The sequence below is a fragment of the Anopheles ziemanni genome, unplaced genomic scaffold (assembly GCF_943734765.1).
Source record: "Anopheles ziemanni unplaced genomic scaffold, idAnoZiCoDA_A2_x.2 scaffold_14_ctg1, whole genome shotgun sequence".
NCBI lineage: Eukaryota > Metazoa > Arthropoda > Insecta > Diptera > Culicidae > Anopheles > Anopheles ziemanni.
The window spans coordinates 831893-903981 of record NW_026690049.1 but is presented as its reverse complement, the minus strand read 5'-3'; positions in this window follow the sequence as shown (position 1 = coordinate 903981).

The following is a 72089-nucleotide window of genomic DNA, read 5'->3' as shown; positions in this document are numbered from 1 at the left end:
ATCGGATGACATCCGAAGTACTTCCCAACCACCTACAAACACATCCGAGCACCATCGGATGACTTCCGAAGTACTTCCCAACCACCTACAAACACATCCGAGCACCATCGGATGACATCCGAAGTACTTCCAAACCACCTACAAACACATCCGAGCACCATCGCATGGCATCCGAAGTGCTTCCCAACCACCTACAAATACATCCGAGCACCATCGGATGACATCTGAAGTACTTCCCAACCACCTACAAACACATCCGAGCACCATCGGATGACCTTCGGAGTGCTTCCCAACCACCTACAAGCACATCCGAGCATCATCGGATGACATCCGAAGTACTTCCCAACCACCTACAAACACATCCGAGCATCATCAGATGACATCCGAAGTACTTCCCAACCACCTACAAACACATCCGAGCACCATCGGATGACTTCCGAAGTACTTCCCAACCACCTACAAACACATCCGAGCACCATCGGTTGACATCCGAAGTACTTCCAAACCACCTACAAACACATCCGAGCACCATCGCATGACATCCGAAGTGCTTCCCAACCACCTACAAACACATCCGAGCACCATCGGATGACATCCGAAGTACTTCCCAACCACCTACAAACACATCCGAGCACCATCGGATGACATCCGAAGTACTTCCCAACCACCTACAAACACATCCGAGCACCATCGGATGACTTCCGAAGTACTTCCCAACCACCTACAAACACATCCGAGCACCATCGGATGACATCCGAAGTACTTCCCAACCACCTACAAACACATCCGAGCACCATCGGATGACATCTGAAGTACTTCCCAACCACCTACAAACACATCCGAGCACCATCAGATGACTTTCGGAGTGCTTCCCAACCACCTACAAGCACATCCGAGCATCATCGGATGACATCCGAAGTACTTCCCAACCACCTACAAACACATCCGAGCATCATCAGATGACATCCGAAGTACTTCCCAACCACCTACAAACACATCCGAACACCATCGGATGACATCCGAAGTACTTCCCAACCACCTACAAACACATCCGAGCACCATCGGATGACCTTCGGAGTGCTTCCCAACCACCTACAAACACATCCGAGCACCATCGGATGACTTCCGAAGTACTTCCCAACCACCTACAAACACATCCGAGCACCATCGGATGACTTCCGAAGTACTTCCCAACCACCTACAAACACATCCGAACACCATCGGATGACATCTGAAGTACTTCCCAACCACCTACAAACACATCCGAGCACCATCGCATGACATCCGAAGTGCTTCCCAACCACCTACAAACACATCCGAGCACCATCGGATGACTTCCGAAGTACTTCCCAACCACCTACAAACACATCCGAACACCATCAGATGACCTTCGGAGTGCTTCCCAACCACGTACAAACACATCCTAGCATCATCGGATGACTTCCGAAGTACTTCCCAACCACCTACAAACACATCCGAGCATCATCGGATGACATCCGAAGTACTTCCCAACCACCTACAAACACATCCGAGCACCATCGGATGACTTCCGAAGTACTTCCCAACCACCTACAAACACATCCGAGCATCATCGGATGACATCCGAAGTACTTCCAAACCACCTACAAACACATCCGAGCACCATCGCATGACATTCGAAGTGCTTCCCAACCACCTACAAACACATCCGAGCACCATCGAATGACTTCCGAAGTACTTCCCAACCACCTACAAACACATCCGAGCACCATCGGATGACTTCCGAAGTACTTCCCAACCACCTACAAACACATCCGAGCACCATCGGATGACATCCGAAGTACTTCCCAACCACCTACAAACACATCCGAGCACCATCGGATGACATCCGAAGTACTTCCCAACCACCTACAAACACATCCGAGCACCATCGGATGACTTCCGAAGTACTTCCCAACCACCTAAATACACATCCGAGCACCATCGGATGACATCCGAAGTACTTCCAAACCACCTACAAACACATCCGAGCACCATCGCATGACATCCGAAGTGCTTCCCAACCACCTACAAACACATCCGAGCACCATCGGATGACATCTGAAGTACTTCCCAACCACCTACAAACACATCCGAGCACCATCGGATGACATCCGAAGTACTTCCCAACCACCTACAAACACATCCGAGCATCATCAGATGACATCCGAAGTACTTCCCAACCACCTACAAACACATCCGAACACCATCGGATGACATCCGAAGTACTTCCCAACCACCTACAAACACATCCGAGCACCATCGGATGACCTTCGGAGTGCTTCCCAACCACCTACAAACACATCCTAGCACCATCGGATGACTTCCGAAGTACTTCCCAACCACCTACAAACACATCCGAGCACCATCGGATGACTTCCGAAGTACTTCCCAACCACCTACAAACACATCCGAGCACCATCGGATGACCTTCGGAGTGCTTCCCAACCACCTACAAACACATCCTAGCACCATCGGATGACTTCCGAAGTACTTCCCAACCACCTACAAACACATCCGAGCACCATCGGATGAATTCCGAAGTACTTCCCAACCACCTACAAACACATCCGAACACCATCGGATGACATCTGAAGTACTTCCCAACCACCTACAAACACATCCGAGCACCATCGGATGACCTTCGGAGTGCTTCCAAACCACCTACAAACACATCCTAGCACCATCGGATGACTTCCGAAGTACTTCCCAACCACCTACAAACACATCCGAGCATCATCAGATGACATCCGAAGTACTTCCCAACCACCTACAAACACATCCGAACACCATCGGATGACATCCGAAGTACTTCCCAACCACCTACAAACACATCCGAGCACCATCGGATGACCTTCGGAGTGCTTCCCAACCACCTACAAACACATCCTAGCACCATCGGATGACATCCGAAGTACTTCCCAACCACCTACAAACACATCCGAGCACCATCGGTTGACATCCGAAGTACTTCCCAACCACTTGCAAACACATCCGAGCACCATCGCATGACATCCGAAGTGCTTCCCAACCACCTACAAACACATCCGAGCACCATCGGATGACTTCCGAAGTACTTCCCAACCACCTACAAACACATCCGAGCACCATCGGATGACATCCGAAGTACTTCCCAACCACCTACAAATACATCCGAGCACCATCTGATGACTTCCGAAGTACTTCCCAACCACCTACAAACACATCCGAGCACCATCGGATGACATCCGAAGTACTTCCCAACCACCTACAAACACATCCGAGCACCATCGGATGACATCCGAAGTGCTTCCCAACCACCTACAAACACATCCGAGCACCATCGGATGACATCTGAAGTACTTCCCAACCACCTACAAACACATCCGAGCACCATCAGATGACCTTCGGAGTGCTTCCCAACCACCTACAAGCACATCCGAGCACCATCGGATGACTTCCGAAGTACTTCCCAACCACCTACAAACACATCCGAGCATCGTCGGAAGACATCCGAAGTACTTCCCAACCACCTACAAACACATCCGAGCACCATCGGATGACTTCCGAAGTACTTCCCAACCACCTACAAACACATCCGAGCACCATCGGTTGACATCCGAAGTACTTCCAAACCACCTACAAACACATCCGAGCACCATCGCATGACATCCGAAGTGCTTCCCAACCACCTACAAACACATCCGAGCACCATCGGATGACTTCCGAAGTACTTCCCAACCACCTACAAACACATCCGAGCACCATCGGATGACATCCGAAGTACTTCCCAACCACCTACAAACACATCCGAGCACCATCGGATGACTTCCGAAGTACTTCCCAACCACCTACAAACACATCCGAGCAACATCGGATGACATCCGAAGTACTTCCAAACCACCTACAAACACATCCGAGCACCATCGGATGACTTCCGAAGTACTTCCCAACCACCTACAAACACATCCGAGCACCATCGGTTGACATCCGAAGTACTTCCAAACCACCTACAAACACATCCGAGCACCATCGCATGACATCCGAAGTGCTTCCCAACCACCTACAAAAACATCCGAGCACCATCGGATGACTTCCGAAGTACTTCCCAACCACCTACAAACACATCCGAGCACCATCGGATGACATCCGAAGTACTTCCCAACCACCTACAAACACATCCGAGCACCATCGGATGACTTCCGAAGTACTTCCCAACCACCTACAAACACATCCGAGCACCATCGGATGACATCCGAAGTACTTCCAAACCACCTACAAACACATCCGAGCACCATCGCATGACATCCGAAGTGCTTCCCAACCACCTACAAAAACATCCGAGCACCATCGGATGACTTCCGAAGTACTTCCCAACCACCTACAAACACATCCGAGCACCATCGGTTGACATCCGAAGTACTTCCAAACCACCTACAAACACATCCGAGCACCATCGCATGACATCCGAAGTGCTTCCCAACCACCTACAAACACATCCGAGCACCATCGGATGACTTCCGAAGTACTTCCCAACCACCTACAAACACATCCGAGCACCATCGGATGACATCCGAAGTACTTCCCAACCACCTACAAACACATCCGAGCACCATCGGATGACTTCCGAAGTACTTCCCAACCACCTACAAACACATCCGAGCACCATCGGATGACATCCGAAGTACTTCCAAACCACCTACAAACACATCCGAGCACCATCGCATGACATCCGAAGTGCTTCCCAACCACCTACAAACACATCCGAGCACCATCGGATGACATCCGAAGTACTTCCCAACCACCTACAAACACATCCGAGCACCATCAGATGACCTTCGGAGTGCTTCCCAACCACCTACAAGCACATCCGAGCACCATCGGATGACTTCCGAAGTACTTCCCAACCACCTACAAACACATCCGAGCATCGTCGGAAGACATCCGAAGTACTTCCCAACCACCTACAAACACATCCGAGCACCATCGGATGACTTCCGAAGTACTTCCCAACCACCTACAAACACATCCGAGCACCATCGGTTGACATCCGAAGTACTTCCAAACCACCTACAAACACATCCGAGCACCATCGCATGACATCCGAAGTGCTTCCCAACCACCTACAAACACATCCGAGCACCATCGGATGACTTCCGAAGTACTTCCCAACCACCTACAAACACATCCGAGCACCATCGGATGACATCCGAAGTACTTCCCAACCACCTACAAACACATCCGAGCACCATCGGATGACTTCCGAAGTACTTCCCAACCACCTACAAACACATCCGAGCACCATCGGATGACATCCGAAGTACTTCCAAACCACCTACAAACACATCCGAGCACCATCGGATGACTTCCGAAGTACTTCCCAACCACCTACAAACACATCCGAGCACCATCGGTTGACATCCGAAGTACTTCCAAACCACCTACAAACACATCCGAGCACCATCGCATGACATCCGAAGTGCTTCCCAACCACCTACAAAAACATCCGAGCACCATCGGATGACATCTGAAGTACTTCCCAACCACCTACAAACACATCCGAGCACCATCAGATGACCTTCGGAGTGCTTCCCAACCACCTACAAGCACATCCGAGCACCATCGGATGACTTCCGAAGTACTTCCCAACCACCTACAAACACATCCGAGCATCGTCGGATGACATCCGAAGTACTTCCCAACCACCTACAAACACATCCGAGCACCATCGGATGACTTCCGAAGTACTTCCCAACCACCTACAAACACATCCGAGCACCATCGGATGACATCCGAAGTACTTCCAAACCACCTACAAACACATCCGAGCACCATCGGATGACTTCCGAAGTACTTCCCAACCACCTACAAACACATCCGAGCACCATCGGATGACATCCGAAGTACTTCCAAACCACCTACAAACACATCCGAGCACCATCGCATGACATCCGAAGTGCTTCCCAACCACCTACAAACACATCCGAGCACCATCGGATGACATCTGAAGTACTTCCCAACCACCTACAAACACATCCGAGCACCATCAGATGACCTTCGGAGTGCTTCCCAACCACCTACAAGCACATCCGAGCACCATCGGATGACTTCCGAAGTACTTCCCAACCACCTACAAACACATCCGAGCATCGTCGGAAGACATCCGAAGTACTTCCCAACCACCTACAAACACATCCGAGCACCATCGGATGACTTCCGAAGTACTTCCCAACCACCTACAAACACATCCGAGCACCATCGGTTGACATCCGAAGTACTTCCAAACCACCTACAAACACATCCGAGCACCATCGCATGACATCCGAAGTGCTTCCCAACCACCTACAAACACATCCGAGCACCATCGGATGACTTCCGAAGTACTTCCCAACCACCTACAAACACATCCGAGCACCATCGGATGACATCCGAAGTACTTCCCAACCACCTACAAACACATCCGAGCACCATCGGATGACTTCCGAAGTACTTCCCAACCACCTACAAACACATCCGAGCACCATCGGATGACATCCGAAGTACTTCCAAACCACCTACAAACACATCCGAGCACCATCGGATGACTTCCGAAGTACTTCCCAACCACCTACAAACACATCCGAGCACCATCGGTTGACATCCGAAGTACTTCCAAACCACCTACAAACACATCCGAGCACCATCGCATGACATCCGAAGTGCTTCCCAACCACCTACAAAAACATCCGAGCACCATCGGATGACTTCCGAAGTACTTCCCAACCACCTACAAACACATCCGAGCACCATCGGATGACATCCGAAGTACTTCCCAACCACCTACAAACACATCCGAGCACCATCGGATGACTTCCGAAGTACTTCCCAACCACCTACAAACACATCCGAGCACCATCGGTTGACATCCGAAGTACTTCCAAACCACCTACAAACACATCCGAGCACCATCGCATGACATCCGAAGTGCTTCCCAACCACCTACAAAAACATCCGAGCACCATCGGATGACTTCCGAAGTACTTCCCAACCACCTACAAACACATCCGAGCACCATCGGTTGACATCCGAAGTACTTCCAAACCACCTACAAACACATCCGAGCACCATCGCATGACATCCGAAGTGCTTCCCAACCACCTACAAACACATCCGAGCACCATCGGATGACTTCCGAAGTACTTCCCAACCACCTACAAACACATCCGAGCACCATCGGATGACATCCGAAGTACTTCCCAACCACCTACAAACACATCCGAGCACCATCGGATGACTTCCGAAGTACTTCCCAACCACCTACAAACACATCCGAGCACCATCGGATGACATCCGAAGTACTTCCAAACCACCTACAAACACATCCGAGCACCATCGCATGACATCCGAAGTGCTTCCCAACCACCTACAAACACATCCGAGCACCATCGGATGACATCTGAAGTACTTCCCAACCACCTACAAACACATCCGAGCACCATCAGATGACCTTCGGAGTGCTTCCCAACCACCTACAAGCACATCCGAGCACCATCGGATGACTTCCGAAGTACTTCCCAACCACCTACAAACACATCCGAGCATCGTCGGAAGACATCCGAAGTACTTCCCAACCACCTACAAACACATCCGAGCACCATCGGATGACTTCCGAAGTACTTCCCAACCACCTACAAACACATCCGAGCACCATCGGTTGACATCCGAAGTACTTCCAAACCACCTACAAACACATCCGAGCACCATCGCATGACATCCGAAGTGCTTCCCAACCACCTACAAACACATCCGAGCACCATCGGATGACTTCCGAAGTACTTCCCAACCACCTACAAACACATCCGAGCACCATCGGATGACATCCGAAGTACTTCCCAACCACCTACAAACACATCCGAGCACCATCGGATGACTTCCGAAGTACTTCCCAACCACCTACAAACACATCCGAGCACCATCGGATGACATCCGAAGTACTTCCAAACCACCTACAAACACATCCGAGCACCATCGGATGACTTCCGAAGTACTTCCCAACCACCTACAAACACATCCGAGCACCATCGGTTGACATCCGAAGTACTTCCAAACCACCTACAAACACATCCGAGCACCATCGCATGACATCCGAAGTGCTTCCCAACCACCTACAAAAACATCCGAGCACCATCGGATGACTTCCGAAGTACTTCCCAACCACCTACAAACACATCCGAGCACCATCGGATGACATCCGAAGTACTTCCCAACCACCTACAAACACATCCGAGCACCATCGGATGACTTCCGAAGTACTTCCCAACCACCTACAAACACATCCGAGCACCATCGGATGACATCCGAAGTACTTCCAAACCACCTACAAACACATCCGAGCACCATCGGATGACTTCCGAAGTACTTCCCAACCACCTACAAACACATCCGAGCACCATCGGATGACATCCGAAGTGCTTCCCAACCACCTACAAACACATCCGAGCACCATCGGATGACATCCGAAGTACTTCCCAACCACCTATAAACACATCCGAGCACCATCGCATGACATCCGAAGTGCTTCCCAACCACCTACAAACACATCCGAGCACCATCGGATGACTTCCGAAGTACTTCCCAACCACCTACAAACACATCCGAGCACCATCGGATGACATCCGAAGTACTTCCCAACCACCTACAAACACATCCGAGCACCATCGGATGACTTCCGAAGTACTTCCCAACCACCTACAAACACATCCGAGCATCGTCGGATGACATCCGAAGTACTTCCCAACCACCTACAAACACATCCGAGCACCATCGGATGACTTCCGAAGTACTTCCCAACCACCTACAAACACATCCGAGCACCATCGGTTGACATCCGAAGTACTTCCCAACCACCTACAAACACATCCGAGCACCATCGGATGACATCCGAAGTACTTCCCAACCACCTACAAACACATCCGAGCACCATCGGATGACTTCCGAAGTACTTCCCAACCACCTACAAACACATCCGAGCATCGTCGGATGACATCCGAAGTACTTCCCAACCACCTACAAACACATCCGAGCACCATCGGATGACTTCCGAAGTACTTCCCAACCACCTACAAACACATCCGAGCACCATCGGTTGACATCCGAAGTACTTCCAAACCACCTACAAACACATCCGAGCACCATCGGATGACTTCCGAAGTACTTCCCAACCACCTACAAACACATCCGAGCACCATCGGATGACATCCGAAGTGCTTCCCAACCACCTACAAACACATCCGAGCACCATCGGATGACATCCGAAGTACTTCCCAACCACCTATAAACACATCCGAGCACCATCGCATGACATCCGAAGTGCTTCCCAACCACCTACAAACACATCCGAGCACCATCGGATGACTTCCGAAGTACTTCCCAACCACCTACAAACACATCCGAGCACCATCGGATGACATCCGAAGTACTTCCCAACCACCTACAAACACATCCGAGCACCATCGGATGACTTCCGAAGTACTTCCCAACCACCTACAAACACATCCGAGCATCGTCGGATGACATCCGAAGTACTTCCCAACCACCTACAAACACATCCGAGCACCATCGGATGACATCCGAAGTACTTCCAAACCACCTACAAACACATCCGAGCACCATCGGATGACTTCCGAAGTACTTCCCAACCACCTACAAACACATCCGAGCACCATCGGTTGACATCCGAAGTACTTCCAAACCACCTACAAACACATCCGAGCACCATCGCATGACATCCGAAGTGCTTCCCAACCACCTACAAAAACATCCGAGCACCATCGGATGACTTCCGAAGTACTTCCCAACCACCTACAAACACATCCGAGCACCATCGGATGACATCCGAAGTACTTCCCAACCACCTACAAACACATCCGAGCACCATCGCATGACATCCGAAGTGCTTCCCAACCACCTACAAACACATCCGAGCACCATCGGATGACATCCGAAGTACTTCCCAACCACCTACAAACACATCCGAGCACCATCGGATGACTTCCGAAGTACTTCCCAACCACCTACAAACACATCCGAGCACCATCGGTTGACATCCGAAGTACTTCCAAACCACCTACAAACACATCCGGGCACCATCGCATGACATCCGAAGTGCTTCCCAACCACCACAAACACATCCGAGCACCATCGGATGACATCCGAAGTGCTTCCCAACCACCTACAAACACATCCGAGCACCATCGGATGACTTCCGAAGTACTTCCCAACCACCTACAAACACATCCGAGCACCATCGGTTGACATCCGAAGTACTTCCAAACCACCTACAAACACATCCGAGCACCATCGCATGACATCCGAAGTGCTTCCCAACCACCTACAAACACATCCGAGCACCATCGGATGACATCCGAAGTGCTTCCCAACCACCTACAAACACATCCGAGCACCATCGGATGACATCCGAAGTACTTCCCAACCACCTACAAACACATCCGAGCACCATCGCATGACATCCGAAGTGCTTCCCAACCACCTACAAACACATCCGAGCACCATCGGATGACTTCCGAAGTACTTCCCAACCACCTACAAACACATCCGAGCACCATCGGATGACATCCGAAGTACTTCCCAACCACCTACAAACACATCCGAGCACCATCGGATGACTTCCGAAGTACTTCCCAACCACCTACAAACACATCCGAGCATCGTCGGATGACATCCGAAGTACTTCCCAACCACCTACAAACACATCCGAGCACCATCGGATGACTTCCGAAGTACTTCCCAACCACCTACAAACACATCCGAGCACCATCGGTTGACATCCGAAGTACTTCCAAACCACCTACAAACACATCCGAGCACCATCGCATGACATCCGAAGTGCTTCCCAACCACCTACAAACACATCCGAGCACCATCGGATGACTTCCGAAGTACTTCCCAACCACCTACAAACACATCCGAGCACCATCGGATGACATCCGAAGTACTTCCCAACCACCTACAAACACATCCGAGCACCATCGGATGACTTCCGAAGTACTTCCCAACCACCTAAATACACATCCGAGAACCATCGGATGACATCCGAAGTACTTCCCAACCACCTACAAACACATCCGAGCACCATCGGATGACATCCGAAGTACTTCCAAACCACCTACAAACACATCCGAGCACCATCGGATGACATCCGAAGTGCTTCCCAACCACCTACAAACACATCCGAGCACCATCGGATGACTTCCGAAGTACTTCCCAACCACCTACAAACACATCCGAGCACCATCGGATGACATCCGAAGTACTTCCCAACCACCTACAAACACATCCGAGCACCATCGGATGACATCCGAAGTGCTTCCCAACCACCTACAAACACATCCGAGCACCATCGGATGACTTCCGAAGTACTTCCCAACCACCTACAAACACATCCGAGCACCATCGGATGACATCCGAAGTACTTCCCAACCACCTACAAACACATCCGAGCACCATCGGATGACTTCCGAAGTACTTCCCAACCACCTACAAACACATCCGAGCATCGTCGGATGACATCCGAAGTACTTCCCAACCACCTACAAACACATCCGAGCACCATCGGATGACCTTCGGAGTGCTTCCCAACCACCTACAAACACATCCGAGCACCATCGGTTGACATCCGAAGTACTTCCAAACCACCTACAAACACATCCGAGCACCATCGCATGACATCCGAAGTGCTTCCCAACCACCTACAAACACATCCGAGCACCATCGGATGACTTCCGAAGTACTTCCCAACCACCTACAAACACATCCGAGCACCATCGGATGACATCCGAAGTACTTCCCAACCACCTACAAACACATCCGAGCACCATCGGATGACATCCGAAGTACTTCCAAACCACCTACAAACACATCCGAGCACCATCGCATGACATCCGAAGTGCTTCGCAACCACCTACAAACACATCCGAGCACCATCGGATGACATCTGAAGTACTTCCCAACCACCTACAAACACATCCGAGCACCATCAGATGACCTTCGGAGTGCTTCCCAACCACCTACAAGCACATCCGAGCATCATCGGATGACATCCGAAGTACTTCCCAACCACCTACAAACACATCCGAGCATCGTCAGATGACATCCGAAGTACTTCCCAACCACCTACAAACACATCCGAACACCATCGGATGACATCCGAAGTACTTCCCAACCACCTACAAACACATCCGAGCACCATCGGATGACCTTCGGAGTGCTTCCCAACCACCTACAAACACATCCTAGCACCATCGGATGACTTCCGAAGTACTTCCCAACCACCTACAAACACATCCGAGCACCATCGGATGACCTTCGGAGTGCTTCCCAACCACCTACAAACACATCCGAGCACCATCGGATGACATCCGAAGTACTTCCAAACCACCTACAAACACATCCGAGCACCATCGGATGACATCCGAAGTACTTCCCAACCACCTACAAACACATCCGAGCACCATCGGATGACTTCCGAAGTACTTCCCAACCACCTAAATACACATCCGAGAACCATCGGATGACATCCGAAGTACTTCCCAACCACCTACAAACACATCCGAGCACCATCGCATGACATCCGAAGTGCTTCCCAACCACCTACAAACACATCCGAGCACCATCGGATGACATCTGAAGTACTTCCCAACCACCTACAAACACATCCGAGCATCATCGGATGACCTTCGTAGTGCTTCCCAACCACCTACAAACACATCCGAGCATCATCAGATGACATCCGAAGTACTTCCTAACCACCTACAAACACAACCGAGCATCATCGGATGACATCCGAAGTACTTCCCAACCACTTGCAAACACATCCGAGTACCATCGGATGACATCCGAAGTACTTCCCAACCACCTACAAACACATCCGAGCATCGTCGGATGACATCCGAAGTACTTCCCAACCACCTACAAACACATCCGAGCACCATCGGATGACTTCCGAAGTACTTCCCAACCACCTACAAACACATCCGAGCACCATCGGATGACTTCCGAAGTACTTCCCAACCACCTACAAACACATCCGAGCACCATCGGATGACATCCGAAGTACTTCCAAACCACCTACAAACACATCCGAGCACCATCAGATGACCTTCGGAGTGCTTCCCAACCACCTACAAACACATCCGAGCATCATCGGATGACATCCGAAGTACTTCCCAACCACCTACAAACACATCCGAGCATCATCGGATGACATCCGAAGTACTTCCCAACCACCTACAAACACATCCGAGCACCATCGGATGACATCCGAAGTACTTCGCAACCACCTACAAACACATCCGAGCACCATCGGATGACATCCGAAGTACTTCCCAACCACCTACAAACACATCCGAGCATCATCGGATGACATCCGAAGTACTTCCCAACCACCTACAAACACATCCGAGCACCATCGGATGACATCCGAAGTACTTCCCAACCACCTACAAACACATCCGAGCACCATCGGATGACATCCGAAGTACTTCCCAACCACCTACAAACACATCCGAGCATCATCGGATGACATCCGAAGTACTTCCCAACCACCTACAAACACATTTGAGCACCATAGGATGACATCCGAAGTACTTCCCAACCACCTACAAACACATCCGAGCACCATAGGATGACATCCGAAGTACTTCCCAACCACCTACAAACACATCCGAGCATCATCAGATGACATCCGAAGTACTTCCTAACCACCTACAAACACATCCGAGCATCATCGGATGACATCCGAAGTACTTCCAAACCACTTGCAAACACATCCGAGTACCATCGGATGACATCCGAAGTACTTCCCAACCACCTACAAACACATCCGAGCATTATCGGATGACATCCGAAGTACTTCCCAACCACCTACAAACACATCCGAGCACCATCGGATGACTTCCGAAGTACTTCCCAACCACCTACAAACACATCCGAGCACCATCGGATGACATCCGAAGTACTTCCAAACCACCTACAAACACATCCGAGCACCATCGCATGACATCCGAAGTGCTTTCCAACCACCTACAAACACATCCGAGCACCATCGGATGACTTCCGAAGTACTTCCCAACCACCTACAAACACATCCGAGCACCATCGGATGACATCCGAAGTACTTCCCAACCACCTACAAACACATCCGAGCACCATCGGATCACTTCCGAAGTACTTCCCAACCACCTACAAACACATCCGAGCACCATCGGATGACATCCGAAGTACTTCCAAACCACCTACAAACACATCCGAGCACCATCAGATGACCTTCGGAGTGCTGCCCAACCACCTACAAACACATCCGAGCATCATCGGATGACATCCGAAGTGCTTCCCAACCACCTACAAACACATCCGAGCACCATCGGATGACATCTGAAGTACTTCCCCACCACCTACAAACACATTCGAGCACCATCGGATGACATCCGAAGTACTTCGCAACCACCTACAAACACATCCGAGCACCATCGGATGACATCCGAAGTACTTCCCACCCACCTACAAACACATCCGAGCACCATCGGATGACATCCGAAGTACTTCCCAACCACCTACAAACACATCCGAGCACCATCGGATGACATCCGAAGTACTTCCCAACCACCTACAAACACATCCGAGCACCATCGGATGACTTCCGAAGTACTTCCCAACCACCTACAAACACATCCGAGCACCGTCGGATGACATCCGAAGTACTTCCCAACCACCTACAAACACATCCGAGCATCATCGGATGACATCCGAAGTACTTCCCAACCACCTACAAACACATCCGAGCACCATCGGATGACCTTCGGAGTGCTTCCCAACCACCTACAAACACATCCGAGCATCATCGGATGACATCCGAAGTACTTCCCAACCACCTACAAACACATCCGAGCACCATCGGATGACATCCGAAGTACTTCGCAACCACCTACAAACACATCCGAGCACCATCGGATGACATCCGAAGTACTTCCCAACCACCTACAAACACATCCGAGCACCATCGGATGACATCCGAAGTAGTTCCCAACCACCTACAAACACATCCGAGCATCATCGGATGACATCCGAAGTACTTCCCAACCACCTACAAACACATCCGAGCACCATCGGATGACATCCGAAGTACTTCCCAACCACCTACAAACACATCCGAGCACCATCGGATGACATCCGAAGTACTTCCCAACCACCTACAAACACATCCGAGCACCATCGGATGACATCCGAAGTACTTCCCAACCACCTACAAACACATCCGAGCACCATAGGATGACACCCGAAGTACTTCCCAACCACCTACAAACACATCCGAGCACCATAGGATGACATCCGAAGTACTTCCCAACCACCTACAAACACATCCGAGCATCATCGGATGACATCCGAAGTACTTCCCAACCACCTACAAACACATCCGAGCATCATCGGATGACATTCGAAGTACTTCCCAACTACCTACAAACACATCCGAGCACCATCGGATGACATCCGAAGTACTTCCCAACCACCTACAAACACATCCGAGCATTATCGGATGACATCCGAAGTACTTCCCAACCACCTACAAACACATCCGAGCACCATCGGATGACTTCCGAAGTACTTCCCAACCACCTACAAACACATCCGAGCACCATCGGATGACATCCGAAGTACTTCCAAACCACCTAGAAACACATCCGAGCACCATCGCATGACATCCGAAGTGCTTCCCAACCACCTACAAACACATCCGAGCACCATCAGATGACCTTCGGAGTACTTCCCAACCACCTACAAACACATCCGAGCATCATCGGATGACATCCGAAGTACTTCCCAACCACCTACAAACACATCCGAGCATCATCGGATGACATCCGAAGTACTTCCCAACCACCTACAAACACATCCGAGCACCATCAGATGACCTTCGGAGTGCTTCCCAACCACCTACAAACACATCCGAGCATTATCGGATGACATCCGAAGTACTTCCCAACCACCTACAAACACATCCGAGAATCATCGGAAGACATCCGAAGTACTTCCCAACCACCTACAACCACATCCGAGCATCATCGGATGACATCCGAAGTACTTCCCAACCACCTTCAAACACATCCGATCACCATCGGATGACATCCGAAGTACTTCCCAACCACCTACAAACACATCCGAGCACCATCGGAAGACATCCGAAGTACTTCCCAACCACCTACAAACACATCCGAGCACCATCGGATGACCATCGGAGCACTCCGCAACCACCTACAAACACATCCGAGCACCATCGCACGACATCCGAAGTACTTCCCAACCTCCTACAAACACATCCGAGCACCATCGGATGACATCCGAAGTACTTTCCAACCACTTACAAACACATCCGAGCATCATCGGATGACATCCGAAGTACTTCCCAACCACCTACAAACACATCCGAGCTGCATCGGATGACATCCGAAGTACTTCCCAACCACCTACAAACACATCCGAGCACCATCGGATGACATCCGAAGTACTTCCCAACCACCTACAAACACATCCGAGCACCATCGGATGACCTTCGGAGCACTTCCCAACCACCTACAAACACATCCGAGCACCATCGCACGACATCCGAAGTACTTCCCAACCTCCTACAAACACATCCGAGCACCATCGGATGACATCCGAAGTACTTTCCAACCACCTACAAACACATCCGAGCATCATCGGATGACATCCGAAGTACTTCCCAACCACCTACAAACACATCCGAGCATCATCGGATGACATCCGAAGTACTTTCCAACCACCTACAAACACATCCGAGCAGCATCGGATGACATCCGAAGTACTTCCCAACCACCTACAAACACATCCGAGCACCATCGGATGACCTTCGGAGCACTTCCCAACCACCTACAAACACATCCGAGCACCATCGCACGACATCTGAAGTACTTCCCAACCACCTACAAACACATCCGAGCATCATCGGATGACATCCGAAGTACTTCCCAACCACCTACAAACACATCCGAGCACCATCGGATGACCTTCGGAGCACTTCCCAACCACCCACAAACACATCCGAGCACCTTCGGATGACCTTCGGAGCACTTCCCAACCACCTACAAACACATCCGAGCACCATCGCACGACATCCGAAGTACTTCCCAACCTCCTACAAACACATCCGAGCACCATCGGATGACATCCGAAGTACTTCCCAACCACTTACAAACACATCCGAGCATCATCGGATGACATCCGAAGTACTTCCCAACCACCTACAAACACATCCGAGCACCATCGGATGACCTTCGGAGTACTTCCCAACCACCTACAAACACATCCGAGCATCATCGGATGACATCCGAAGTACTTCCCAACCTCCTACAAACACATCCGAGCATCATCGGATGACATCCGAAGTACTTCCCAACCACCTACAAACACATCCGAGCATCATCGGGTGACATCCGAAGTACTTCCCAACCACCTACAAACACATCCGAGCATCATCGGATGACCTTCGGAGCACTTCCCAACCACCTACAAACACATCCGAGCACCATCGGATGACCTTCGGAGCACTTCGCAACCACCTACAAACACATCCGAGCACCATCGCACGACATCCGAAGTACTTCCCAACCTCCTACAAACACATCCGAGCACCATCGGATGACATCCGAAGTACTTCCCAATCACTTACAAACACATCCGAGCATCATCGGATGACATCCGAAGTACTTCCCAACCACCTACAAACACATCCGAGCACCATCGGATGACCTTCGGAGTACTTCCCAACCACCTACAAACACATCCGAGCATCATCGGATGACATCCGAAGTACTTCCCAACCACCTACAAACACATCCGAGCATCATCGGATGACATCCGAAGTACTTCCCAACCACCTACAAACACATCCGAGCATCATCGGATGACATCCGAAGTACTTCCCAACCACCTACAAACACATCCGAGCATCATCGGGTGACATCCGAAGTACTTCCCAACCACCTACAAACACATCCGAGCACCATCGGAAGACATCCGAAGTACTTCCCAACCACCTACAAACACATCCGAGCACCATCGGATGACATCCGAAGTACTTCCCAACCACCTACAAACACATCCGAGAATCATCGGAAGACATCCGAAGTACTTCCCAACCACCTACAACCACATCCGAGCATCATCGGATGACATCCGAAGTACTTCCCAACCACCTTCAAACACATCCGAACACCATCGGATGACATCCGAAGTACTTCCCAACCACCTACAAACACATCCGAGCACCATCGGAAGACATCCGAAGTACTTCCCAACCACCTACAAACACATCCGAGCACCATCGGATGACCTTCGGAGCACTTCGCAACCACCTACAAACACATCCGAGCACCATCGCACGACATCCGAAGTACTTCCCAACCTCCTACAAACACATCCGAGCACCATCGGATGACATCCGAAGTACTTTCCAACCACTTACAAACACATCCGAGCATCATCGGATGACATCCGAAGTACTTCCCAACCACCTACAAACACATCCGAGCACCATCGGATGACCCTCGGAGCACTTCCCAACCACCTACAAACACATCCGAGCACCATCGGATGACCTTCGGAGTACTTCCCAACCACCTACAAACACATCCGAGCATCATCGGATGACATCCGAGGTACTTCCCAACCACCTACAAACACATCCGAGCATCATCGGATGACATCCGAAGCACTTCTCAAACACCTACAAACACATCCGAGCATCATCGGATGACCTTCGGAGCACTTCCCAACCACCTACAAACACATCCGAGCACCATCGGATGACCTTCAAAGTACTTCCCAACCACCTACAAACACATTCGAGCATCATCGGATGACATCCGAAGTACTTCCCAACCACCTACAAACACATCCGAGCATCATCGGATGACATCCGAAGTACTTCCCAACCACCTACAAACACATCCGAGCATCATCGGATGACATCCGAAGTACTTCCCAACCACCTACAAACACATCCGAGCATCATCGGATGACATCCGAAGTACTTCCCAAACACCTACAAACACATCCGAGCACCATCGGATGACCTTCGGAGCACTTCCCAACCACCTACAAACACATCCGAGCACCATCGGATGACCTTCAAAGTACTTCCCAACCACCTACAAACACATCCGAGCATCATCGGATGACATCCGAAGTACTTCCCAACCACCTACAAACACATCCGAGCATCATCGGATGACATCCGAAGTACTTCCCAACCACCTACAAACACATCCGAGCATCATCGGATGACATCCGAAGTACTTCCCAACCACCTACAAACACATCCGAGCATCATCGGATGACATCCGAAGTACTTCCCAACCACCTACAAACACATCCGAGCATCATCGGATGACATTCGAAGTACTTCCCAACCACCTACAAACACATCCGAGCATCATCGGATGACATCCGAAGTACTTCCCAACCACCTACAAACACATCCGAGCACCATCGGATGACCTTCGGAGCACTTCCCAACCACCTACAAACACATCCGAGCACCATCGCACGACATCCGAAGTACTTCCCAACCTCCTACAAACACATCCGAGCATCATCGGATGACATCCGAAGTACTTCCCAACCACCTACAAACACATCCGAGCATCATCGGATGACCTTCGGAGTACTTCCCAACCACCTACAAATACATCCGAGCACCATCGGATGACCTTCGGAGTGCTTCCCAACCACCTACAAACACATCCGAGCACCTTCGGATGACATCCGAAGTACTTCCCAACCACCTACAAACACACCCGAGCACCATCGGATGACCGTCGGAGCACTTCCCAACCACCTACAAACACATCCGAGCATCATCGGATGACATCCGAAGCACTTCTCAAACACCTACAAACACATCCGAGCACCATCGGATGACCTTCGGAGCACTTCCCAACCACCTACAAACACATCCGAGCACCATCGGATGACATCCGAAGTACTTCCCAACCTCCTACAAACACATCCGAGCACCTTCGGATGACATCCGAAGTACTTCCCAACCACCTACAAACACATCCGAGCACCATCGGAAGACCTTCGGAGCACTTCCCAACCACCTACAAACACATCTGAGCACCATCGGATGACCTTCGGAGTACTTCCCAACCACCTACAAACACATCCGAGCATCATCGGATGACATCCGAAGTACTTCCCAACCACCTACAAACACATCCGAGCATCATCGGATGACATCCGAAGCACTTCCCAACCACCTACAAACACATCCGAGCATCATCGGATGACATCCGAAGCACTTCTCAAACACCTACAAACACATCCGAGCATCATCGGATGACCTTCGGAGCACTTCCCAACCACCTACAAACACATCCGAGCACCATCGGATGACCTTCAAAGTACTTCCCAACCACCTACAAACACATCCGAGCATCATCGGATGACATCCGAAGTACTTCCCAACCACCTACAAACATATCCGAGCATCATCGTATGACATCCGAAGTACTTCCCAACCACCTACAAACACATCCGAGCATCATCGGATGACATCCGAAGTACTTCCCAACCACCTACAAACACATCCGAGCATCATCGGATGACATCCGAAGTACTTCCCAACCACCTACAAACACATCCGAGCATCATCGGATGACATCCGAAGTACTTCCCAAACACCTACAAACACATCCGAGCACCATCGGATGACCTTCGGAGCACTTCCAAACCACCTACAAACACATCCGAGCACCATCGGATGACCTTCGGAGCACTTCCCAACCACCTACAAACACATCCGAGCATCATCGGATGACATCCGAAGTACTTCCCAACCACCTACAAACACATCCGAGCATCATCGGATGACATCCGAAGCACTTCCCAAACACCTACAAACACATCCGAGCACCATCGAATGACCTTCGGAGCACTTCCCAACCACCTACAAACACATCCGAGCACCATCGGATGACCTTCGGAGTACTTCCCAACCACCTACAAACACATTCGAGCATCATCGGATGACATCCGAAGTACTTCCCAACCACCTACAAACACATCCGAGCACCATCGGATGACATCCGAAGTACTTCCCAACCACCTACAAACACATCCGAGCATCATCGGATGACATCCGAAGTACTTCCCAACCACATACAAACACATCCGAGCATCATCGGATGACATCCGAAGTACTTCCCAACCACCTACAAACACATCCGAGCATCATCGGATGACATCCGAAGTACTTCCCAAACACCTACAAACACATCCGAGCACCATCGGATGACCTTCGGAGCACTTCCCAACCACCTACAAACACATCCGAGCACCATCGGATGACCTTCGGAGTACTTCCCAACCACCTACAAACACATCCGAGCATCATCGGATGACATCCGAAGTACTTTCCAACCACCTACAAACACATCCGAGCATCATCGGATGACATCCGAAGTACTTCCCAACCACCTACAAACACATCCGAGCATCATCGGATGACATCCGAAGTACTTCCCAACCACCTACAAACACATCCGAGCATCATCGGATGACATCCGAAGTACTTCCGAACCACCTACAAACACATCCGAGCATCATCGGATGACATCCGAAGTACTTCCCAACCACCTACAAACACATCCGAGCATCATCGGATGACATCCGAAGTACTTCCCAAACACCTACAAACACATCCGAGCACCATCGGATGACCTTCGGAGCACTTCCCAACCACCTACAAACACATCCGAGCACGATCGCACGACATCCGAAGTACTTCCGAACTACCTACAAATACATCCGAGCATCATCGGATGACATCCGAAGTACTTCCCAACCACCTACAAATACATCCGAGCATCATCGGATGACATCCGAAGTACTTCCCAACCACCTACAAACACATCCGAGCACCATCGGATGACCTTCGGAGTACTTCCCAACCACCTACAAACACATCCGAGCATCATCGGATGACATCCGAAGTACTTCCGAACCACCTACAAACACATCCGAGCATCATCGGATGACATCCGAAGTACTTCCCAACCACCTACAAACACATCCGAGCATCATCGGATGACATCCGAAGTACTTCCCAACCACCTACAAACACATCCGGGCACCATCGGGTGACCTTCGGAGTACTTCCCAACCACCTACAAACACATCCGAGCACCATCGCACGACATCCGAAGTACTTCCCAACCACCTACAAACACATCCGAGCATCATCGGATGACATCCGAAGTACTTCCGAACCACCTACAAACACATCCGAGCATCATCGGATGACATCCGAAGTACTTCCCAACCACCTACAAACACATCCGAGCACCATCGGGTGACCTTCGGAGTACTTCCCAACCACCTACAAACACATCCGAGCACCATCGCACGACATCCGAAGTACTTCCCAACCTCCTACAAACACATCCGAGCACCATCGGATGACATCCGAAGTACTTTCCAACCACCTACAAACACATCCGAGCATCATCGGATGACATCCGAAGTACTTCCCAACCACCTACAAACACATCCGAGCATCATCGGATGACATCCGAAGTACTTCCGAACCACCTACAAACACATCCGAGCATCATCGGATGACATCCGAAGTACTTCCCAACCACCCACAAACACATCCGAGCATCATCGGATGACATCCGAAGTACTTCCGAACCACCTACAAACACATCCGAGCATCATCGGATGACATCCGAAGTACTTCCCAACCACCTACAAACACATCCGAGCATCATCGGATGACATCCGAAGTACTTCCCAAACACCTACAAACACATCCGAGCACCATCGCACGACATCCGAAGTACTTCCCAACCACCTACAAATACATCCGAGCATCATCGGATGACATCCGAAGTACTTCCCAACCACCTACAAACACATCCGAGCATCATCGGATGACATCCGAAGTACTTCCCATCCACCTACAAACACATCCGAGCATCATCGGATGACATCCGAAGTACTTCCGAACCACCTACAAACACATCCGAGCATCATCGGATGGCATCCGAAGTACTTCCCAACCACCTACAAACACATCCGAGCATCATCGGATGACATCCGAAGTACTTCCGAACCACCTACAAACACATCCGAGCACCATCGGATGACCTTCGGAGTACTTCCCAACCACCTACAAACACATCCGAGCACCATCGCACGACATCCGAAGTACTTCCCAACCTCCTACAAACACATCCGAGCACGATCGGATGACATCCGAAGTACTTCCCAAACACCTACAAACACATCCGAGCACCATCGCACGACATCCGAAGTACTTCCCAACCACCTACAAATACATTCGAGCATCATCGGATGACATCCGAAGTACTTCCCAACCACCTACAAACACATCCGAGCATCATCGGATGACATCCGAAGTACTTCCGAACCACCTACAAACACATCCGAGCATCATCGGATGACATCCGAAGTACTTCCCAACCACCTACAAACACATCCGAGCATCATCGGATGACATCCGAAGTACTTCCCAACCACCTACAAACACATCCCAGCATCATCGGATGACATCCGAAGTACTTCCCAACCACCTACAAACACATCCGAGCATCATCGGATGATATCCGAAGTACTCCCCAACGACCTATAAACACATCCGAGCATCATCGGATGACATCCGAAGTACTTCCCAAACACCTACAAACACATCCGAGCACCATCGGATGACATCCGAAGTACTTCCGAACCACCTACAAATACATCCGAGCATCATCGGATGACATCCGAAGTACTTCCCAACCACCTACAAATACATCCGAGCATCATCGGATGACATCCGAAGTCCTTCCCAAACACCTACAAACACATCCGAGCACCATCGGATGACATCCGAAGTACTTCCCAACCACCTACAAACACATCCGAGCACCATCGCACGACAGCCGAAGTACTTCCCTACCTCCTACAAACACATCCGAGCACGATCGGATGACATACGAAGTACTTCCCAAACACCTACAAACACATCCGAGCACCATCGCACGACATCCGAAGTACTTCCCAACCACCTACAAATACATCCGAGCATAATCGGATGACATCCGAAGTACTTCCGAACCACCTACAAACACATCCGAGCACCATCGGATGACCTTCGGAGTACTTCCCAACCACCTACAAACACATCCGAGCACCATCGCACGACATCCGAAGTACTTCCCAACCTCCTACAAACACATCCGAGCACGATCGGATGACATCCGAAGTACTTCCCAAACACCTACAAACACATCCGAGCACCATCGCACGACATCCGAAGTACTTCCCAACCACCTACAAACACATCCGAGCATCATCGGATGACATCCGAAGTACTTCCCAACCACCTACAAACACATCCGAGCATCATCGGATGACATCCGAAGTACTTCCCAACCACCTACAAACACATCCGAGCATCATCGGATGACATCCGAAGTACTTCCCAACCACCTACAAACACATCCGAGCACCATCGCACGACATCCGAAGTACTTCCCAACCACCTACAAATACATCCGAGCATCATCGGATGATATCCGAAGTACTCCCCAACGACCTATAAACACATCCGAGCATCATCGGATGATATCCGAAGAACTCCCCAACGACCTATAAACACATCCGAGCACCATCGGATGACATCCGAAGTACTTCCGAACCACCTACAAATACATCCGAGCATCATCGGATGACATCCGAAGTACTTCCCAACCACCTACAAACACATCCAAACACCATCGGATGACATCCGAAGTACTTCCCAACCACTTACAAACACATCCGAGCACCATCGGATGACATCCGAAGTACTTCCCAACCACCTACAAACACATCCGAGCATCATCGGATGACATCCGAAGTACTTCCCAACCACCTACAAACACATCCGAGCACCATCGCACGACATCCGAAGTACTTCCCAACCACCTACAAATACATCCGAGCATCATCGGATGACATCCGAAGTACTTCCCAACCACCTACAAACACATCCGAGCATCATCGGATGACATCCGAAGTACTTCCCAACCACCTACAAACACATCCGAGCATCATCGGATGACATCCGAAGTACTTCCCAACCACTTACAAACACATCCGAGCATCATCGAATGACCTTCGGAGTGCTTCCCAACCACCTACAAACACATCCGAGCACGATCGGATGACATCCGAAGTACTTCCCAACCACCAACAAACACATCCCAGCATCATCGGATGACATCCGAAGTACTTTCCAACCACCTACAAACACATCCGAGCATCATCGGATGATATCCGAAGTACTCCCCAACGACCTATAAACACATCCGAGCATCATCGGATGACATCCGAAGTACTTCCCAAACACCTACAAACACATCCGAGCACCATCGGATGACATCCGAAGTACTTCCGAACCACCTACAAATACATCCGAGCATCATCGGATGACATCCGAAGTACTTCCCAACCACCTACAAACACATCCAAACACCATCGGATGACATCCGAAGTACTTCCCAACCACTTACAAACACATCCGAGCACCATCGGATGACATCCGAAGTACTTCCCAACCACCTACAAACACATCCGAGCACCATCGGATGACATCCGAAGTACTTCCCAACCACCTACAAACACATCCGAGCATCATCGGATGACATCCGAAGTACTTCCCAACCACCTACAAACACATCCGAGCACCATCGGATGACATCCGAAGTACTTCCCAACCACCTACAAACACATCCGAGCACCATCGGATGACCTTCGAAGTACTTCCCAACCACCTACAAACACATCCAAACACCATCGGATGACATCCGAAGTACTTCCCAACCACTTACAAACACATCCGAGCATCATCGGATGACATCCGAAGTACTTCCCAACCACCTGCAAACACATCCAAACACCATCGGATGACATCCGAAGTACTTCCCAACCACTTACAAACACATCCGAGCACCATCGGATGACATCCGAAGTACTTCCCAACCACCTACAAACACATCCGAGCATCATCGGATGACATCCGAAGTACTTCCCAACCACCTACAAACACATCCGAGCATCATCGGATGACATCCGAAGTACTTCCCATCCACCTACAAACACATCCGAGCATCATCGGATGACATCCGAAGTACTTCCCAACCACCTACAAACACATCAGAGCATCATCGGATGACATCCGAAGTACTTCCCAACCACCTACAAACACATCCGAGCACCATCGGATGACCTTCGGAGTGCTTCCCAACCACCTACTAACACATCCGAGCATCATCGGATGACATCCGAGGTACTTCTCAACCACCTACAAACACATCCAAACACCATCGGATGACATCCGAAGTACTTCCCAACCACCTACAAACACATCCAAACATCATCGGATGACATCCGAAGTACTTCCCAACCACCTACAAACACATCCGAGCATCATCGGATGACCTTCGGAGTGCTTCCCAACCACCTACAAACACATCCGAGCACCTTCGAATGACATCCGAAGTACTTCCCAACCACCTACAAACACATCCGAGCACCATGGGATGACATCCGAAGTACTTCCCAACCACCTACAAACACATCCGAGCACCATCGGATGACCTTCGGAGTGCTTCCCAACCACCTACAAACACATCCGAGCATCATCGGATGACATCCGAAGTACTTCCCAACCACCTACAAACACATCCAAACATCATCGGATAACCTTCGGAGTGCTTCCCAATAACCTACAAACACATCCGAGCACCATCGGATGACATCCGAAGTACTTCACAACCACCTACAAACACATCCGAGCATCATCGGATGACATCCGAAGTACTTCCCAACCACCTACAAACACATCCGAGCATCATCAGATGACATCCGAAGTACTTCCCAACCACCTACAAACACATCCGAGCACCATCGGATGACATCCGAAGTACTTCCCAACCACCTACAAACACATCCGAGCACCATCGGATGACATCCGAAGTACTTCCCAACCACCTACAAACACATCCGAGCACCATCGGATGACATCCGAAGTACTTCCCAACCACCTACAAACACATCCGAGCATCATCGGATGACATCCGAAGTACTTCCCAACCACCTACAAACACATGCGAGCATCATCGGATGACATCCGAAGTACTTCCCAACCACCTACAAACACATCCGAGCACCTTCGAATGATATCCGAAGTTCTTTCCAACCACCTACAAACACATCCGAGCATCATCGGATGACATCCGAAGTACTTCCCAACCACCTACAAACACATCCGAGCACCATCGGATGACCTTCGGAGTGCTTCCCAACCACCTACAAACACATCCGAGCACCATCGGATGACATCCGAAGTACTTCCCAACCACCTACAAACACATCCGAGCACCATCGGATGACATCCGAAGTACTTTCCAACCACCTACAAACACATCCGAGCATCATCGGATGACATCCGAAGTACTTCCCAACCACCTACAAACACATCCGAGCACCATCGGATGACCTTCGGAGTGCTTCCCAACCACCTACAAACACATCCGAGCACCAGCGGATGACATCCGAAGTACTTCCCAACCACCTACAAACACATCCGAGCACCATCGGATGACATCCGAAGTACTTTCCAACCACCTACAAACACATCCGAGCATCATCGGATGACATCCGAAGTACTTCCCAACCACCTACAAACACATCCGAGCACCATCGAATGACATCCGAAGTATTGCCCAACCACCTACAAACACATCCAAACATCATCGGATGACATCCGAAGTACTTCCCAACCACCTACAAACACATCCGAGCACCATCGGATGACCTTCGGAGTGCTTCCCAACCTCCTACAAACACATCCGAGCATCATCGGATGACATCCGAAGTACTTCCCAACCACCTACAAACACATCCAAACATCATCGGATAACCTTCGGAGTGCTTCCCAATAACCTACAAACACATCCGAGCACCATCGGATGACATCCGAAGTACTTCCCAACCACCTACAAACACATCCGAGCATCATCGGATGACATCCGAAGTACTTCCCAACCACCTACAAACACATCCAAACATCATCGGATGACATCCGAAGTACTTCCCAACCACCTACAAACACATCCGAGCATCATCGGATGACCTTTGGAGTGCTTCTCAATCACCTACAAACACATCCGAGCACCTTCGAATGACATCCGAAGTACTGCCCAACCACCTACAAACACATCCAAACAACATCGGATGACATCCGAAGTACTTCCCAACCACCGACAAACACATCCGAGCACCATCGGATGACATCCGAAGTACTTCCCAACCACCTACAAACACATCCGAGCATCATCGGATGACATCCGAAGTACTTCCCAACCACCTACAAACACATCCGAGCACCTTCGAATGACATCCGAAGTACTTCCCAACCACCTACAAACACATCCGAGCATCATCGGATGACATCCGAAGTACTTCCCAACCACCTACAAACACATCCGAGCACCATCGGATGACCTTCGGAGTGCTTCCCAACCACCTACAAACACATCCGAGCATCATCGGATGACTTCCGAAGTACTTCCCAACCACCTACAAACACATCCAAACACCATCGGATGACATTCGAAGTACTTCCCAACCACCTACAAACACATCCGAGCATCATCGGATGACATCCGAAGTACTTCCCAACCACCTACAAACACATCCAAACATCAGCGGATGACATCCGAAGTACTTCCCAACCACCTACAAACACATCCGAGCATCATCGGATGACCTTCGGAGTGCTTCCCAACCACCTACAAACACATCCGAGCACCATCGAATGACATCCGAAGTATTGCCCAACCACCTACAAACACATCCAAACATCATCGGATGACATCCGAAGTACTTCCCAACCACCTACAAACACATCCGAGCACCATCGGATGACCTTCGGAGTGCTTCCCAACCACCTACAAACACATCCGAGCATCATCGGATGACATCCGAAGTGCTTCCCAACCACCTACAAACACATCCAAACATCATCGGATAACCTTCGGAGTGCTTCCCAATAACCTACAAACACATCCGAGCACCATCGGATGACATCCGAAGTACTTCCCAACCACCTACAAACACATCCGAGCATCATCGGATGACATCCGAAGTACTTCCCAACCACCTACAAACACATCCGAGCACCATCGGATGACCTTCGGAGTGCTTCCCAACCACCTACAAACACATCCGAGCATCATCGGATGACATCCGAAGTACTTCCCAACCACCTACAAACACATCCGAGCACCATCGGATGACATCCGAAGTACTTCCCAACCACCTACAAACACATCCGAGCACCATCGGATGACATCCGAAGTACTTCCCAACCACCTACAAACACATCCGAGCACCATCGGATGACATCCGAAGTACTTTCCAACCACCTACAAACACATCCGAGCATCATCGGATGACATCCGAAGTACTTCCCAAACACCTACAAACACATCCGAGCATCATCGGATGACATCCGAAGTACTTCCCAACCACCTACAAACACATCCGAGCATCATCGGATGACATCCGAAGTACTTCCCAACCAGCTACAAACACATCCGAGCACCTTCGAATGACATCCGAAGTACTTCCCAACCACCTACAAACACACCCGAGCATCATCGGATGACATCCGAAGTACTTCCCAACCACCTACAAACACATCCGAGCACCATCGGATGACCTTCGGAGTGCTTCCCAACCACCTACAAACACATCCGAGCACCATCGGATGACATCCGAAGTACTTCCCAACCACCTACAAACACATCCGAGCACCATCGGATGACATCCGAAGTACTTCCCAACCACCTACAAACACATCCGAGCACCATCGGATGACCTTCGGAGTACTTCCCAACCACCTACAAACACATCCGAGCATTATCGGATGACATCCGAAGTACTTCCCAACCACCTACAAACACATCCGAGCACCATCGGATGACATCCGAAGTACTTCCCAACCACCTACAAACACATCCGAGCATCATCGGATGACATCCGAAGTACTTCCCAACCACCTACAAACACATCCGAGCACCATCGGATGACATCCGAAGTACTTCCCAACCACTTACAAACACATCCGAGCATCATCGGATGACATCCGAAGTACTTCCCAACCACCTACAAACACATCCGAGCACCATCGGATGACATCCGAAGTACTTCCCAACCACCTACAAACACATCCGAGTACCATCGTATGGCCTTCGGAGTGCTTCCCAACCACCTACAAACACATCCGAGCACCATCGGAAGACATCCGAAGTACTTCCCAACCACCTACAAACACATCCGAGCACCATCGGATGACATCCGAGATACTTCCCAACCACCTACAAACACATCCGAGTATCATCGGATGACATCCGAAGTACTTCCCAACCACCTACAAACACATCCGAGCACCATCGGATGACATCCTAAGAACTTCCCAACCACCTACAAACACATCCGAGCACCATCGGATGACATCCGAAGTACTTCCCAACCACCTACAAACACATCCGAGCACCATCGGATGACATCCGAAGTACTTCCCAACCACCTACAAACACATCCGAGCACCATCGGATGACATCCGAAGTACTTCCCAACCACCTAAAAACACATCCGAGCATCATCGGATGACATCCGAAGTACTTCCCAACCACCTACAAACACATCCGAGCACCATCGGATGACCTTCGGAGTGCTTCCCGGACACCTATAAACACATCCGAGCACCATCGGATGACATCCGAAGTACTTCCCAACCACCTACAAACACATCCGAGCATCATCGGATGACATCCGAAGTACTTCCCAACCACCTACAAACACATCCGAGCACCATCGTATGACCGTCGGAGTGCTTCCCAACCACCTACAAACACATCCGAGCATCATCGGATGACATCCGAAGTACTTCCCAACCACTTCAAAACACATCCAAACACCATGGGATGACATCCGAAATACTTCCCAACCACTTACAAACACATCCGAGCACCATCGGATGACCTTCGGAGTGCTTCCCGAACACCTACAAACACATCCGAGCACCATCGGATGACATCCGAAGTACTTCCCAACCACCTACAAACACATCCGAGCACCATCGGATGACATCCGAAGTACTTCCCAACCACCTACAAACACATCCGGGCATCATCGGATGACATCCGAAGTACTTCCCAACCACCTAAAAACACATCCGGGCATCATCGGATGACCTTCGGAGTGCTTCCCGAACACCTACAAACACATCCGAGCACCATCGGATGACATCCGAAGTACTTCCCAACCACCTACAAACACATCCGAGCACCATCGGATGACATCCGAAGTACTTCCCAACCACCTACAAACACATCCGGGCATCATCGGATGACATCCGAAGTACTTCCCAACCACCTATAAACACATCCGAGCACCATCGGAAGACATCCGAAGTACTTCCCAACCACCTACAAACACATCCGAGCATCATCGGATGACATCCGAAGTACTTCCCAACCACTTCAAAACACATCCAAACACCATGGGATGACATCCGAAGTACTTCCCAACCACTTACAAACACATCCAAACACCATCGGATGACATCCGAAGTACTTCCCAACCACCTACAAACACATCCGAGCACCATCGGATGACCTTCGGAGTGCTTCCCGAACACCTACAAACACATCCGAGCACCATCGGATGACATCCGAAATACTTCCCAACCACCTACAAACACATCCGAGCACCATCGGATGACATCCGAAGTACTTCCCAACCACCTACAAACACATCCGGGCATCATCGGATGACATCCGAAGTACTTCCCAACCACCTATAAACACATCCGAGCACCATCGGAAGACATCCGAAGTACTTCCCAACCACCTACAAACACATCCGAGCACCATCGGATGACCTTCGGAGTGCTTCCCGGACACCTATAAACACATCCGAGCACCATCGGATGACATCCGAAGTACTTCCCAACCACCTACAAACACATCCAAACACCATCGGATGACATCCGAAGTACTTCCCAACCACCTAAAAACACATCCGAGCACCATCGGATGACCTTCGGAGTGCTTCCCAACCACCTACAAACACATCCGAGCATCATCGGATGACATCCGAAGTACTTCCCAACCACCTACAAACACATCCGAGCACCATCGGATGACATCCGAAGTACTTCCCAACCACCTACAAACACATCCGAGCACCATCGGATGACATCCGAAGTACTTCCCAACCACCTAAAAACACATCCGAGCATCATCGGATGACATCCGAAGTACTTCCCAACCACCTACAAACACATCCGAGCACCATCGGATGACCTTCGGAGTGCTTCCCGAACACCTACAAACACATCCGAGCACCATCGGATGACATCCGAAGTACTTCCCAACCACCTACAAACACATCCGAGCACCATCGGATGACATCCGAAGTACTTCCCAACCACCTAAAAACACATCCGAGCATCATCGGATGACATCCGAAGTACTTCCCAACCACCTACAAACACATCCGAGCACCATCGGATGGCATCCGAAGTACTTCCTAACCACCTACAAACACATCCGAGCTCCATCGGATGACATCCGAAGTACTTCCCAACCACCTACAAACACATCCGAGCACCATCGGATGACATCCGAAGTACTTCCCAACCACCTACAAACACATCCGAGCATCATCGGATGACATCCGAAGTACTTCCCAACCACCTACAAACACATCCGAGCACCATCGTATGACCGTCGGAGTGCTTTCCAACCACCTACAAACACATCCGAGCATCATCGGATGACATCCGAAGTACTTCCCAACCGCTTCAAAACACATCCAAACACCATGGGATGACATCCGAAGTACTTCCCAACCACTTACAAACACATCCAAACACCATCGGATGACATCCGAAGTACTTCCCAACTAGAGATGGGAAAGATGATTCTTTAAAAAGATCAGGTGCGGTGCAGTTCGCTCAGTGAGATGAACTGAACGCGTGCGGTGATTCTTCCGCACGTCCCAAGAGCGATTTTTCGTCGAATGGGTTATAGATTAAACGACAAATATTGGCCTGGTCATTACAACACCGTGAAAAATGGGATATATTGTAAGATATCACATACATTCAGAATATTTTTTACATAAATATTCGATATTAGAATATTTAACAAGAGAATACTTGTTATGTTTATTCATGATATTTCTGGATGTGATTTTAACAACCATAATTAATCGTTGCCCACCTAAAACAGTAATTCATTCTAAATTATAGCGGTTGCTACAATAACCGCTTTTTTTTGCTATCGTTTATGTACGAACGAAAGAAAGAATGGTGTAAAGATTTGCCCCACACTTACAACGTAGGAAAGTTGATCAACCGTACGAAGAATCATAACCGCACCTCTGGCGTGCGATTGAGCAGGGCTAGCCAGCTCGTTGATCAATCGAATAAACCAATACCACACCGCCGGTTGGAGTGTGTCGTACACATTCATGATCAACCGTAGAACGAATTAATATCACACCGCTGGCGTTCGGCTATAGCCTGCACGGTAGGTGACCGCACGAAGAATCAATACCGCACGTCTGGCGTGCGATTGAGCAGGGCTAAGGAGCACGGAGAACGATCGTCGTGCGTAGAACCAATACCACTCCGCCGGTTGGAGTGTGTCGTACACATTCATGATCAACCGTAGAACGAATCAATATCACACCGCTGGCGTTCGGCTATAGCCTGCACGGTAGGTGACCGCACGAAGAATCAATACCGCACGTCTGGCGTGCGATTGAGCAGGGCTAAGGAGCACGGAGAACGATCGTCGTGCGTAGAACCAATACCACTCCGCCAGCGGGTAGCGTATTGTCTTATCCATTCATGATCAACCGTAGAACGAATCAATATCACACCGCTGGCGTGCGGCTATAGCCGGCACGGTAGGTGACCGCACGAGGAATCAATACCGCACGTCTGGCGTGCGATTGAGCAGGGCTAAGGAGCACGGTGAACGATCGTACGTAGAACCTATACCACACCGCCGGCGGGTGACGTCATAGTCGCGACCATCGGCGTGCGGAAGAATCATTTTGGTTGATTTGAATGTGCGGTACTCGTTCGCTCAGTAGAAAGATCAGAGTGAATCATACAGTTCTGATTCAATTTGCCCATGCCTATTCCCAACCACCTACAAACACATCCGAGCACCATCGGATGACCTTCGGAGTGCTTCCCAACCACCTACAAACACATCCGAGCATCATCGGATGACATCCGAAGTACTTCCCAACCACCTACAAACACATCCGAGCACCATCGGAAGACATCCGAAGTACTTCCCAACCACCTACAAACACATCCGAGCACCATCGGATGAGATCCGAAGTACTTCCCAACCACCTACAAACACATCCGAGCACCATCGGATGACATCCGAAGTACTTCCCAACCACCTACAAACACATCCGAGCACCATCGGATGACATCCGAAGTACTTCCCAACCACCTAAAAACACATCCGAGCATCATCGGATGACATCCGAAGTACTTCCCAACCACTTCAAAACACATCCAAACACCATGGGATGACATCCGAAGTACTTCCCAACCACTTACAAACACATCCAAACACCATCGGATGACATCCTAAGAACTTCCCAACCTCCTACAAACACATCCGAGCACCATCGGTTGACCTTCGGAGTGCTTCCCAACCACCTACAAACACATCCGAGCATCATCGGATGACATCCGACGTACTTCCCAACCACCTACAAACACATCCGAGCACCATCGGATGACATCCTAAGAACTTCCCAACCACCTACAAACACATCCGAGCACCATAGGATGACCTTCGGAGTGCTTCCCAACCACCTACAAACACATCCGAGCACCATTGGAAGACATCCGAAGTACTTCCCAACCACCTACAAACACATCCGGGCATCATCGGATGACATCCGAAGTACTTCCCAACCACCTACAAACACATCCGAGCATCATCGGATGACATCCGAAGTACTTCCCAACCACCTACAAACACATCCGGGCATCATCGGATGACATCCGAAGTACTTCCCAACCACCTATAAACACATCCGAGCACCATCGGAAGATATCCGAAGTACTTCCCAACCACCTACAAATACATCCGAGCATCATCGGATGACATCCGAAGTACTTCCCAACCACCTACAAACACATCCGAGCACCATCGGATGACCTTCGGAGTGCATCCCGAACACCTACAAACACATCCGAGCACCATCGGATGACATCCGAAGTACTTCCCAACCACCTACAAACACATCCGAGCACCATCGGATGACATCCGAAGTACTTCCCAACCACCTACAAACACATCCGAGCACCATCGGATGACATCCGAAGTACTTCCCAACCACCTACAAACACATCCGAGCACCATCGGAAGACATCCGAAGTACTTCCCAACCACTTACAAACACATCCAAACACCATCGGATGACATCCGAAGTACTTCCCAACCACCTACAAACACATCCGAGCACCATCGTATGACCTTCGGAGTGCTTCCCAACCACCTACAAACACATCCGAGCACCATCGGAAGACATCCGAAGTACTTCCCAACCACCTACAAACACATCCGAGCACCATCGGATGACCTTCGGAGTGCTTCCCAACCACCTACAAACACATCCGAGCACCATCGGAAGACATCCGAAGTACTTCCCAACCACCTACAAACACATCCGAGCACCATCGGATGACATCCGAAGTACTTCCCAACCACCTACAAACACATCCGAGCATCATCGGATGACCTTTGGAGTGCTTCTCAACCACCTACAAACACATCCGAGCACCTTCGAATGACATCCGAAGTACTTCCCAACCACCTAAAAACACATCCGAGCACCATCGGATGACATCCGAAGTACTTCCCAACCACCTACAAACACATCCGGGCATCATCGGTTGACATCCGAAGTACTTCCCAACCACCTACAAACACATCCGAGCACCATCGGAAGACATCCGAAGTACTTCCCAACCACCTACAAACACATCCGAGCACCATCGGATGACATCCTAAGTACTTCCCAACCACCTACAAACACATCCGAGCATCATCGGATGACATCCGAGATACTTCCCAACCACCTACAAACACATCCGAGCATCATCGGATGACATCCGAAGTACTTCCCAACCACCTACAAACACATCCGAGCACCATCGGATGACATCCTAAGAACTTCCCAACCACCTACAAACACATCCGAGCACCATCGGATGACATCCGAAGTACTTCCCAACCACCTACAAACACATCCGAGCACCATCGGATGACATCCGAAGTACTTCCCAACCACCTACAAACACATCCGAGCACCATCGGATGACATCCGAAGTACTTCCCAACCACCTAAAAACACATCCGAGCATCATCGGATGACATCCGAAGTACTTCCCAACCACCTACAAACACATCCGAGCACCATCGGATGACATCCGAAGTACTTCCCAACCACCTAAAAACACATCCGAGCATCATCGGATGACATCCGAAGTACTTCCCAACCACCTACAAACACATCCGAGCACCATCGGATGACCTTCGGAGTGCTTCCCGAACACCTACAAACACATCCGGGCATTATCGGATGACATCCGAAGTACTTCCCAACCACCTACAAACACATCCGAGCACCATCGGATGACATCCGAAGTACTTCCCAACCACCTACAAACACATCCGAGCACCATCGGATGACATCCGAAGTACTTCCCAACCACTTCAAAACACATCCAAACACCATGGGATGACATCCGAAGTACTTCCCAACCACTTACAAACACATCCAAACACCATCGGATGACATCCGAAGTACTTCCCAACCACCTACAAACACATCCGAGCACCATCGGATGACCTTCGGAGTGCTTCCCGAACACCTATAAACACATCCGAGCACCATCGGATGACATCCGAAGTACTTCCCAACCACCTACAAACACATCCGAGCATCATCGGATGACATCCGAAGTACTTCCCAACCACCTACAAACACATCCGAGCACCATCGTATGACCGTCGGAGTGCTTCCCAACCACCTACAAACACATCCGAGCATCATCGGATGACATCCGAAGTACTTCCCAACCACTTCAAAACACATCCAAACACCATGGGATGACATCCGAAGTACTTCCCAACCACTTACAAACACATCCAAACACCATCGGATGACAACCGAAGTACTTCCCAACCACCTACAAACACATCAACCACCTACAAACACATCCGAGCATCATCGGATGACATCCGAAGTACTTCCCAACCACCTACAAACACATCCGAGCACCATCGGATGACATCCGAAGTACTTCCCAACCACCTACAAACACATCCGAGCACCATCGAATGACATCCGAAGTACTTCCCAACCACCTAAAAACACATCCGAGCATCATCGGATGACATCCGAAGTACTTCCCAACCACCTACAAACACATCCGAGCACCATCGGATGACCTTCGGAGTGCTTCCCGAACACCTACAAACACATCCGAGCACCATCGGATGACATCCGAAGTACTTCCCAACCACCTACAAACACATCCGAGCACCATCGGATGACATCCGAAGTACTTCCCAACCACCTACAAACACATCCGGGCATCATCGGATGACATCCGAAGTACTTCCCAACCACCTATAAACACATCCGAGCACCATCGGAAGACTTCCGAAGTACTTCCCAACCACCTACAAACACATCCGAGCACCATCGGATGACCTTCGGAGTGCTTCCCGGACACCTATAAACACATCCGAGCACCATCGGATGACATCCGAAGTACTTCCCAACCACCTACAAACACATCCGAGCACCATCGGATGACATCCGAAGTACTTCCCAACCACCTACAAACACATCCGAGCATCATCGGATGACATCCGAAGTACTTCCCAACCACCTACAAACACATCCGAGCACCATCGTATGACCGTCGGAGTGCTTCCCAACCACCTACAAACACATCCGAGCATCATCGGATGACATCCGAAGTACTTCCCAACCACTTCAAAACACATCCAAACACCATGGGATGACATCCGAAGTACTTCCCAACCACTTACAAACACATCCAAACACCATCGGATGACATCCTAAGAACTTCCCAACCACCTACAAACACATCCGAGCACCATCGGTTGACCTTCGGAGTGCTTCCCAACCACCTACAAACACATCCGAGCATCATCGGATGACATCCGACGTACTTCCCAACCACCTACAAACACATCCGAGCACCATCGGATGACATCCTAAGAACTTCCCAACCACCTACAAACACATCCGAGCACCATCGGAAGACATCCTAAGAACTTCCCAACCACCTACAAACACATCCGAGCACCATCGGATGACCTTCGGAGTGCTTCCCAACCACCTACAAACACATCCGAGCATCATCGGATGACATCCGAAGTACTTCCCAACCACCTACAAACACATCCGAGCACCATCGGAAGACATCCTAAGAACTTCCCAACCACCTACAAACACATCCGAGCACCATCGGATGAGATTCGAAGTACTTCCCAACCACCTACAAACACATCCGAGCACCATCGGATGACATCCGAAGTACTTCCCAACCACCTACAAACACATCCGAGCACCATCGGATGACATCCGAAGTACTTCCCAACCACCTAAAAACACATCCGAGCATCATCGGATGACATCCGAAGTACTTCCCAACCACTTCAAAACACATCCAAACACCATGGGATGACATCCGAAGTACTTCCCAACCACTTACAAACACATCCAAACACCATCGGATGACATCCTAAGAACTTCCCAACCACCTACAAACACATCCGAGCACCATCGGTTGACCTTCGGAGTGCTTCCCAACCACCTACAAACACATCCGAGCATCATCGGATGACATCCGACGTACTTCCCAACCACCTACAAACACATCCGAGCACCATCGGATGACATCCTAAGAACTTCCCAACCACCTACAAACACATCCGAGCACCATCGGATGACATCCGAAGTACTTCCCAACCACCTACAAACACATCCGAGCACCATCGGATGACATCCGAAGTACTTCCCAACCACCTACAAACACATCCGAGCACCATCGGATGACCTTTGGAGTGCTTCCCAACCACCTACAAACACATCCGAGCACCATTGGAAGACATCCGAAGTACTTCCCAACCACCTACAAACACATCCGAGCATCATCGGATGACATCCGAAGTACTTCCCAACCACCTACAAACACATCCGAGCATCATCGGATGACATCCGAAGTACTTCCCAACCACCTACAAACACATCCGGGCATCATCGGATGACATCCGAAGTACTTTCCAACCACCTATAAACACATCCGAGCACCATCGGAAGATATCCGAAGTACTTCCCAACCACCTACAAATACATCCGAGCATCATCGGATGACATCCGAAGTACTTCCCAACCACCTACAAACACATCCGAGCACCATCGGATGACCTTCGGAGTGCTTCCCGAACACCTACAAACACATCCGAGCACCATCGGATGACATCCGAAGTACTTCCCAACCACCTACAAACACATCCGAGCACCATCGGATGACATCCGAAGTACTTCCCAACCACCTACAAACACATCCGAGCACCATCGGATGACATCCGAAGTATTTCCCAACCACCTACAAACACATCCGAGCACCATCGGAAGACATCCGAAGTACTTCCCAACCACTTCAAAACACATCCAAACACCATCGGATGACATCCGAAGTACTTCCCAACCACCTACAAACACATCCGAGCACCATCGGATGACCTTCGGAGTGACATCCGAAGTACTTCCCAACCACCTACAAACACATCCGAGCACCATCGGATGACATCCGAAGTACTTCCCAACCACCTAAAAACACATCCGAGCATCATCGGATGACATCCGAAGTACTTCCCAACCACCTACAAACACATCCGAGCACCATCGGATGACCTTCGGAGTGCTTCCCAACCACCTACAAACACATCCGAGCACCATTGGAAGACATCCGAAGTACTTCCCAACCACCTACAAACACATCCGAGCATCATCGGATGACATCCGAAGAACTTCCCAACCACCTACAAACACATCCGAGCACCATCGGATGACCGTCGGAGTGCTTCCCAACCACCTACAAACACATCCGAGCATCATCGGATGACATCCGAAGTACTTCCCAACCACCTAAAAACACATCCGAGCACCATCGGATGACATCCTAAGAACTTCCCAACCACCTACAAACACATCCGAGCACCATCGGATGACCTTCGGAGTGCATCCCGAACACCTACAAACACATCCGAGCACCATCGGGTCATCCGAAGTACTTCCCAACCACCTACAAACACATCCGAGCATCATCGGATGACATCCGAAGTACTTCCCAACCACCTACAAACACATCCGGGCATCATCGGATGACATCCGAAGTACTTCCCAACCACCTATAAACACATCCGAGCACCATCGGAAGACATCCGAAGTACTTCCCAACCACCTACAAACACATCCGAGCATCATCGGATGACATCCGAAGTACTTCCCAACCACCTACAAACACATCCGAGCACCATCGGATGACCTTCGGAGTGCATCCCGAACACCTACAAACACATCCGAGCACCATCGGATGACATCCGAAGTACTTCCCAACCACCTACAAACACATCCGAGCACCATCGGATGACATCCGAAGTACTTCCCAACCACCTACAAACACATCCGAGCACCATCGGAAGACATCCGAAGTACTTCCCAACCACCTACAAACACATCCGAGCACCATCGGATGACCTTCGGAGTGCTTCCCAACCACCTACAAACACATCCGAGCACCATCGGAAGACATCCGAAGTACTTCCCAACCACCTACAAACACATCCGAGCACCATCGGATGACACCCGAAGTACTTCCCAACCACCTACAAACACATCCGAGCACCATCGTATGACCTTCGGAGTGCTTCCCAACCACCTACAAACACATCCGAGCACCATCGGATGACATCCGAAGTTCTTCCCAACCACCTAAAAACACATCCGAGCGCCATCGGATGACATCCGAAGTACTTCCCAACCACCTACAAACACATCCGGGCATCATCGGTTGACATCCGAAGTACTTCCCAACCACCTACAAACACATCCGAGCACCATCGGATGACCTTCGGAGTGCTTCCCAACCACCTACAAACACATCCGAGCACCATTGGAAGACATCCGAAGTACTTCCCAACCACCTACAAACACATCCGGGCATCATCGGATGACATCCGAAGAACTTCCCAACCACCTACAAACACATCCGAGCACCATCGGATGACCTTCGGAGTGCTTCCCAACCACCTACAAACACATCCGAGCATCATCGGATGACATCCGAAGTACTTCCCAACCACCTACAAACACATCCGAGCACCATCGGATGACATCCTAAGAACTTCCCAACCACCTACAAACACATCCGAGCACCATCGGATGACCTTCGGAGTGCATCCCGAACACCTACAAACACATCCGAGCACCATCGGGTCATCCGAAGTACTTCCCAACCACCTACAAACACATCCGAGCATCATCGGATGACATCCGAAGTACTTCCCAACCACCTACAAACACATCCGGGCATCATCGGATGACATCCGAAGTACTTCCCAACCACCTTTAAACACATCCGAGCACCATCGGAAGACATCCGAAGTACTTCCCAACCACCTACAAACACATCCGAGCATCATCGGATGACATCCGAAGTACTTTCCAACCACCTACAAACACATCCAAACACCATGGGATGACATCCGGAGTACTTCCCAACCACTTACAAACACATCCAAACACCATCGGATGACATCCGAAGTACCTCCCAACCACCTACAAACACATCCGAGCACCATCGTATGACCTTCGGAGTGCTTCCCAACCACCTACAAACACATCCGAGCACCATCGGAAGACATCCGAAGTACTTCCCAACCACCTACAAACACATCCGAGCACCATCGGATGACCTTCGGAGTGCTTCCCAACCACCTACAAACACATCCGAGCACCATCGGATGACATCCGAAGTACTTCCCAACCACCTACAAACACATCCGAGCACCATCGGATGACACCCGAAGTACTTCCCAACCACCTACAAACACATCCGAGCACCATCGTATGACCTTCGGAGTGCTTCCCAACCACCTACAAACACATCCGAGCACCATCGGATGACATCCGAAGTACTTCCCAACCACCTAAAAACACATCCGAGCGCCATCGGATGACATCCGAAGTACTTCCCAACCACCTACAAACACATCCGGGCATCATCGGTTGACATCCGAAGTACTTCCCAACCACCTACAAATACATCCGAGCATCATCGGATGACATCCGAAGTACTTCCCAACCACCTATAAACACATCCGAGCACCATCGGAAGACATCCGAAGTACTTCCCAACCACCTACAAATACATCCGAGCATCATCGGATGACATCCGAAGTACTTCCCAACCACCTACAAACACATCCGAGCACCATCGGATGACCTTCGGAGTGCATCCCGAACACCTACAAACACATCCGAGCACCATCGGATGACATCCGAAGTACTTCCCAACCACCTACAAACACATCCGAGCACCATCGGATGACATCCGAAGTACTTCCCAACCACCTACAAACACATCCGAGCACCATCGGAAGACATCCTAAGAACTTCCCAACCACCTACAAACACATCCGAGCACCATCGGATGACATCCGAAGTACTTCCCAACCACCTACAAACACATCCGAGCACCATCGGATGACATCCGAAGTACTTCCCAACCACCTACAAACACATCCGAGCACCATCGGATGACATCCGAAGTACTTCCCAACCACCTACAAACACATCCGAGCACCATCGGATGACATCCGAAGTACTTCCCAACCACCTATTAACACATCCGAGCACCATCGAAAGACATCCGAAGTACTTCCCAACCACCTACAAACACATCCGAGCACCATCGTATGACCGTCGGAGTGCTTCTCAACCACCTGCAAACACATCCGAGCACCATCGGAAGACATCCGAAGTACTTCCCAACCACCTACAAACACATCCGGACATCATCGGATGACATCCGAAGTACTTCCCAACCACCTACAAACACATCCGGGCATCATCGGATGACATCCGAAGTACTTCCCAACCACCTACAAACACATCCGAGTACCATCGGATGACATCCGAAGTACTTCCCAACCACCTAAAAACACATCCGAGCACCATCGGATGACATCCGAAGTACTTCCCAACCATCTACAAACACATCCGAGCACCATCGGATGACCTTCGGAGTGCTTCCCAACCACCTAAAAACACATCCGAGCACCATCGGATGACATCCGAAGTACTTCCCAACCACCTACAAACACATCCGAGCACCATCGGATTACACCCGAAGTACTTCCCAACCACCTACAAACACATCCGAGCACCATCGGATGACATCCGAAGTACTTCCCAACCACCTACAAACACATCCGAGCACCATCGGATGACATCCGAAGTACTTCCCAACCACCTACAAACACATCCGAGCACCATCAGATGACCTTCGGAGTGCTTCCCAACCACCTACAAACACATCCGAGCACCATCGCATGACATCCGAAGTACTTCCCAACCACCTACAAACACATCCGAGCACCATCGGATGACATCCGAAGTACTTCCCAACCACCATCCGAGCACCATCGGATGACCTTCGGAGTGCTTCCCAACCACCTACAAACACATCCGAGCACCATCGGATGACATCCGAAGTACTTCCCAACCACCTACAAACACATCCGAGCACCATCGGATGACCTTCGGAGTGCTTCCCAACCACCAACAAACACATCCGAGCACCATCGGATGACATCCGAAGTACTTCCCAACCACCTACAAACACATCCGAGCACCATCGGTTGACAACCGAAGTACTTCCCAACCACCTACAAACACATCCGAGTACCATCGGATGACATCCGAAGTACTTCCCAACCACCTACAAACACATCCGAGCACCATCGTATGACCGTCGGAGTGCTTCCCAACCACCTACAAACACATCCGAGAATCATCGGAAGACATCCGAAGTACTTCCCAACCACCTACAACCACATCCGAGCATCATCGGATGACATCCGAAGTACTTCCCAACCACCTACAAACACATCCGAGCACCATCGGATGACATCCGAAGAACTTCCCAACCAACTACAAACACATCCGAGCACCATCCAACAACCTTCGGAGTGCTTCCCAACCACCTACAAACACATCCGAGCACCATCGGATGACCTTCGGAGTGCTTCCCAACCACCTACAAACACATCCGAGCATCATCGGATGACATCCGAAGTACTTCCCAACCACCTACAAACACATCCGAGCACCATCGCATGACATCCGAAGTACTTCCCAACCACCTACAAACACATCCAAGCACCATCGGATGACATCCGAAGTACTTCCCAACCACCTACAAACACATCCGAGCACCATCGGATGACATCCGAAGTACTTCCCAACCACCTACAACCACATCCGAGCATCATCGGATGAGATCCGAAGTACTTCCCAACCACCTACAAACACATCCGAGCACCATCGGATGACATCCGAAGAACTTCCCAACCAACTACAAACACATCCGAGCACCATTTAACAACCTTCGGAGTGCTTCCCAACCACCTACAAACACATCCGAGCACCATCGGATGACCTTCGGAGTGCTTCCCAACCACCTACAAACACATCCGAGCATCATCGGATGACATCCGAAGTACTTCCCAACCACCTACAAACACATCCGAGCATCATCGGATGACATCCGAAGTACTTCCCAACCACCTACAAACACATCCGAGCACCATCGGATGACATCCGAAGTACTTCCCAACCACCTACAAACACATCCGAGCACCATCGGATGACATCCAAAGTACTTCCCAACCACCTACAAACATATCCGAGCACAATCGGATGACATCCGAAGTACTTCCCAACCACCTACAAACACATCCGAGCACCATCGGATGACATTCGGAGTGCTTCCCAACCACCTACAAACACATCCGAGCATCATCGGATGACATCCGAATTACTTCCCAACCACCTACAAACACATCCGAGCATCATCGGATGACATCCGAAGTACTTCCCAACCACCTACAAACACATCCGAGCACCATCGGATGACATCCGAAGTACTTCCCAACCACCTACAAACACATCCGAGCACCATCGGATGACCTTCGGAGTGCTTCCCAACCACCTACAAACACATCCGAGCACCATCGGATGACATTCGAAGTACTTCCCAACCACCTACAAACACATCCGAGCACCATCGGATGACATCCGAAGTACTTCCCAACCACCTACAAACACATCCGAGCACCATCGGATGACATCCGAAGTACTTCCCAACCACCTACAAACACATCCGAGCACCATCGGATGACCTTCGGAGTGCTTCCCAACCACCTACAAACACATCCGAGCACCATCGGATGACATCCGAAGTACTTCCCAACCACCTACAAACACATCCGAGCACCATCGGATGACCTTCGGAGTGCTTCCCAACCACCTACAAACACATCCGAGCACCATCGGATGACATCCGAAGTACATCCCAACCACCAACAAACACATCCGAGCACCATCGGATGACATCCGAAGTACTTTTCAATCACCTACAAACACATCCGAGCACCATCGGATGACATCCGAAGTACTTCCCAACCACCTACAAACACATCCGAGCACCATCGGATGACCTTCGGAGTGCTTCCCAACCACCAACAAACACATCCGAGCACCATCGGATGACATCCGAAGTACTTCCCAACCACCTACAAACACATCCGAGCATCATCGGATGACATCCGAAGTACTTCCCAACCACCTACAAACACATCCAAACATCATCGGATGACATCCGAAGTACTTCCTAACCACCTACAAACACATCCGAGCATCATCGGATGACCTTCGGAGTGCTTCCCAACCACCTACAAACACATCCGAGCATCATCGGATGACCTTCGGAGTGCTTCCCAACCACCTACAAACACATCCGAGCACCATCGGATGACATCCGAAGTACTTCCCAACCAAATACAAACACATCCGAGCACCATCGGATGACATCCGAAGTACTTCCCAACCACCTACAAACACATCCGAGCACCATCGGATGACCTTCTGAGTGCTTCCCAACCACCAACAAACACATCCGAGCACCATCGGATGACCTTCGGAGTGCTTCCCAACCACCTACAAACACATCCGAGCACCATCGGATGACATCCGAAGTACTTCCCAACCACCTACAAACACATCCGAGCACCATCGGATGACATCCGAAGTACTTCCCAACCACCTACAAACACATCCGAGCACCATCGGATGACCTTCGGAGTGCTTCCCAACCACCTACAAACACATCCGAGCACCATCGGATGACATCCGAAGTACTTCCCAACCACCTACAAACACATCCGAGCATCATCGGATGACCTTCGGAGTGCTTCCCAACCACCTACAAACACATCCGAGCATCATCGGATGACCTTCGGAGTGCTTCCCAACCACCTACAAACACATCCGAGCACCATCGGATGACATCCGAAGTACTTCCCAACCACCTACAAACACATCCGAGCACCATCGGATGACCTTCTGAGTGCTTCCCAACCACCAACAAACACATCCGAGCACCATCGGATGACCTTCGGAGTGCTTCCCAACCACCTACAAACACATCCGAGCACCATCGGATGACATCCGAAGTACTTCCCAACCACCTACAAACACATCCGAGCACCATCGGATGACATCCGAAGTACTTCCCAACCACCTACAAACACATTCTAGCACCATCGGATGACATTCGGAGTGCTTCCCAACCACCTACAAACACATCCGAGCATCATCGGATGACATCCGAAGTACTTCCCAACCACCTACAAACACATCCGAGCATCATCGGATGACATCCGAAGTACTTCCCAACCACCTACAAACACATCCGAGCACCATCCAATAACCTTCGGAGTGCTTCCCAACCACCTACAAACACATCCGAGCACCATCGGATGACATCCGAAGTACTTCCCAACCACCTACAAACACATCCGAGCACCATCGGATGACCTTCGGAGTGCTTCCCAACCACCTACAAACACATCCGAGCACCATCGGATGACATCCGAAGTACTTCCCAACCACCTACAAACACATCCGAGCACCATCGGATTACCTTCGGAGTGCTTCCCAACCACCAACAAACACATCCGAGCACCATCGGATGACATCCGAAGTGCTTCCCAACCACCTACAAACACATCCGAGTACCATCGGATGACATCCGAAGTACTTCCCAACCACCTACAAACACATCCGAGCACCATCGGTTGACATCCGAAGTACTTCCCAACCACCTACAAACACATCCGAGCACCATCGGATGACCTTCGGAGTGCTTCCCAACCACCTACAAACACATCCGAGTACCATCGGATGACATCCGAAGTACTTCCCAACCACCTACAAACACATCCGAGCACCATCGGTTGACATCCGAAGTACTTCCCAACCACCTACAAACACATCCGAGCACCATCGGATGACCTTCGGAGTGCTTCCCAACCACCTACAAACACATCCGAGTACCATCGGATGACATCCGAAGTACTTCCCAACCACCTACAAACACATCCGAGCACCATCGGATGACCTTCGGAGTGCTTCCCAACCACCTACAAACACATCCGAGCACCATCGGATGACATCCGAAGTACTTCCCAACCACCTACAAACACATCCGAGCACCATCGGATGACATCCGAAGTACTTCCCAACCACCTACAAACACATCCGAGCACCATCGGATGACCTTCGGAGTGCTTCCCAACCACCAACAAACACATCCGAGCACCATCGGATGACCTTCGGAGTGCTTCCCAACCACCTACAAACACATCCGAGTACCATCGGATGTCATCCGAAGTACTTCCCAACCACCTACAAACACATCCGAGCACCATCGGATGACATCCGAAGTACTTCCCAACCACCTACAAACACATCCGAGCACAATCGGATGACAATCGGAGTGCTTCCCAACCACCTACAAACACATCCGAGCACCATCGGATGACATCCGAAGTACTTCCCAACCACCTACAAACACATCCGAGCATCATCGGATGACATCCGAAGTACTTCCCAACCACCTACAAACACATCCGAGCACCATCGGATGACATCCGAAGTACTTCCCAACCACCTACAAACACATCCGAGCATCATCGGATGACATCCGAAGTACTTCCCAACCACCTACAAACACATCCGAGCACCATCGGAAGACATCCGAAGTACTTCCCAACCACCTACAAACACATCCGAGCATCATCGGATGACATCCGAAGTACTTCCCAACCACCTACAAACACATCCGAGCATCATCGGATTACATCCGAAGTACTTCCCAACCACCTACAAACACATCCGAGCATCATCGGATGACATCCGAAGTACTTCCCAACCACCTACAAACACATCCGAGCATCATCGGATGACATCCGAAGTACTTCCCAACCACCTACAAACACATCCGTGCACCATCGGATGACATCCGAAGTACTTCCCAACCACCTACAAACACATCCGTGCACCATCGGATGACATCCGAAGTACTTCCCAACCACCTACAAACACATCCGAGCACCACCGGTTGACATCCGAAGTACTTCCCAACCACCTACAAACACATCCGAGCACCATCGGATGACCTTCGGAGGGCTTCCCAACCACCTACAAACACATCCGAGCATCATCGGATGACATCCGAAGTACTTCCCAACCACCTACAAACACATCCGAGCATCATCGGATGACATCCGAAGTACTTCCCAACCACCTACAAACACATCCGAGCATCATCGGATTACATCCGAAGTACTTCCCAACCACCTACAAACACATCCGAGCATCATCGGATGACATCCGAAGTACTTCCCAACCACCTACAAACACATCCGAGCATCATCGGATGACATCCGAAGTACTTCCCAACCACCTACAACCACATCCGAGCATCATCGAATGAGATCCGAAGTACTTCCCAACCACCTACAAACACATCCGAGCACCATCGGATGACATCCGAAGAACTTCCCAACCAACTACAAACACATCCGAGCACCATCCAACAACCTTCGGAGTGCTTCCCAACCACCTACAAACACATCCGAGCACCATCGGATGACCTTCGGAGTGCTTCCCAACCACCTACAAACACATCCGAGCATCATCGGATGACATCCGAAGTACTTCCCAACCACCTACAAACACATCCGAGCATCATCGCATGACATCCGAAGTACTTCCCAACCACCTACAAACACATCCGAGCATCATCGCATGACATCCGAAGTACTTCCCAACCACCTACAAACACATCCGAGCACCATCGGATGACATCCGAAGTACTTCCCAACCACCTACAAACACATCCGAGCACCATCGGATGACATCCGAAGTACTTCCCAACCACCTACAAACATATCCGAGCACAATCGGATGACATCCGAAGTACTTCCCAACCACCTACAAACACATTATAGCACCATCGGATGACATTCGGAGTGCTTCCCAACCACCTACAAACACATCCGAGCATCATCGGATGACATCCGAATTACTTCCCAACCACCTACAAACACATCCGAGCATCATCGGATGACATCCGAAGTACTTCCCAACCACCTACAAACACATCCGAGCACCATCGGATGACATCCGAAGTACTTCCCAACCACCTACAAACACATCCGAGCATCATCGGATGACCTTCGGAGTGCTTCCCAACCACCTACAAACACATCCGAGCACCATCGGATGACATCCGAAGTACTTCCCAACCACCTACAAACACATCCGAGCACCATCGGATGACATCCGAAGTACTTCCCAACCACCTACAAACACATCCGAGCACCATCGGATGACATCCGAAGTACTTCCCAACCACCTACAAACACATCCGAGCACCATCGGATGACCTTCGGAGTGCTTCCCAACCACCTACAAACACATCCGAGCACCATCGGATGACATCCAAAGTACTTCCCAACCACCTACAAACACATCCGAGCACCATCGGATGACCTTCGGAGTGCTTCCCAACCACCTACAAACACATCCGAGCACCATCGGATGACATCCGAAGTACTTCCCAACCACCAACAAACACATCCGAGCACCATCGGATGACATCCGAAGTACTTTTCAATCACCTACAAACACATCCGAGCACCATCGGATGACATCCGAAGTACTTCCCAACCACCTACAAACACATCCGAGCACCATCGGATGACCTTCGGAGTGCTTCCCAACCACCAACAAACACATCCGAGCACCATCGGATGACATCCGAAGTACTTCCCAACCACCTACAAACACATCCGAGCATCATCGGATGACATCCGAAGTACTTCCCAACCACCTACAAAAACATCCAAACATCATCGGATGACATCCGAAGTACTTCCTAACCACCTACAAACACATCCGAGCATCATCGGATGACCTTCGGAGTGCTTCCCAACCACCTACAAACACATCCGAGCATCATCGGATGACCTTCGGAGTGCTTCCCAACCACCTACAAACACATCCGAGCACCATCGGATGACATCCGAAGTACTTCCCAACCACCTACAAACACATCCGAGCACCATCGGATGACATCCGAAGTACTTCCCAACCACCTACAAACACATCCGAGCACCATCGGATGACCTTCTGAGTGCTTCCCAACCACCAACAAACACATCCGAGCAATATCGGATGACCTTTGGAGTGCTTCCCAACCACCTACAAACACATCCGAGCACCATCGGATGACATCCGAAGTACTTCCCAACCACCTACAAACACATCCGAGCACCATCGGATGACATCCGAAGTACTTCCCAACCACCTACAAACACATTCTAGCACCATCGGATGACATTCGGAGTGCTTCCCAACCACCTACAAACACATCCGAGCATCATCGGATGACATCCGAAGTACTTCCCAACCACCTACAAACACATCCGAGCATCATCGGATGACATCCGAAGTACTTCCCAACCACCTACAAACACATCCGAGCACCATCCAATAACCTTCGGAGTGCTTCCCAACCACCTACAAACACATCCGAGCACCATCGGATGACATCCGAAGTACTTCCCAACCACCTACAAACACATCCGAGCACCATCGGATGACCTTCGGAGTGCTTCCCAACCACCTACAAACACATCCGAGCACCATCGGTTGACATCCGAAGTACTTCCCAACCACCTACAAACACATCCGAGCACCATCGGATGACCTTCGGAGTGCTTCCCAACCACCTACAAACACATCCGAGTACCATCGGATGACATCCGAAGTACTTCCAAACCACCTACAAACACATCCGAGCACCATCGGTTGACATCCGAAGTACTTCCCAACCACCTACAAACACATCCGAGCACCATCCGATGACCTTCGGAGTGCTTCCCAACCACCTACAAACACATCCGAGCACCATCGGATGACATCCGAAGTACTTCCCAACCACCTACAAACACATCCGAGCACCATCGGATGACATCCGAAGTACTTCCCAACCACCTACAAACACATCCGAGCACCATCGGATGACCTTCGGAGTGCTTCCCAACCACCAACAAACACATCCGAGCACCATCGGATGACCTTCGGAGTGCTTCCCAACCACCTACAAACACATCCGAGTACCATCGGATGTCATCCGAAGTACTTCCAAACCACCTACAAACACATCCGAGCACCATCGGATGACATCCGAAGTACTTCCCAACCACCTACAAACACATCCGAGCACAATCGGATGACAATCGGTGTGCTTCCCAACCAACTACAAACACATCCGAGCACCATCGGATGACATCCGAAGTACTTCCCAACCACCTACAAACACATCCGAGCATCATCGGATGACATCCGAAGTACTTCCCAACCACTTACAAACACATCCGAGCATCATCGGATGACATCCGAAGTACTTCCCAACCACCTACAAACACATCCGAGCATCATCGGATGACATCCGAAGTACTTCCCAACCACCTACAAACACATCCGAGCATCATCGGAAGACATCCGAAGTACTTCCCAACCACCTACAAACACATCCGAGCATCATCGGATGACATCCGAAGTACTTCCCAACCACCTACAAACACATCCGAGCATCATCGGATTACATCCGAAGTACTTCCCAACCACCTACAAACACATCCGAGCATCATCGGATGACATCCGAAGTACTTCCCAACCACCTACAAACACATCCGAGCATCATCGGATGACATCCGAAGTACTTCCCAACCACCTACAAACACATCCGAGCACCATCGGATGACATCCGAAGTACTTCCCAACCACCTACAAACACATCCGTGCACCATCGGATGACATCCGAAGTACTTCCCAACCACCTACAAACACATCCGAGCATCATCGGATGACATCCGAAGTACTTCCCAACCACCTACAAACACATCCGAGCATCATCGGATGACATCCGAAGTACTTCCCAACCACCTACAAACACATCCGAGCATCATCGGATGACATCCGAAGTACTTCCCAACCACCTACAAACACATCCGAGCACCACCGGTTGACATCCGAAGTACTTCCCAACCACCTACAAACACATCCGAGCACCATCGGATGACCTTCGGAGTGCTTCCCAACCACCTACAAACACATCCGAGTACCATCGGATGACATCCGAAGTACTTCCCAACCACCTACAAACACATCCGAGCACCATCGGTTGACATCCGAAGTACTTCCCAACCACCTACAAACACATCCGAGCATCATCGGATTACATCCGAAGTACTTCCCAACCACCTACAAACACATCCGAGCATCATCGGATGACATCCGAAGTACTTCCCAACCACCTACAAACACATCCGAGCATCATCGGATGACATCCGAAGTACTTCCCAACCACCTACAAACACATCCGTGCACCATCGGATGACATCCGAAGTACTTCCCAACCACCTACAAACACATCCGTGCACCATCGGATGACATCCGAAGTACTTCCCAACCACCTACAAACACATCCAAGCATCATCGGATGACATCCGAAGTACTTCCCAACCACCTACAAACACATCCGAGCATCATCGGATGACATCCGAAGTACTTCCCAACCACCTACAAACACATCCGAGCATCATCGGATGACATCCGAAGTACTTCCCAACCACCTACAAACACATCCGAGCACCATCGGAAGACATCCGAAGTACTTCCCAACCACCTACAAACACATCCGAGCATCATCGGATGACATCCGAAGTACTTCCCAACCACCTACAAACACATCCGAGCATCATCGGATGACATCCGAAGTACTTCCCAACCACCTACAAACACATCCGAGCATCATCGGATGACATCCGAAGTACTTCCCAACCACCTACAAACACATCCGAGCATCATCGGATAACATCCGAAGTACTTCCCAACCACCTACAAACACATCCGAGCATCATCGGATGACATCCGAAGTACTTCCCAACCACCTACAAACACATCCGAGCATCATCGGATGACATCCGAAGTAATTCCCAACCACCTACAAACACACCCGAGCACCATCGGATGACCTTCGGAGTGCTTCCCAACCACCTACAAACACATCCGAGTACCATCGGATGACATCCGAAGTACTTCCCAACCACCTACAAACACATCCGAGCACCATCGGATGACATCCGAAGTACTTCCCAACCACCTACAAACACATCCGAGCATCATCGGATGACATCCGAAGTACTTCCCAACCACCTACAAACACATCCGAGCACCATCGGATGACATCCGAAGTACTTCCCAACCACCTACAAACACATCCGAGCATCATCGGATGACATCCGAAGTACTTCCCAACCACCTACAAACACATCCGAGCATCATCGGATGACATCCGAAGTACTTCCCAACCACCTACAAACACATCCGAGCATCATCGGATGACATCCGAAGTACTTCCCAACCACCTACAAACACATCCGAGCATCATCGGATGACATCCGAAGTACTTCCCAACCACCTACAAACACATCCGAGCATCATCGGATGACATCCGAAGTACTTCCCAACCACCTACAAACACATCCGAGCATCATCGGATGACATCCGAAGTACTTCCCAACCACCTACAAACACATCCGAGCATCATCGGATGACATCCGAAGTACTTCCCAACCACCTACAAACACATCCGAGCACCATCGGATGACATCCGAAGTACTTCCCAACCACCTACAAACACATCCGAGCATCATCGGATGACATCCGAAGTACTTCCCAACCACCTACAAACACATCCGAGCACCATCGGATGACATCCGAAGTACTTCCCAACCACCTACAAACACATCCGAGCATCATCGGATGACATCCGAAGTACTTCCCAACCACCTACAAACACATCCGAGCATCATCGGATGACATCCGAAGTACTTCCCAACCACCTACAAACACATCCGAGCATCATCGGATGACATCCGAAGTACTTCCCAACCACCTACAAACACATCCGAGCACCATCGGATGACATCCGAAGTACTTCCCAACCACCTACAAACACATCCGAGCATCATCGGATGACATCCGAAGTACTTCCCAACCACCTTCAAATACATCCGAGCACAATCGGAAGACATCCGAAGTACTTCCCAAACACCTACAAACACATCCGAGCATCATCGGATGACATCCGAAGTACTTCCCAACCACCTACAAACACATCCGAGCATCATCGGATGACATCCGAAGTACTTCCCAACCACCAACAAACACATCCGTGCACCATCGGATGACATCCGAAGTACTTCCCAACCACCTACAAACACATCCGAGCATCATCGGATGACATCCGAAGTACTTCCCAACCACCTACAAACACATCCGAGCATCATCGGATGACATCCGAAGTACTTCCCAACCACCTACAAACACATCCGAGCATCATCGGATGACATCCGAAGTACTTCCCAACCACCTACAAACACATCCGAGCATCATCGGATGACATCCGAAGTACTTCCCAACCACCTACAAACACATCCGAGCATCATCGGATGACATCCGAAGTACTTCCCAACCACCTACAAACACATCCGAGCACCATCGGATGACATCCGAAGTACTTCCCAACCACCTACAAACACATCCGAGCATCATCGGATGACATCCGAAGTACTTCCCAACCACCTACAAACACATCCGAGCATCATCGGATGACATCCGAAGTACTTCCCAACCACCTACAAACACATCCGAGCATCATCGGATGACATCCGAAGTACTTCCCAACCACCTACAAACACATCCGAGCATCATCGGATGACATCCGAAGTACTTCCCAACCACCTACAAACACATCCGAGCATCATCGGATGACATCCGAAGTACTTCCCAACCACCTACAAACACATCCGAGCACCATCGGATGACATCCGAAGTACTTCCCAACCACCTACAAACACATCCGAGCATCATCGGATGACATCCGAAGTACTTCCCAACCACCTACAAACACATCCGAGCATCATCGGATGACATCCGAAGTACTTCCCAACCACCTACAAACACATCCGAGCATCATCGGATGACATCCGAAGTACTTCCCAACCACCTACAAACACATCCGAACACCATCGGATGACATCCGAAGTACTTCCCAACCACCTACAACCACATCCGAGCATCATCGGATGACATCCGAAGTACTTCCCAACCACCTACAAACACATCCGAACACCATCGGATGACATCCGAAGTACTTCCCAACAACCTACAAACACATCCGAACACCATTGGATGACATCCGAAGTACTTCCCAACCACCTACAAACACATCCGAGCATCATCGGATGACATCCGAAGTACTTCCCAACCACCTACAAACACATCCGAGCACCATCGCATGACATCCGAAGTACTTCCCAACCACCTACAAACACATCCGAGCATCATCGGATGACATCCGAAGTACTTCCCAACCACCTACAAACACATCCGAGCATCATCGGATGACATCCGAAGTACTTCCCAACCACCTACAAACACATCCGAGCATCATCGGATGACATCCGAAGTACTTCCCAACCACCTACAAACACATCCGAGCATCATCGGATGACATCCGAAGTACTTCCCAACCACCTACAAACACATCCGAGCACCATCGGATGACATCCGAAGTACTTCCCAACCACCTACAAACACATCCGAGCATCATCGGATGACATCCGAAGTTCTTCCCAACCACCTACAAACACATCCGAGCACCATCGGATGACATCCGAAGTACTTCCCAACCACCTACAAACACATCCAAGCATCATCGGATGACATCCGAAGTACTTCCCAACCACCTACAAATACATCCGAGCATCATCGGATGACATCCGAAGTACTTCCCAACCACCTTCAAATACATCCGAGCACAATCGGATGACATCCGAAGTACTTCCCAACCACCTACAAACACATCCGAGCATCATCGGATGACATCCGAAGTACTTCCCAACCACCTACAAACACATCCGAGCATCATCGGATGACTTCCGAAGTACTTCCCAACCACGTACAAACACATCCGAGCATCATCGGATGACATCCGAAGTACTTCCGAACCACCTACAAACACATCCGAGCACCATCGGATGACATCCGAAGTACTTCCCAACCACCTACAAACACATCCGAGCACCATCGGATGACATCCGAAGTACTTCCCAACCACCTTCAAACACATCCGAGCACCATCGGATGACATCCGAAGTACTTCCGAACCACCTACAAACACATCCGAGCACCATCGGATGACATCCGAAGTACTTCCCAACCACCTTCAAACACATCCGAGCACCATCGGATGACATCCGAAGTACTTCCCAACCACCTACAAACACATCCGAGCATCATCGGATGACTTCCGAAGTACTTCCCAACCACGTACAAACACATCCGAGCATCATCGGATGACATCCGAAGTACTTCCCAACCACCTACAAACACATCCGAGCATCATCGGATGACATCCGAAGTACTTCCCAACCACCTACAAACACATCCGAGCATCATCGGATGACATCCGAAGTACTTCCCAACCACCTACAAACACATCCGAGCACCATCGGATGACATCCGAAGTACTTCCCAACCACCTACAAACACATCCGAGCACCATCGGATGACATCCGAAGTACTTCCCAACCACCTACAAACACATCCGAGCATCATCGGATGACATCCGAAGTACTTCCCAACCACCTACAAACACATCCGAGCATCATCGGATGACATCCGAAGTACTTCCCAACCACCTACAAACACATCCGAGCATCATCGGATGACATCCGAAGTACTTCCCAACCACCTACAAACACATCCGAGCATCATCGGATGACATCCGAAGTACTTCCCAACCACCTACAAACACATCCGAGCACCATCGGATGACATCCGAAGTACTTCCCAACCACCTTCAAACACATCCGAGCATCATCGGATGACATCCGAAGTACTTCCCAACCACTTACAAACACATCCGAGCACCATCGGATGACATCCGAAGTACTTCCCAACCACCTACAAACACATCCGTGCACCATCGGATGACATCCGAAGTACTTCCCAACCACCTACAAACACATCCGAGCATCATCGGATGACATCCGAAGTACTTCCCAACCACCTACAAACACATCCGAGCAACTTCGGATGACATCCGAAGTACTTCCCAACCACCTACAAACACATCCGAGCATCATCGGATGACATCCGAAGTACTTCCCAACCACCTACAAACACATCCGAGCATCATCGGATGACATCCGAAGTACTTCCCAACCACCTACAAACACATCCGAGCATCATCGGATGACATCCGAAGTACTTCCCAACCACCTACAAACACATCCGAGCATCATCGGATGACATCCGAAGTACTTCCCAACCACCTACAAACACATCCGAGCATCATCGGATGACATCCGAAGTACTTCCCAACCACTTACAAACACATCCGAGCATCATCGGATGACATCCGAAGTACTTCCCAACCACCTACAAACACATCCGAGCATCATCGGATGACATCCGAAGTACTTCCCAACCACCTACAAACACATCCGAGCACCATCGGATGACATCCGAAGTACTTCCCAACCACCTACAAACACATCCGAGCATCATCGGATGACATCCGAAGTACTTCCCAACCACCTACAAACACATCCGAGCATCATCGGATGACATCCGAAGTACTTCCCAACCACCTACAAACACATCCGTGCACCATCGGATGACATCCGAAGTACTTCCCAACCACCTACAAACACATCCGAGCATGATCGGATGACATCCGAAGTACTTCCCAACCACCTACAAACACATCCGAGCATCATCGGATGACATCCGAGGTACTTCCCAACCACCTACAAACACATCCGAGCATCATCGGATGACATCCGAAGTACTTCCCAACCACCTACAAACACATCCGAGCATCATCGGATGACATCCGAAGTACTTCCCAACCACCTACAAACACATCCGAGCATCTTCGGATGACATCCGAAGTACTTCCCAACCACCTACAAACACATCCGAGCATCATCGGATGACATCCGAAGTACTTCCCAACCACCTACAAACACATCCGAGCATCATCGGATGACATCCGAAGTACTTCCCAACCACCTACAAACACATCCGTGCACCATCGGATGACATCCGAAGTACTTCCCAACCACCTACAAACACATCCCAGCATCATCGGATGACATCCGAAGTACTTCCCAACCACCTACAAACACATCCGAGCATCATCGGATGACATCCGAAGTACTTCCAAACCACCTACAAACACATCCGAGCATCATCGGATGACATCCGAAGTACTTCCCAACCACCTACAAACACATCCGAGCATCATCGGATGACATCCGAAGTACTTCCCAACCACCTACAAACACATCCGAGCATCATCGGATGACATCCGAAGTACTTCCCAACCACCTACAAACACATCCGAACACCATCGGATGACATCCGAAGTATTTCCCAACCACCTACAAACACATCCGAGCATCATCGGATGACATCCGAAGTACTTCCCAACCACCTACAAACACATCCGAGCATCATCGGATGACATCCGAAGTACTTCCCAAACACCTAGAAACACATCCGAGCACCATCGGATGACCTACGGAGTGCTTCCCAACCACCTACAAACACATCCGAGCATCATCGGATGACATCCGAAGTACTTCCCAACCACCTACAAACACATCCGAACACCATCGGATGACATCCGAAGTATTTCCCAACCACCTACAAACACATCCGAGAATCATCGGATGACATCCGAAGTACTTCCCAACCACCTACAAACACATCCGAGCATCATCGGATGACATCCGAAGTACTTCCCAACCACCTACAAACACATCCGAACACCATCGGATGACATCCGAAGTACTTCCCAACCACCTACAACCACATCCGAGCATCATCGGATGACATCCGAAGTACTTCCCAACCACCTACAAACACATCCGAACACCATCGGATGACATCCGAAGTACTTCCCAACAACCTACAAACACATCCGAACACCATTGGATGACATCCGAAGTACTTCCCAACCACCTACAAACACATCCGAGCATCATCGGATGACATCCGAAGTACTTCCCAACCACCTACAAACACATCCGAGCACCATCGCATGACATCCGAAGTACTTCCCAACCAACTACAAACACATCCGAGCATCATCGGATGACATCCGAAGTACTTCCCAACCACCTACAAACACATCCGAGCATCATCGGATGACATCCGAAGTACTTCCCAACCACCTACAAACACATCCGAGCACCATCGTATGACATCCGAAGTGCTTCCCAACCACCTACAAACACATCCGAGCATCATCGGATGACATCCGAAGTACTTCCCAACCACCTACAAACACATCCGAGCATCATCGGATGACATCCGAAGTACTTCCCAACCACCTACAAACACATCCGAGCATCATCGGATGACATCCGAAGTGCTTCCCAACCACCTACAAACACATCCGAGCATCATCGGATGACATCCGAAGTACTTCCCAACCACCTATAAACACATCCGAGCATCATCGGATGACATCCGAAGTACTTCCCAACCACCTACAAACACATCCGAGCATCATCGGATGACATCCGAAGTACTTCCCAACCACCTACAAACACATCCGAGCACCATCGGATGACATCCGAAGTACTTCCCAACCAGCTACAAACACATCCGAGCATCATCGGATGACATCCGAAGTACTTCCCAACCACCTATAAACACATCCGAGCATCATCGGATGACATCCGAAGTACTTCCCAACCACCTACAAACACATCCGAGCATCATCGGATGACATCCGAAGTACTTCCCAACCACCTACAAACACATCCGAGCATCATCGGATGACATCCGAAGTACTTCCCAACCACCTACAAACACATCCGAGCACCATCGGATGACATCCGAAGTACTTCCCAACCACCTACAAACACATCCGAGCATCATCGGATGACATCCGAAGTACTTCCCAACCTACAAACACATCCGAGCACCATCGGATGACATCCGAAGTACTTCCCAACCACCTACAAACCCATCCGAGCATCATCGGATGACATCCGAAGTACTTCCCAACCACCTACAAACACATCCGAGCACCATCGGATGACATCCGAAGTACTTCCCAACCACCTACAAACACATCCGAGTACCATCGGATGACATCCGAAGTACTTCCCAACCACCTATAAACACATCCGAGCATCATCGGATGACATCCGAAGTACTTCCCAACCACCTACAAACACATCCGAGCATCATCGGATGACATCCGAAGTACTTCCCAACCACCTACAAACACATCCGAGCATCATCGGATGACATCCGAAGTACTTCCCAACCACCTACAAACACATCCGAGCACCATCGGATGACATCCGAAGTACTTCCCAACCACCTACAAACACATCCGAGCATCATCGGATGACATCCGAAGTACTTCCCAACCACCTATAAACACATCCGAGCACAATCGGATGACATCCGAAGTACTTTCCAACCACCTACAAACACATCCGAGCATCATCGGATGACATCCGAAGTACTTCCCAACCACCTATAAACACATCCGAGCATCATCGGATGACATCCGAAGTACTTCCCAACCACCTACAAACACATCCGAGCATCATCGGATGACATCCGAAGTACTTCCCAACCACCTACAAACACATCCGAGCATCATCGGATGACATCCGAAGTACTTCCCAACCACCTACAAACACATCCGAGCACCATCGGATGACATCCGAAGTACTTCCCAACCACCTACAAACACATCCGAGCATCATCGGATGACATCCGAAGTACTTCCCAACCTACAAACACATCCGAGCACAATCGGATGACATCCGAAGTACTTTCCAACCACCTACAAACACATCCGAGCATCATCGGATGACATCCGAAGTACTTCCCAACCACCTACAAACACATCCGAGCACCATCGGATGACATCCGAAGTACTTCCCAACCACCTACAAACACATCCGAGTACCATCGGATGACATCCGAAGTACTTCCCAACCACCTACAAACACATCCGAGCACCATCGGATGACATCCGAAGTACTTCCCAACCACCTACAAACACATCCGAGCACCATCGGATGACATCCGAAGTACTTCCCAACCACCTACAAACACATCCGAGCACCATCGGATGACATCCGAAGTACTTCCCAAGCACCTTCAAACACATCCGAGCACCATCGGATGACATCCGAAGTACTTCCGAACCACCTACAAACACATCCGAGCACCATCGGATGACATCCGAAGTACTTCCCAACCACCTACAAACACATCCGAGCATCATCGGATGACTTCCGAAGTACTTCCCAACCACGTACAAACACATCCGAGCATCATCGGATGACATCCGAAGTACTTCCCAACCACCTACAAACACATCCGAGCATCATCGGATGACATCCGAAGTACTTCCCAACCACCTACAAACACATCCGAGCATCATCGGATGACATCCGAAGTACTTCCCAACCACCTACAAACACATCCGAGCACCATCGGATGACATCCGAAGTACTTCCCAACCACCTACAAACACATCCGAGCACCATCGGATGACATCCGAAGTACTTCCCAACCACCTACAAACACATCCGAGCATCATCGGATGACATCCGAAGTACTTCCCAACCACCTACAAACACATCCGAGCATCATCGGATGACATCCGAAGTACTTCACAACCACCTACAAACACATCCGAGCACCATCGGATGACATCCGAAGTACTTCCCAACCACCTACAAACACATCCGAGCATCTTCGGATGACATCCGAAGTACTTCCCAACCACCTACAAACACATCCGAGCATCATCGGATGACATCCGAAGTACTTCCCAACCACCTACAAACACATCCGTGCACCATCGGATGACATCCGAAGTACTTCCCAACCACCTACAAACACATCCGAGCATCATCGGATGACATCCGAAGTACTTCCCAACCACCTACAAACACATCCGAGCATCATCTGATGACATCCGAAGTACTTCCCAACCACCTACAAACACATCCGAGCATCTTCGGATGACATCCGAAGTACTTCCCAACCACCTACAAACACATCCGAGCATCATCGGATGACATCCGAAGTACTTCCCAACCAACTACAAACACATCCGTGCACCATCGGATGACATCCGAAGTACTTCCCAACCACCTACAAACACATCCGAGCATCATCGGATGACATCCGAAGTACTTCCCAACCACCTACAAACACATCCGAGCATCTTCGGATGACATCCGAAGTACTTCCCAACCACCTACAAACACATCCGAGCATCATCGGATGATATCCGAAGTACTTCCCAACCACCTACAAACACATCCGAGCATCATCGGATGACATCCGAAGTACTTCCCAACCACCTACAAACACATCCGAGCATCATCGGATGACATCCGAAGTACTTCCCAACCACCTACAAACACATCCGAGCATCATCTGATGACATCCGAAGTACTTCCCAACCACCTACAAACACATCCGAGCATCATCGGATGACATCCGAAGTACTTCCCAACCACCTACAAACACATCCGAGCATCATCGGATGACATCCGAAGTACTTCCCAACCACCTACAAACACATCCGAGCACCATCGGATGACATCCGAAGTACTTCCCAACCACCTTCAAACACATCCGAGCACCATCGGATGACATCCGAAGTACTTCCCAACCACCTACAAACACATCCGAGCATCATCGGATGACATCCGAAGTACTTCCCAACCACCTACAAACACATCCGTGCACCATCGGATGACATCCGAAGTACTTTCCAACCACCTACAAACACATCCGAGCATCATCGGATGACATCCGAAGTACTTCCCAACCACCTACAAACACATCCGAGCATCATCGGATGACATCCGAAGTACTTCCCAACCACCTACAAACACATCCGAGCATCATCGGATGACATCCGAAGTACTTCCCAACCACCTACAAACACATCCGAGCATCATCGGATGACATCCGAAGTACTTCCCAACCACCTACAAACACATCCGAGCATCATCGGATGACATCCGAAGTACTTCCCAACCACCTACAAACACATCCGAGCATCATCGGATGACATCCGAAGTACTTCCCAACCACCTACAAACACATCCGAGCATCATCGGATGACATCCGAAGTACTTCCCAACCACCTACAAACACATCCGAGCATCATCGGATGACATCCGAAGTACTTCCCAACCACCTACAAACACATCCGAGCATCATCGGATGACATCCGAAGTACTTCCCAACCACCTACAAACACATCCGAGCATCATCGGATGACATCCGAAGTACTTCCCAACCACCTACAAACATACCGAGAATCATCGGATGACATCCGAAGTACTTCCCAACCACCTACAAACACATCCGAGCATCATCGGATGACATCCGAAGTACTTCCCAAACACCTAGAAACACATCCGAGCACCATCGGATGACCTACGGAGTGCTTCCCAACCACCTACAAACACATCCGAGCATCATCGGATGACATCCGAAGTACTTCCCAACCACCTACAAACACATCCGAACACCATCGGATGACATCAGAAGTATTTCCCAACCACCTACAAACACATCCGAGAATCATCGGATGACATCCGAAGTACTTCCCAACCACCTACAGACACATCCGAGCATCATCGGATGACATCCGAAGTACTTCCCAACCACCTACAAACACATCCGAACACCATCGGATGACATCCGAAGTACTTCCCAACCACCTACAACCACATCCGAGCATCATCGGATGACATCCGAAGTACTTCCCAACCACCTACAAACACATCCGAACACCATCGGATGACATCCGAAGTACTTCCCAACAACCTACAAACACATCCGAACACCATTGGATGACATCCGAAGTACTTCCCAACCACCTACAAACACATCCGAGCATCATCGGATGACATCCGAAGTACTTCCCAACCACCTACAAACACATCCGAGCACCATCGCATGACATCCGAAGTACTTCCCAACCACCTACAAACACATCCGAGCATCATCGGATGACATCCGAAGTACTTCCCAACCACCTACAAACACATCCGAGCATCATCGGATGACATCCGAAGTACTTCCCAACCACCTACAAACACATCCGAGCACCATCGGATGACATCCGAAGTACTTCCCAACCACCTACAAACACATCCGAACACCATCGGATGACATCCGAAGTACTTCCCAACCACCTACAAACACATCCGAGCATCATCGGATGACATCCGAAGTACTTCCCAACCACCTACAAACACATCCGAGCATCATCGGATGACATCCGAAGTACTTCCCAACCACCTACAAACACATCCGAGCATCATCGGATGACATCCGAAGTACTTCCCAACCACCAACAAACACATCCGAGCATCATCGGATGACATCCGAAGTACTTCGCAACCACCTACAAACACATCCGAGCATCTTCGGATGACATCCGAAGTACTTCCCAACCACCTACAAACACATCCGAGCATCATCGGATGATATCCGAAGTACTTCCCAACCACCTACAAACACATCCGAGCATTATCGGATGACATCCGAAGTACTTCCCAACCACCTACAAACACATCCGAGCACCATCGGATGACATCCGAAGTACTTCCCAACCACCTTCAAACACATCCGAACATCATCGGATGACCTTCGGAGTACTTCCCAACCACCTACAAACACATCCGAGCATCATCTGATGACATCCGAAGTACTTCCCAACCACCTACAAACACATCCGAGCATCATCGGATGACATCCGAAGTACTTCCCAACCACCTACAAACACATCCGAGCATCATCGGATGACATCCGAAGTACTTCCCAACCACCTACAAACACATCCGAGCATCATCGGATGACATCCGAAGTACTTCCCAACCACCTACAAACACATCCGAGCATCATCGGATGACATCCGAAGTACTTCCCAACCACCTACAAACACATCCGAGCACCATCGGATGACATCCGAAGTACTTCCCAACCACCTTCAAACACATCCGAGCACCATCGGATGACATCCGAAGTACTTCCCAACCACCTACAAACACATCCGAGCATCATCGGATGACATCCGAAGTACTTCCCAACCACCTACAAACACATCCGAGCACCATCGGATGACATCCGAAGTACTTTCCAACCACCTACAAACACATCCGAGCATCATCGGATGACATCCGAAGTACTTCCCAACCACCTACAAACACATCCGAGCATCATCGGATGACATCCGAAGTACTTCCCAACCACCTACAAACACATCCGAGCATCATCGGATGACATCCGAAGTACTTCCCAACCACCTACAAACACATCCGAGCATCATCGGATGACATCCGAAGTACTTCCCAACCACCTACAAACACATCCGAGCATCATCGGATGACATCCGAAGTACTTCCCAACCACCTACAAACACATCCGAGCATCATCGGATGACATCCGAAGTACTTCCCAACCACCTACAAACACATCCGAGCATCATCGGATGACATCCGAAGTACTTCCCAACCACCTACAAACACATCCGAGCACCATCGGATTACCTTCGGAGTGCTTCCCAACCACCAACAAACACATCCGAGCACCATCGGATGACCTTCGGAGTGCTTCCCAACCACCTACAAACACATCCGAGTACCATCGGATGACATCCGAAGTACTTCCCAACCACCTACAAACACATCCGAGCACCATCGGATGACATCCGAAGTACTTCCCAACCACCTTCAAACACATCCGAGCACCATCGGATGACATCCGAAGTACTTCCCAACCACCTACAAACACATCCGAGCATCATCGGATGACATCCGAAGTACTTCCCAACCACCTACAAACACATCCGTGCACCATCGGATGACATCCGAAGTACTTCCCAACCACCTACAAACACATCCGAGCATCATCGGATGACATCCGAAGTACTTCCCAACCACCTACAAACACATCCGTGCACCATCGGATGACATCCGAAGTACTTCCCAACCACCTACAAACACATCCGAGCATCATCGGATGACATCCGAAGTACTTCCCAACCACCTACAAACACATCCGAGCATCATCGGATGACATCCGAAGTACTTCCCAACCACCTACAAACACATCCGAGCATCATCGGATGACATCCGAAGTACTTCCCAACCACCTACAAACACATCCGAGCATCATCGGATGACATCCGAAGTACTTCCCAACCACCTACAAACACATCCGAGCATCATCGGATGACATCCGAAGTACTTCCCAACCACCTACAAACACATCCGAGCAACATCGGATTACCTTCGGAGTGCTTCCCAACCACCTACAAACACATCCGAGCATCATCGGATGACATCCGAAGTACTTCCCAACCACCTACAAACACATCCGAACACCATCGGATGACATCCGAAGTACTTCCCAACCACCTACAAACACATCCGAGAATCATCGGATGACATCCGAAGTACTTCCCAACCACCTACAAACACATCCGAGCATCATCGGATGACATCCGAAGTACTTCCCAACCACCTACAAACACATCCGAACACCATCGGATGACAACCGAAGTACTTCCCAACCACCTACAACCACATCCGAGCATCATCGGATGACATCCGAAGTACTTCCCAACCACCTACAAACACATCCGAACACCATCGGATGACATCCGAAGTACTTCCCAACAACCTACAAACACATCCGAACACCATTGGATGACATCCGAAGTACTTCCCAACCACCTACAAACACATCCGAGCATCATCGGATGACATCCGAAGTACTTCCCAACCACCTACAAACACATCCGAGCACCATCGCATGACATCCGAAGTACTTCCCAACCACCTACAAACACATCCGAGCATCATCGGATGACATCCGAAGTACTTCCCAACCACCTACAAACACATCCGAGCATCATCGGATGACATCCGAAGTACTTCCCAACCACCTACAAACACATCCGAGCACCATCGGATGACATCCGAAGTACTTCCCAACCACCTACAAACACATCCGAACACCATCGGATGACATCCGAAGTACTTCCCAACCACCTACAAACACATCCGAGCATCATCGGATGACATCCGAAGTACTTCCCAACCACCTACAAACACATCCGAGCATCATCGGATGACATCCGAAGTGCTTCCCAACCACCTACAAACACATCCGAGCATCATCGGATGACATCCGAAGTACTTCCCAACCACCTACAAACACATCCGAGCATCATCGGATGACATCCGAAGTACTTCCCAAACACCTACAAACACATCCGAGCATCATCGGATGACATCCGAAGTACTTCCCAACCACCTACAAACACATCCGAGCATCATCGGATGACATCCGAAGTTCTTCCCAACCACCTACAAACACATCCGAGCACCATCGGATGACATCCGAAGTACTTCCCAACCACCTACAAACACATCCAAGCATCATCGGATGACATCCGAAGTACTTCCCAACCACCTACAAACACATCCGAGCATCATCGGATGACATCCGAAGTACTTCCCAACCACCTTCAAATACATCCGAGCACAATCGGATGACATCCGAAGTACTTCCCAACCACCTACAAACACATCCGAGCATCATCGGATGACATCCGAAGTACTTCCCAACCACCTACAAACACATCCGAGCACCATCGGATGACATCCGAAGTACTTCCCAACCACCTACAAACACATCCGAGTACCATCGGATGACATCCGAAGTACTTCCCAACCACCTTCAAACACATCCGAGCACCATCGGATGACATCCGAAGTACTTCCCAACCACCTTCAAACACATCCGAGCACCATCGGATGACATCCGAAGTACTTCCGAACCACCTACAAACACATCCGAGCACCATCGGATGACATCCGAAGTACTTCCCAACCACCTACAAACACATCCGAGCATCATCGGATGACATCCGAAGTACTTCCCAACCACCTACAAACACATCCGAGCATCATCGGATGACATCCGAAGTACTTCCCAACCACCTACAAACACATCCGAGCACCATCGGATGACATCCGAAGTACTTCCCAACCACCTACAAACACATCCGAGCATCATCGGATGACATCCGAAGTACTTCCCAACCACCTACAAACACATCCGAGCACCATCGGATGACATCCGAAGTACTTCCCAACCACCTTCAAACACATCCGAGCATCATCGGATGACATCCGAAGTACTTCCCAACCACTTACAAACACATCCGAGCATCATCGGATGACATCCGAAGTACTTCCCAACCACCTACAAACACATCCGTGCACCATCGGATGACATCCGAAGTACTTCCCAACCACCTACAAACACATCCGAGCATCATCGGATGACATCCGAAGTACTTCCCAACCACCTACAAACACATCCGAGCATCTTCGGATGACATCCGAAGTACTTCCCAACCACCTACAAACACATCCGAGCATCATCGGATGACATCCGAAGTACTTCCCAACCACCTACAAACACATCCGAGCATCATCGGATGACATCCGAAGTACTTCCCAACCACCTACAAACACATCCGAGCATCATCGGATGACATCCGAAGTACTTCCCAACCACCTACAAACACATCCGAGCATCATCGGATGACATCCTAAGTACTTCCCAACCACCTACAAACACATCCGAGCATCATCGGATGACATCCGAAGTACTTCCCAACCACTTACAAACACATCCGAGCATCATCGGATGACATCCGAAGTACTTCCCAACCACCTACAAACACATCCGAGCATCATCGGATGACATCCGAAGTACTTCCCAACCACCTACAAACACATCCGTGCACCATCGGATGACATCCGAAGTACTTCCCAACCACCTACAAACACATCCGAGCATCATCGGATGACATCCGAAGTACTTCCCAACCACCTACAAACACATCCGAGCATCATCGGATGACATCCGAAGTACTTCCCAACCACCTACAAACACATCCGTGCACCATCGGATGACATCCGAAGTACTTCCCAACCACCTACAAACACATCCGAGCATGATCGGATGACATCCGAAGTACTTCCCAACCACCTACAAACACATCCGAGCATCATCGGATGACATCCGAGGTACTTCCCAACCACCTACAAACACATCCGAGCATCATCGGATGACATCCGAAGTACTTCCCAACCACCTACAAACACATCCGAGCATCATCGGATGACATCCGAAGTACTTCCAAACCACCTACAAACACATCCGAGCATCATCGGATGACATCCGAAGTACTTCCCAACCACCTACAAACACATCCGAGCACCATCGGATGACATCCGAAGTACTTCCCAACCACCTACAAACACATCCGAGCATCATCGGATGACATCCGAAGTACTTCCCAACCACCTACAAACACATCCGAACACCATCGGATGACATCCGAAGTATTTCCCAACCACCTACAAACACATCCGAGCATCATCGGATGACATCCGAAGTACTTCCCAACCACCTACAAACACATCCGAGCATCATCGGATGACATCCGAAGTACTTCCCAAACACCTAGAAACACATCCGAGCACCATCGGATGACCTACGGAGTGCTTCCCAACCACCTACAAACACATCCGAGCATCATCGGATGACATCCGAAGTACTTCCCAACCACCTACAAACACATCCGAACACCATCGGATGACATCCGAAGTATTTCCCAACCACCTACAAACACATCCGAGAATCATCGGATGACATCCGAAGTACTTCCCAACCACCTACAAACACATCCGAGCATCATCGGATGACATCCGAAGTACTTCCCAACCACCTACAAACACATCCGAACACCATCGGATGACATCCGAAGTACTTCCCAACCACCTACAACCACATCCGAGCATCATCGGATGACATCCGAAGTACTTCCCAACCACCTACAAACACATCCGAACACCATCGGATGACATCCGAAGTACTTCCCAACAACCTACAAACACATCCGAACACCATTGGATGACATCCGAAGTACTTCCCAACCACCTACAAACACATCCGAGCATCATCGGATGACATCCGAAGTACTTCCCAACCACCTACAAACACATCCGAGCACCATCGCATGACATCCGAAGTACTTCCCAACCAACTACAAACACATCCGAGCATCATCGGATGACATCCGAAGTACTTCCCAACCACCTACAAACACATCCGAGCATCATCGGATGACATCCGAAGTACTTCCCAACCACCTACAAACACATCCGAGCACCATCGTATGACATCCGAAGTGCTTCCCAACCACCTACAAACACATCCGAGCATCATCGGATGACATCCGAAGTACTTCCCAACCACCTACAAACACATCCGAGCATCATCGGATGACATCCGAAGTACTTCCCAACCACCTACAAACACATCCGAGCATCATCGGATGACATCCGAAGTGCTTCCCAACCACCTACAAACACATCCGAGCATCATCGGATGACATCCGAAGTACTTCCCAACCACCTATAAACACATCCGAGCATCATCGGATGACATCCGAAGTACTTCCCAACCACCTACAAACACATCCGAGCATCATCGGATGACATCCGAAGTACTTCCCAACCACCTACAAACACATCCGAGCACCATCGGATGACATCCGAAGTACTTCCCAACCAGCTACAAACACATCCGAGCATCATCGGATGACATCCGAAGTACTTCCCAACCACCTATAAACACATCCGAGCATCATCGGATGACATCCGAAGTACTTCCCAACCACCTACAAACACATCCGAGCATCATCGGATGACATCCGAAGTACTTCCCAACCACCTACAAACACATCCGAGCATCATCGGATGACATCCGAAGTACTTCCCAACCACCTACAAACACATCCGAGCACCATCGGATGACATCCGAAGTACTTCCCAACCACCTACAAACACATCCGAGCATCATCGGATGACATCCGA